The 61,718-nt window shown below is 43.3% G+C and overlaps 1 protein-coding gene across 3 annotated transcripts; it reads left to right on the top strand.

Annotated features, from left to right (window-relative positions):
- The first annotated feature begins 10,777 nt into the window (after positions 1-10,777).
- Pdpr (pyruvate dehydrogenase phosphatase regulatory subunit) lies at positions 10,778-57,240 on the top strand. 3 transcript variants are annotated; one of them, XM_040736809.1, is made up of 18 exons: positions 10,778-10,970; positions 20,140-20,416; positions 21,956-22,089; positions 30,303-30,384; positions 30,479-30,642; positions 31,679-31,800; positions 32,517-32,634; positions 34,180-34,329; positions 35,328-35,520; positions 37,828-37,952; positions 40,372-40,527; positions 41,111-41,244; positions 42,460-42,608; positions 43,343-43,455; positions 45,529-45,623; positions 47,056-47,145; positions 49,837-50,019; positions 51,476-57,240. In XM_040736809.1, the coding sequence occupies exons 2-18, from the start codon at positions 20,193-20,195 to the stop codon at positions 51,878-51,880; spliced, it is 2,637 nt and encodes an 878-aa protein (XP_040592743.1). In that variant the 5' UTR covers positions 10,778-10,970; positions 20,140-20,192; the 3' UTR covers positions 51,881-57,240. The 3 variants fall into 3 exon arrangements, with proteins under 3 accessions (XP_040592743.1, XP_040592750.1, XP_040592756.1); XM_040736816.1 differs by lacking the exon at positions 10,778-10,970 and adding an exon at positions 11,741-11,896; XM_040736822.1 differs by lacking the exons at positions 10,778-10,970; positions 20,140-20,416; positions 21,956-22,089; positions 30,303-30,384; positions 32,517-32,634 and having other exon boundaries at positions 30,504-30,642.
- Positions 57,241-61,718: the final 4,478 nt, after the last annotated feature.

Genomic DNA, 61,718 nt, shown 5'->3' with positions numbered 1-61,718 from the left:
GAAAAACCAAAAAAAAAAAAATTTGGCCTTTATCTATTTTGAATAGCCATCTTAACAGTATTGATTCTTGCAATCAATGGATGTAGAATGCCTTTTCATTTATTTTTTACTTCTCTTGTTTATTATTTGTGTGTGTGTGTGTGTTTGCACCACTGAAGCTCCCAAGCTTCCTTTCACTACATCGCTGGTACCTACAAGGAAAGGAGCAGGATAAAGGCAATACCCTGTACTCCCTGACCTAACTCTTCACTATTCCTCATCTCTTTGCTGCCTCACAAGCATCAAAGACAAGCCAGTAAGGACTCTAGATCATGATCTAGAACCAATCCTAGGTTAGCTTAACTTATAAAAATGAAGCCTGATTCTAATTCTCCTGAAATCTAACACAAAGTTCAGCATGTACATGTGTGGAGGTACCAGGCCAGAAGCAGGTGCTGGATGCCCTGGAACTGGGGTTGTGAAATACCTTGTGGATGCTGGTAATGGAACCCAGGTCTTCTGGAGAGCAGCCATTCTCTTAACCACTGTGTAGTGGGTCTTTCTCCATCCCACCACCCAGCTCCCAGATCACAACATGGAGATTTATATTAGTTATAATATACTTACATTAGTTATAAATGCTCAGTCAATACTTTAGGCCTGTTTTAGATAGCTTTTATAACGTAAATTAACCCATTTCTATTAATCTGTTGTTGCCCAAGGCTCATTTACCTCATCTACATAGCATCCATCCAGCTTTCCTGCTTCCTTTGTGTCTCTTTGCATCCCCACCCTTCTTCTCAATTTCCAGTATGCCTAGAAATTCTGCCTAGCTATTGGTCATTCAGCATTATATCAAACCAATCAGAGTGACACGTCTTCACAGTGTACAAAAAGATTATTCCACAACACCACTAAGCCGTCTTTCCAGCCTCTGCTATTTGCTTTTTAAGACCAGGTCTCATGTAGGCATTGCTGGCCTTCAACTCAAAAACCTTTTGCCTCCTCTTCCTAATGACTGCCTCTATTTTTGATCTTGGAGAGGAAAACATTTAGTCTGTGCACTGTTATGCTAGCTGAAGTTTTTGTAAGTGCTGTATTCATTTGTTAGGGTTGGGTCACCATTACAAGATACTATACTTTATGCAGTTTCATTGCTGGGGGGGATGATGGGGACCAGCTTCCAGCAGCACAGGGCTCAAAGGGAAATCCACAGAGTTGATGTACTGTGACTTTTTTTTTCTTTTTTTGGTTTTTTTGAGACAGGGTTTCTCTGTGTAGTTTTGGAGGCTGTCCTGGCACTCGCTCTGTAGACCAGGCTGGCCTCGAACTCACGTACTGTGACTTTTTTATCTTGCACTAAAACAAGATTTCCTTATTTTTTATGTGTATCTGTGTGTGTGCCAGCAACAAGTTTATGTGCCCCACATGCACACCCCTGTGGAGGTCAGAGGGTGACCACCCCCTGCCACTAGAGTTAAGTGAGAAGCTTAATATTGATACTGGACACCAAACCCAGCTCCTTTGCAAGAGCAATAAAAAATGTTTTTGTATCAGCACATACTTTATTTCTCATTTGTAAGACCATACAGACAGAATCACTTGATTGTATGCTAGCCATATGTCTATCTTGTTAAGAAACTTCACAAACTATTTTTATGTCAGCAGGTTGTGGAAGCTTCATTCCCCCACATACTTTATGTTAGTCACCATCTAATAAGCATGTATACTGCATCGTTGTGCGTCCTGTATTTTCTTTTTTAAATTATTCACATCATGAACCCTGATAACACTCACTCTCTAGTCCTCCAAGGTCCACCCACACTCTTATGACTCCCCCCAAAATACAAGTCCATTTGTGTTGCCCATCTACTTACTAGAGCATAGTCAAACTTGCAGTGGCCAGCTCCTCAGAGAACACTGAGTCCTGCCCCACCTGCTCCCCTGCCAGAAGTCATCATTTGTGGAGAGCTACACTTCAGCATCATTACCACAAATTTTAAGAGTCCTCTTCGATGGCTTTCTGCATAGGCTGGTACTTTTTTGCGGGGGTAGGGGGCCATAGAAGCTGATTATGTCTCTCTTCCTCAACTGTGAGTCTACCATCGATTCCACTGCAAATTAACCTATGAGACATTTCTCCAGCTTCCACCTTACTATTTTTTAAAAGATTTATTTATTTATTGTATATACCATATTCTGCCTGCATGCCAGAAGAGAGCACCAGATCTCATTACAGATGGTTGCAAGCCACCATGTGGTTGCTGGGAATTGAACTCAGGACCTCTGGAGGTGCAATCTGTGCTCTTAACCTCTGAGCCATCTCTCCAGCCCCCCAGCTTACATTTTTAAGTGTGTGTGTGTGTGTGTGTGTGTGTGTGTGTGTGTGTGTGTGTGTGTGTTTGAGACAGGGTTTCTCTGTGTAGCCTTGGCTGTCCTGGAACTTACTTTGTAGACCACCAGGTTGGCCTCAAACTCACAGAGATCTGCCTGCCTCTGCCTTAAGAGTGCTGGGATTAAAGGTACTTACCACCATACCTGGTCCATTTTTTAACATTTAAGAAAGACTTATCTTTATTTTAATATATGTGGGTGTTTTGCTGGTATGTATGCATGCCTGTGGACCATTTGAGTGCCTAGCTTAGCTGGAGTTACAGATGGTTGTAAGCTTCCATACAGGAATTGAACCCTGTATGTCTTCTGCAAAAACAGCCACTTAGCCATCTCTCCAGCTCTAACCACCTTAGTTTTTTTTTCCACCTTAGTTTTTTTAAGTCAGGATTTCCCACTGAACTTGGATCTTATCAATTTGCCTGGGCTGGCCGGTGAGCTTCAGAAGTCTTCCTGTCTTTGTCTCCCCAGTGCCAGGATCACAGACATGCCAGCACGCCTCCCCCACCTTTTCTTTCTTTCTTTATTTAGTTTTTTCGAGACAGAGTTTCTCTGCATTGTTTTGGAGGCTGTCCTGGAACTCGCTCTGTAGACCAGGCTGGCCTTGAACTCACAGAGATCCACCTGCCTCTGCCTCCCGAGTGCTGGGATTAAAAGAGGTGTGCCACCAACACCCGGCCCCACTTTTTAGTTTTTAAAAACTGATTCTTTGAGAATTTCACACCATGCATTCCAACCCTATGAGTTGTGGGGATTAAACTCTCATTCTCAAATTGCACAGCAAGCACTTTCCAGACTGGACCCTCTTCTCAGTCTCTCTCTTGGTGCAGCTGGCAGCAGTCGAGCACACCTTTAATGCCAGCATTTGGGAAATAGAGGCAGGTGCAGCCTGGTCTGCAGAGCAAGTTCCAGGACAGCAAGGGTTACACAGAGAAATCCTGTCTCAAAAAACAAAATAAAACAAAAACAGGGCTGGAGAGATAGCTCAGAGGTTAAGAGAACTGACTGCTCTTCCAGAGGTCCTGAGTCCAATTCCCAGCAACCACATGGCAGCTCACAACCATCTACAATTCAATCTGGTGCCCTCTTCCGGTATGTAGGCAGAACACTGTATATGTAATAAATAAACAAATCTTTTAAAAACAACAACAACAAAAAAGCCATGTATAGCTAGTGGGACATTCTGTAACCCAATACTTGTCACTTGGGAAATAGAAACAGGAGGATCAGAAATTTAAAGTCCTCCAACATGAGCTACATGAGACCCTGTCTCCATGAAACATAAAAAAATTAATTAATTGTGCCGGGCGTTGGTGGTGCACGCCTTTAATCCCAGCACTTGGGAGGCAGAGGCAGGCGGATCTCTGTGAGTTCGAGGCCAGCCTGGTCTACAGAGCTAGTTCCAGGACAGTTTCCAAAGCCACAGAGAAACCCTGTCTCGAAAAACCAAAAAAAAATTAATTAATTGAGAAGTAGTTCCTTAATCTCATGTGGCTATGATGCCCAGATGTTTGGTCAAATGTCAGCCTAGACACTATTAAAGGTATTCAAATGTGGTTGACACTTTAATTAATACACTTTGAGTAGGGCAGTTACCCTCCACAGGGCCTTAAGGAAAAAGACTAAGGCCTCTGGAAGATGAGACACTCTGTCCCCAGCTCTCCTTTGCACTTGAGATGACACATTCAGTTCTTCCCTGAGGGTCCAGCATGCTGACCAACCCAACAGAATCCAGGTTTGCCAGGGTATACGATTATAGGAGCCAACTCCTTAATATAAAGTATCTTGGGGCTGGAGAGATGGCTCAGAGGTTAAGAGCACTGACTGCTCTTCCAGAAGTCCTGAGTTCAATTCCCAGCACCCACATGGTGGCTCACAATCATCTGTAATGAGATCTGGTGCCCTCTTCTGACCTTCAGTCATACAAGCAGACAGAACACTGTATATATAATAGATGAAATCTTTAAAACAATAAATGTATCTCTCTCTTTCCCTCTGTAAGCCCTTTGGTTCTGTGTCTCAGGAGATCTCCAGCTAATACAGAGGCCTAGGCAACATAATCTCCAAACCACACACAAAGGGAAGGGAACACCTACATTTAGGTTCCCAGTTAGGTTCATCTCAAACCTGGCTATAGTAGGTGATACACCAGAGGTGTGTACTGGGGTACATGGTACATAGTTACTTCTAGTTTTATTTTTGGGACAGGGTCTCACTATCTAAACACCAGGCTGGACTTGAACTCACAGAGATCCATCTGCCTCTGTATCCCTAGTCCTGGGATTAAAGGTGTGAGTCACCATACCTGGCTTATTTTATTTCCATAAGTTTAAAATTTTTTGTTTTACGTGTGTGGGTGTTTTGTTGGCATGTATGTCTGTGAACCACGTGTGTATCCGCCTAATGCCTAAAGAGGCCAGAAATGGGCATCAGATGTCCTGGAACTAGAGTTACAGAAGGCTGTAAGCCACCATGTGAGTGCTAGGAATAGAACCTAGGTCCTCTAGACAGCAACCAGTGCTCTTAACCATGGAGCTATGCTTCCAGTCCCCCCCCCCTTTTTTTTGAGACAGGGTTTCTCTGTGGCTTTGAAGGCTGTCCTGGAACTAGCTCCTGTAGATCAGGCTGGTCTTGAACTCACAGAGATATGCCTGCCTCTGCCTCCCGAGTGCTGGGATTAAATGTGTGTGCCACCACCACCACTGCCCAACTCCAACCTTTACTTTTATCTTTGTGTGCATTTCTATGTGTGAATGTGAGCATTTGAATCCTATGGCATGTGTATGGAGACCAGAAAGCAACCTCCGGTGTCAATCTTTGCTTTTTTGTTTGAGACAGGGTCTCTTACTTTCAATGCTTTATATGCCAGCTGGCTGGCCCATGAGTTTCTGAGGATTCTCCAGTCTCTGCCTCCCATCTCTCTGTAAGAGTGCTGAGATGATAGAGACATGCTGCCGTGTCTGACTTATGGGAATTTGAACTTGGGTTCTTATTCTTGCACAGCAAGTATTTGATAAAGTACTGAACCATCTCCCCAACTCTCCCTCCCTCCATGTCTTTGTCTCTGGGTGTGTTAGGGTCTCACTATTTAGTCATGACTGACTTGGTATTTAATATGTAGCTGAAGGTGGCCTCAAACTTACAGCAATACCCTTGTTTTAGCCTCCCAAGTGCTTAGATTACAGGTATATATGCCTATATCGAAGTTGTGTTTTTGTTTTGTTTTTTTTACTATGAATTGAACCTAAGGCTTCATTTTTGTTAGGAAAACTCTATCAACTGAGCTATATTCCCAGTCTTCCCATCTACTTTTTCTTGTTGGGTTGTTATGTTGTTTTCCAATCTTTTGAGACGGTGTCACTGAATTTCCCAGAATGGCTTTGAAATTGCAGTCCCTGACTTAGGATGTAGCTTAGTTGTGTTTGTCAAGTATGCATGAAGCCCTGGGTGCAGTCCCAAGCACCACATAAAGGTGATGTAGTGACACGTGCCTGTAATCCCAGTAATTCTGAGGATCTTGAGGGAGGATGAGTAGTAGTTCAAGACCATCCTTCACTATAAAGCAGATTAGAAGCCAGTCTTGGCTACAAGAGACCTTGTCATCATTGACACCCCACTCAACAAGAACAAAGAAACAAAAGTAAAACAATAAAACAAAATTGCAGTCCTGCAGTAATCTCCTGAGTTTCTGGGATTACAGACGTGAACCATCAGTCCTCCTTTACCACAGCAGTCACTCTGAGTTATCTGCCTTCATAGGGAAATTTTATTGGTCTGATTTGGGATTCTAGTTAATCCTAATGGAGTTTATTCAATGTGAAGGAATTCAGGTCAGATCACTTCGATCCACGGCCCCATCGCCACCTAGTGGTCACTGTGTGAAGTCATAGGCAGAAACGAATCTCATCTAGTCTGTGAGGCAGTTACAGTTAATTCTCATTTTAAGATTGGCAAACAACCTTTTTTTTCAAGACAGGGTTTCTCTGTATACCTGGCTGTCTTAGAACTCACTTTGATCATGGAGATCCACCTGCCCTCTGTCTCCCTAGTGTTGGGATTAAAGGCATGTGCCACCACTGCCTGGCTCAGGCAAACAATTTTTAAAGAAACTTTACAACACCCAGCCACTACTTCCTATACCTACTGTATGTAATCCAGTCCCTGCTGCAAGAGGTCTCATGGTCTCAGGAGGTGCTCGAGTATATTGAAGTAACTGGAGAGGGATGCCATCTGAGCAGCTGTGGGGAAGTCATTATGCTGGGTTGAGACTTTTGGGGGGGTCACCCTTGTTCCTGGAAGTAAACCCTCAACCATGCTCTGTAAGTAAGCCAAACAAATTCACTCCTTTGCCAAGATGAACTCTGATGACATCATCCCTTTGCTCTGTCATTTGTGCCCTACCTGAGGTGATTAGACACTTGTTCACTTGTTCTCCTCAGGGAAAGTTCATGCAACAGGAAGACGAACAAATAAAGGGATATCAGGAAGCAAAACAGCGGGGGGGGGGGAGGACTTGGGAGGCAGAGGCAGTGGGTGGCTTTGATTTTGAGGCCAGCCTCATCTACATAGGGAATTTTAGAGTAGCCAGGGCTATATAGCGAGTCTCAAAGCGGGAGGTAGAGAGCTGGAGAGACGGCTCAGCAGTTAAGAGCATTTGCTGCTCAAGCAGAGGACCCAAACTTGGTTCTCAGCACTCACGTGGTAGTTCAAAACTATCCATAATTCTGGTTCTGGAGGATCCAATACCCTTCTGGGTTTTACAGGGATTAGGCACATACATACATGTAAACACTAAATCAAAAAAGCTTTTTTAAAAAGAAAGAAAAGGCTAGGCGTTGGTGGTGCATGTCTTTAATCCCAGCACTCGGGAGGCAGAGGCAGGTGGATCTCTGTGAGTTCGAGGCCAGCCTGGTCTACAGAGTGAGTTCCAGGAAAGACAGAGCTATATAGTAAGACCCTGTCTTGGAAAAAAAGGGGGGGGGGAAAGAAAGGTTCAAGTTCAGAACTTTCCCCAGCACAGCAGGGAAGGTGACAAGAGGACATCTCCATAGGCAGCTCCAAGACAGAGCCAGACCAAAGCCAAACTCAGGCCGTAGCACCTAGCATGGTCTTAGAGCCCAGTAACTGGACACGTGGTCTTTAAAGAGTTATTTGAGGTTGAATAGGTCCTGCAGTAGTAGTGCGCCCTACCCCAATATGACTGGGAATGTTGGGCATGGTAGCTCATGCTTATGATCCCAGCACTCAAAATGTAGATCAAGAGTTGAAAGCCATCCTTTTTTTTATTTTTCGAGACTGTGGCTTTGGAGGCTGTCCTGGACTAGCTCTTGTAGACCAGGCTGGTCTCGAAGGAGTTGAAAGCCATCTTTGACTATACACTAAGTTCAAGGCTAGCCTGGGCTACATGAGACCCTGGAGATAGATGGGGGTGGAGCACTACATGAAGCCATAGGGAGAAGATGGCCATCTGTAAGTCATCAGGCAGTTAGACACAGCCCTACCTAACAGATGCACACCACCCAGCAGGTGCAGCTACAATGCCCTGTGTTTTATATATGGAAGACAGGTAGTGAAAGCATGCCAGCAGCCTGTCTCTGACACGGTTCTTCTTCTTTGGATCTGATAAATAGTGCACATACCTTTCATTCCGCATCAACATGAACATGGGCTGACATGTATACAAGACAGGGTCCCATCTGTCTTTACTGTAAGTCAAGGGTAGACTGGAGTCAAGTGTGTTGACAGCAACACTAACTGGAGGAGGAGGACGGGAAGAGACTCTCTCCACAGTTAAGTCCAACACTTCACGGAGAATCAGAGTCAGTGTGCACCTTCTTTACCTTGGTTTCCAAAACCTTACACCTTAGTATCATGGGTGCAAATAGTTTTATGGGCAGGGCATCCTTTGAGATGGCAGATAACAAGTTACTACAGAAGGACATTTAAAAATGAACGTGACAAGAGTTATGGAAAAAATCTTAAATGAAATGTAGATGACTGGAAGTAATACACAATGCTAATACCACATTCATATAGGGCAGAAATGCTTAGTTACACTGTGTCCTCAGTCAGCTAGCCACTTTTTTGTTGTTTTCAAGACAGGGTCTCTCTTTGTAACTCTGGATGTCCTGGAACTCACTATGTAGATTAGGCTGGTCTTGAACTAATTCTGAGAGATCCACCTGCCTCTGCCTCCCAAGCTCTGGGATCAAAGGTGTACACCACTACTGCCCTGTTTAGTCAAATAGCCTCTTAATTCCATACCACAAGCTAACTCTACACAGAAACAGAAGTGGACTCAGGGGAAATACGCTCATAAGCACAAATAAGTTACAGGACAGTATAATAATTACAGTGGTACCCAATACATACCAAGATTTGACCAAAGAGACTGTGTGGGGTGATGGGAGCCTACAGTTCAAGATAACTTTTTCTTCTTTCTCATCCTCTTTTCCTCCCCAAGACAGGGTTTCTTTGTGTAACAATCCTAGTTGTCTTGGAAATCTCTTTGTAGACCAGACTGGCCTGGCACTCACAGAGATCTGCCTGTTTCTGCCTTTTGAGTGCTGGTATCAAAGACATGTGACACCATGCCAGGCTTTCTTTCTGGTTCTTACTAACCACAGCTACCAGAAATTTCAGAATGCAAGACATTAGAACGAACCTATGGAACGGTGCTCTGACTCCAGTTCTTAGTGTTCAGAGAACACCCTGATATGGCTTTTTAGAAACAGGTGTTAAAAATGTCTTCCTACTCTTGCAATCTCTGTATTTGACAAACAGATAAACAAGGATGCCAAATTGTGCTAGTGGTTGTAAGAAGGTACGAAGAACAAATCTTACCTTTGACAATGCAAAGAGCTTTTCGATTTAGCAATTCATAAGAGCTAATAATAATGGTTCCAGGTGGAGGAAACACCTACTGCATGTGACACAATATAGAGCATACCACCTCACTGCGTTCACTCTTCCCTGTAGATAGCTAGGTTTCTCCCAAGTTTTTATGCCTGGAAATGGTATGAGGCAGATGGCTTACAAAAAATCTCCCCAAATTGCATAAAAAAACATTATCCCCGAATCCCCGAATGCTTTTGATAGGTGAATGTCTTTTAATTTTTTTGGACAGATAGCATTAAATATGTAGCTAAAGTGAATTCATCTAGCAGGGGATTTCGAATGCCTTGAACTTTTATGTATCAGGAGAACAAGGGGTAATGTGTGGCAAGCAAGCCTAACAACCTAGCATTTGGGAGGTGGAGGCAGGAGAAATATTAGCTCAAAGTCATCTTCTGCTACATAGTTTGAATCCAGTCTAAGCTACATAAGACTTTTGTCTTTGAAAACACACACACATATACACACCAATACAAATAAACTTAAATAAATAAACTAAACAAACTAAAAAAAAAGGAGTAGGGCAGAGTTGAGTCTTTCATAGTCAGAGCTCATCTGGGCAGTCTTGTGGAAATTCAATGTCTAGTGAGTTGGGTATAAACCATGTGGAATGAATGGCTTCATGACAAGGAGATGCTGGCAACCTTGCCACTAGGGGCATAATCCCCTATTTCTCGTTCCTAGTCAGATCATCACTCAACCCAAAGCCACGCCATACACAGCTAGCAATAATGTTCAAGATTGGCATGTAGGACAAGATAGGCTTGGCCCAGAGAATGGCAACTAGAGAGCATGGCCCCAAATACAGCATTTCTGTTGCTATTGGTGCGAAGGGCATACTGGATGATGTGCCAGGCGCGGGTTGGTGGTGCTGGGAAGGTTTGGTCCTCAAGAGATCAGAGGGGCGCGTTGACATCGGTGTAAAGGCAGGTAGCGAACGCATATATTTGAGTTAGTGATGAGTTCTGTGAAGGAAAGAAAATTGGGTGATGTGACTGCCAGCCGGAGGTGATGGGCGGTAGAAGTTGTCACCGCAGCTCGAGTAAACAATGCCTCTTCCTCTGGGCAGAGACGAGCCGGGAAGGAGCAAGGAGTAAGATAGGAAGTCAGATCGGCTGATTCGGCCTCCGAGGTCCGGCCAGGCACGCAGAACAAGCTTTGTGACGAGCTCTGCCAAAGCCTGGCACAGGAAGGCTTTCAGCGACGTGCAGGATCCGAAAGGTGGCTCTGGGCTGCGGACGTATCTCAGCAGGACCGGGGCTCAGGCCTGGCGGAAGACGATCGCCCCAACTGCCCACACTAGGTTGAGGCTGTGGCCCAGCTCCGGGCTTTCCGCAGAAATGGAGCTACGGGAGAGCCAGGGACGAAACCAGAAAGCGCCTCCCGCACGCCGCCATCTTGACACGGGGGAGGCGTCGCGGGAGGGGCGGGGCCTGGCGAGACCCAAACAAGCCCACGTGCGGGCCGGTCCGTCGCGGTGACGTCACGGTGCGTTGGAGCGCGCGCCGGCCTTACCCTTGCCGCGGGGCCGTAAAGCGCGGAAGGTCGCGGGCCCGTGCAGTCCCGGAACTCACCGCTCTGCGTCCCGTCCCCTCCTCATGCCGCGTCCCCCTTCCTGGCCAGCGCAGACCCTCTTCAGCCGTTGTGCTGCCCTCCGCTTCCGCCGGGCGTCGTTGGACGCGTTGCGCCTCTTGCGGGCCCCTGAGGTAAGGAGGCGGCTACGACCTGCTAGTCCGGACGGCCTCATCGTCCCGTGAACTCCCGCGTCCTCCACGCCCCAGTCCTCCGCCTTTGGCCTCCGGCTCCCGGTTTTCCTCCTGGTCTCTGAGGCGGTGCGGTTGGGCGCCAGACTTGCGGGCAGCGGAGCTGTGCGGACTTCGGGGACCCGCGCCGGCTGCCCCGGGCCTGCGCGCGGGCTCTCCCAGGGTGGCTGGGCCTCGGGGCTGACCGCAGCTCGGGCGGGCACGCACCTGCTGTCACAGCCAGCTGTGCTCTCTACGTGTCTGCAGGCGGAATTGTTTTCCCGCCTAGAAGCGTGCTGTTCGGTTGTGCTTTACCAACTCTTGACGGAGACTATATCGGGCGGTGGGATTTCCAATGGGTGACTTGAGGGGTACTGAGGTTCGAGTCCATGGTCTTGGAGACCACTTTGAGCATTTATGCAGCCTTGCAATCTTGATGTATAGGGATGGCGTGTGATCGAGGGTCTAGTGGAAAGATAGCCTTTAAAGGGTCCGCTTTTTGGCGGCAGGCGCTTGTATCATTTTTCTTAAACTCTCTTGAGCATCCGCTGCATTTGTCGAAAAATACGACATCCTAAATCCGCAGGATTAGACTGCAGATGCAGATTCTGTTGCTAGTAAAGTTGTCCTGGTGATTCCACTGAGTTACGTGTGGGAGATGCGTCTGCATTCTACCTTCGTCCTTTGTGACCTATGCCTCATCCCTGCTACCAGAGGAAAACATCCAGGAATTGTTAAGAGATGTCACTGGTTTTGTCTTTTAAAGATAGGCTCTCACACTGTAGCCCAGGCTCACCCGGAACCTGGGACATTCGTCCTGATTCAGAATCCGGTGTGGTGGGCTTAAAAGTGGGAGCATTACTCCAGGCTAGAGCTGTCATCTTGTTGAGGTAAGAACTAGTCAGGGTTTGTTTAGACATTACTCTTACTAGTAGAGATAGTTATTTTCACGAAAGCATAAAAATTTAAAACCTCTTGACGCTTCATTACCTCCTCCTCCTCTCTCTTTCTCTGCCTTCTTCCCCCCACCCCCAGCTCCGGAGTGCTGCTTTAACATGAGTTGCCCGTTTGTATTGCATTGTTTGTTTTGTTTTGTTTTTCGAGACAGCATTTCTCTGTGGCTTTGGCGGCTGTCCTGGAACTAGCTCTTTTTTTTTTTTTTTTTGGTTTTTCGAGACAGGGTTTCTCTGTATTGTTTGGGAGGCTATCGGTCCAGCCCAGCCTCAAACTCACAGAGATCCGTCTGCCTCTGCCTCCCGAGTGCTGGGGCTAACTAAAGGCGTGCACCAACATCACCCGGCTCTTGCATTGTTTGATTTAGGCTTTCCACAACCGTGTGAGGTAGATATTTCTAGCTCATGTAACAGATAAGGAACCTGACACACAAAAACTTGCTCAGAGTCATACAGATGATGAGATGTAAGGAGATAAGGAGATTTAATACCTACATGTGCTTGTAGAGCTTGGATCCCCCGCGGATCACTGTATTACTCCTCCACTCAAATGCCTTATAGATTACTGGAGAGGATGAAAAGTTCTGTTCTGGGAGAACACAGAAGACTCCCTTATCCAAATACACTGTTACATAGGCTATGTTCTGAAGAGATACCTTTGCCCGGCAGACAAGCGGCAGAACTGTTTAGAGAAGCAATGCACACAAGACCAGGCATGCAGAAGAAAGTTAAGCCTGACTTGTTTGAGGAGTTACCAGTATGCTCCAACTTAGTGAGAGTTTGAGAGGCAAGAAGAACAGTGAGGCCAGAGATAAACCACATTGTGAAAAGTGTTGCACTTTGTTGTAAGGAGCTTTCACTTTTTCCTGCAGGGGTCAGCCTGTCATGGGAAGGTTGTGAGAAGAGCCTCGAAAGATTTCCATTGTGGAAGACAGCTCACTTACTCCTGTGTATGCATTTAGGTGTGTGGGAGAAAGGTGGTCACTAAAAGCAGAAGCTGTTAGGGGATTTGAAGAGAAGTAGATTTAGGAAATAGACTAGACAGGGAACGTCCTGAGAAATGATTGGGGAAGAGAGATGAGAAAGGGAGGAATCCAGGTGAGTCTGGATTCTAGTATGTGGAGCCACTGGGGACAGACACAGTGTAGGAAAGATGGAAAGTAAGGGAGGGGTGTTTGCATTTGGATGTGCTTGGTATTCCCTGTGGGATCAAGTGGACATAGCCATTCTGCACTTGATAAACAGATCTGAAGCTCAGGGAGTAGGATTCTTGGGTTAGGCCATGCATCATGGTGACATTTAAATCACCCAGGGGAAAGATGGGAAGGCTCAGAGTAGAAGATAGGTTCTAGCAAAGAGGTGTGAGCCAGGAACTGTAGTAGTGAAAGTGAAAACCTGTGTGCAGGTGGGAAGGAGTGATCTGTAATTAAGTGTGATGATGTGCCGGGTGCTGGTGGCACATGCCTTTAGTCCCAGCACTGGGGAGGCAGATCTCTGTGAATTCAAGGCCAGCCTAGTCTACAGAGTGAGTTTTAGGATAGGCTCCAAAGAGAAACCCTGTCTGGAAAAAACAAACAAACAGAAGTATGATGATGTGAGAGAGATATCCTCTGAAACCAGCAAATTGAGTGTTTTTGGTGAGAAAAGTGTCAGCACAGGGGCTGGAGAGATGGCTCAGTGGTTGAGAGCACTGACTGCTCTTCCAGACCTGGGTTCAATTCCTAGCACCCACATGGCATCTCACAACTGTCTGTAACTCCAAGATCTGACACTCTCACACAGACCAATGCACATAAAAAAAAACAAACAAAAAACTAGTGTCAGCACTATAATCAGACCAAAGCATGTTTTTTTTGTACAGGACGATGAAGGAGTTGGGGGTAGAATATTCTTTTTGTTTATTAATTTACTGTCAAGTGAACAATAAGTTTTTGAAAATTTCATTTCTTTATTTATTTGAGACAGGATATCGATACATAATGCTGGCTGGCCTGGAGCTTGCTATGTAGACCATGTTGGCTTAACTCTGTGCTTGGGTTAAAGGAGTGGTGCCACCATGCGCAACAAGAATGTCTCTCAAATTATTTATTTATTTATTTGGCAGAGTTACTCTGTAGCTTCCGAACCTGTCCTGGCACTCACAGAGATCTGTCTGCCTCTGCCTCTCCAGTGCTGGGATTAAAGGTATGCACCACCAGTGTTGCCGCTTTAGCCCCCAAATAACACACAAGACACTATATTAATTATGAAGCTGTTGGCCATTTGCTATGGTTTCTAATTGGCTAGCTCTGACTTAATTATTTACCCATAATTACTAATATATATTTTTAATAAGGTCTTATCTTCCTGAGAACACAGATTTGTGTCCTCTTCCCGGGAAGATCACATGGTGACAACTGTCTTCACTACATTTCCCAGAATCCTCCTAGCCTTGCTTCCCTGTTGGCCAACAGTGCTTTATTTATACCACTCAAACATACACAGAAGGACTTCCACATCATCTCCTCTTTTCTGTCTAAATAAAAGGAAAATGTTTTAACTTATCATAGTAGAATATAGAATATATAATAGAACAGTTATCAAGCAAGTACTATAGTTACAATATTTTGCCCATTAACATTTAGTAAGATTTAAAGAAAATATTTTATTATCTATCCTATCCATGTGAGTCTAAAGTCTTATATGTAGCTTATCTTTTATCATAACTAAGGAAAACTATAACTACAACTATCTATCTTCAACTCCATCAAAGACCACAGATGGATAATATATAAACACTAGAATTGACAGAGACATCTCGCTACCTGGACAGTCAACCCAAAGTTCCTCTGCAACATTGGGGCATCCATCTTCAGCCCATAAAGCCACAGTGTGTCTGGAAGACTTCTCAGCAAAGCAGGAAATTTTAAACTGTCCATCTCCATTGGCAGTTTGTCAATCATTTTTCTGTGTCCTGCAGAATGTCTGGCAGACTCTTCCATGAAGCTGGAACCCTGTAGGACTGTCCCAAGTTCAGCAGTCACTTTTCTGTGGGTCCTGCATGTCCATTTTATTTAGTAACAGTCAAGCAGTCCAGGCAAGAGCAGTTTCTTGCCCAAATGGCTAATCTTGCCATGTTGAAAGCAAAGTCCATAACGAGTTTCTTCGATGCCCATCTTCCTCTCAGATGTAGTTGGTGTGCCTGGAGAAGACATTTCTCATTGTCAAGAAAGACCCTAAACCATTTTAAATGCCATTTTCTGAAGCTCTTTGAAAGGTCTATCTATCTTATATATATATATATATATATATATATATATATGTATGTATGTATGTATGTATATATATATATATATATCTAGAAAACCTAACTAACCTAACTTTTGACTATCTATAACTGTACTATCTATAATCTGTACTTTTTTATACATTATATTTTAAAAGATCAGTATAAATACAATAATCAAGAGGAGAAATACACATATCACAAAACTGACCTTAAATTTGTATTAATAAATGAAAATCCATTACAAGACAAAGTATTCATTTCTATATCATATTCCCTTTTTTCTTTTTAGAAAGAGATTGACTGTGATCATTACCATTTATAAGAAACACTGTAAAAATGAAAACAAACATTTAAACAATATTTGGGAGTTTGGGCATTGGTCGTTCCAAACTGCTTCCTGCTGGATGGGTGTGCTGTCCATACCATGGGGGTCATGACAAAACACAGAAACCTGTATAAGTCCTTGTTTTTGTAGTCTGCAAGACTGCATCATGTCAGATGTTTTAGGGATCACCTGGGCCACTGCTTCTGGGGTGCTTTGGTTCATTAAATCATATAAATCTGGAAGGAACCCATGGCTTTTCATTTTCTGTGGAAACATAAGCAAAATCTCTTTTCTCAAGTAACCTGTCCTTATATTTAAATTTAGAAGTCAAAGCATTTTTAAAATATGTAAGTTGGCCAGGCGTTGGTGGTGCACGCCTTTAATCCCAGCACTCGGGAGGCAGAGGCAGGTGGATCTCTGTGAGTTTGAGGCCAGGCTGGACCAACAGCCTCCAAAACAGAGAAACTCTGTCTCGTAAAACCAAAAAAAAAAAAAATATGTAAGTTGGATTATTTTAGCAGCATTTATAATCAAGTATATTTCAGCAGTTTTCCTTCCTTAGCAATTGAACAACTGAAAAACAATAGCATACAGTATCCAGACTCTCTTAAGTACTTTTCATCTTTACGTGGCTTCTTTACTCTATATCTTTTACTTGCATTCTCTTCCCGGGAAGATCCCAAGGCAACAACTCTCTTCACTACATTTCCCAGAATCCTCCTAGCCTCCTAGTCCCACCTATCTTGCTTCCCTATTGGCCAACAGTGCTTTATTTATACCATTTATACCAATCAAACATACACAGAAGGACTTCCCCCATTACCACCACTGCTCGGCATGTCTTATTTTTAATGAATGATGGTATGAAACACAAGGTCTTAGGTATAAATATATATATGGGATCTCTCTAGATAGCCCTGGCTGTTCTGGAACTTACTATGTAGACCAGGCTGGCATCAGAGATCCAGAGATCTGCCTGCCTCTGCCTCCTGAGTGCTGAGATTAAAGGTATATGCCGGGACTCCTAGCATCAAGAATAAATTTTTGTTTAAAAAATTTGTTTGGGGATTGGAGAGATGGCTCAGTAATTAAGAGCATTGGCTGCTCTTCTAAAGTGCCTAGGTTCAGTTCCCAGCACCAACACGACAACAACCAGTCTGTAACTTCAGTTCCAAGGGAATCTGGTGGCCTTTGTTTGGCTCCCTCAGGCACTGTGCATACACAGACAAATATGCAAATGACACATGCATGCACATAAAACAAAGAAGCAAACAAACAAGCAAAAAACTCAGTGGTAGACCTAAGCGTGGTGTGCATCTGTAATCAGCACTTTGGAATGTATTTGTAGGAAGATCGGAATTCAATCTCATGTATGGCTACGTAGTCTAGGATACTTAAGATTTTTATCTCAAAAAGAACAAGGACAAAGATCTCAGTGGCTGATGAGCAAAAAGGGGTCAATACCCTGCTGGGGAAATCCCCAGAAACAGCTGACCTGAGCAAGTGGGAACTCATGGACCCCAGTCTGACAACTGGGAACCTGAATAGGGCTGAACCAGGTCCCCTGAATGAGTGTCAGTCTATGGGGCCTTTGGCAGTGGAACCAGTATTTATCCCTGGTGCATGAATGGGCTTTGGGAGCCCATTCTCTATGGAGAGATACTCCCTCACCTAGATACACAGGGGAGGTCCTAGGCCCTGCCCCAAATGATGTGACAGACTTTGATGATCCCCCATGGGAGGTCTCACCCTCCCTGAGGAGTGGGTGGGGGTTGGTAAGGGGAATGGGAAGGTGGGAAGGAAAGGGAACTGGGATTGATATGTAAAATAAGATTGTTTTTAATTTAAATAAAAAGTAATTTTAAAAAATCTCAGTGGCCATTGTCTAGTCACTAAGGTATGAAGAAATTGGAACATAAGGCTTGGATGGTGGAAGACAACATTCTAGAAAATTACCATGCACACTGGTATTGATGATTGTGATATGGGAACACCTAATTCCTTTCTGTATTTGCATTTTTGCAAAGACTAATTTGTACAATTTCAAATTTTTTGAAATAAAAACTTTATGATAGGGAGCTTTTGTATCTTTTATTAGATTACCTAGAAGGAACTTGAGCATATTCCATGCTGAGGAGAAGGCACAAATGGCAGGAGATCATTGATTGCAGGGTGTAAAAGTAAGCAGTGCATTGGACTGAGATGCAGAGAGGGCAGGATAGAGGGGTTTCTAACACTTGTGGACAGACTTTCAACCTATTGAAGTTTCAGGAATGAACTGGGAGAAGCTCTCTGGGTAGGGAGGGAGAAAGCAGGTATGTAGAAATCATAGAGAAGAGCATGCTTATGTCTCTAGAGCCGGTACAGGCCTCTTAACCCGAATCACAAAGGAGCAGGGCTATCTTGGGTTTCTAGTGCTATGATAAAACACCATGACCAAAAGCAACTTAGGGAGGAGAGGGTTTATTTCATCTTAGAAATCTCAGCCATAAAAGTCAGGGAAGAAACATATGGCAGGAACTTGAAAGCAAGATCTGATGTGGAGGCCATAGAGGAGTGCTGCTTATTGGTTTTCTCCCCATAGCTTGCTTAGCCTGCTTTTTGATTGAGACAGAGTCTCTCTCTATATCCCTGACTGACCTGGAACTTACTCTGCAGACCAGACTGGCTTTGAACTCAGAGACCCACCTGCCTCTGTCTCCCGAGTGCTGGGACTAAAGGTATGTGCTACCTCTGCCCGGCCTCAACCTGTTTTCTTAGACACTTAGGAATTCTCCCCCCTAAACAAAATGTGGTGCACAGATATACATACAGACAAAACATTCATTTATAAAAATAAATCTAAAAGACATTTTTAAAAAGACTACAGTTCTGAGAGTCCTCTTTGATGGTGTCCTCTTTGGCCTTGGAGGGCATGGACCGATGGGGAGTCTGTAAATCCAGATGCTAGTAGTGGAGGTGGTGGCAGCTTTACTAGCGGTGTGCTGCTCTGATTCCCACATATCTGCCCCTCTGTGTCTTAAGCTCTGTAATGCTGGCATAGGCTTCTGTAGGTCATCCTTTGGTTTCTTGAGACTTAAACAGTCTTCTGTATTCCTGTTAGATTTTGTCAAAACCTTGTCTTTTTTTTTTTAAAGCCAGTAGTAATTTTGTGTATACTGGACCACACCAAATAATCAGTCTCTTGTGGTTGGGTTCTTCCTTCAGTTCCTGTTACCCAGAATTCACTTGATTCCTTATTGCCATTCTAAGCAAATATGATAGTCAGACTTGTTCTGTTGTCTTTAGTGTGTGTGTTTCCTGTGTCTTTGTCTCTATGCAGACTTTACTCTTCCAAGGCTCAACTTAAATCCTACTTTGAGTATGATCCTTTGCCTGATGATCTTAGCCTTACCCTTTTCTTTAGGCTGTGTGTGTGTGTGTGTATTTATATATTACATGTAAATATATATATATATATATTTCTTTTGGGTTGTCGAGACAGGGTTTCTCTGTAGCTTTGTAGACCAGGCTGACCTTGAACTCACTGAGATCTGCCTGCCTCTGCCCCTTGAGTGCTGGGATTAAAGGCGTGTGCCACTACTGCCAACCTAGGCTATTAATAATTTTATAGAAATACGTATGACATAGCTGGGCAGTGGTGGCATATACCATTATTCCCAGCACTCAGGAGACAGAGGCTGGTGTATCTTCGTGAGTTTGAGGCTAGTCTAGTCTACAGAGTGAGTTTCAGGATAGCCAAGGCTACACAGAGAAACCCTACCTCGAAAAACAAAACAAAAAAGAAATATGTATGACTTCTGTGTAAATATAAGCTAAAACCCTTTTCCTTCTTTCCATGGAAAGGTGTCTAATACTTTAGTTTTTGCTGCTTTCTCTGGGGCAATCCAGGCCTCTTTCACTGGGCTCTAGGTCCTGTCTCTTTTCTTCCTAAGGACTTTATTCTTTGATTTTACGTCTCCCTGGCTCTTCTGCTGGATTACAGTGCCTCCAATCACTAAGCTATCTCACTGGCACTTTTTCTTTCTGTCTGTGTCTCTCTGTCTGCCAGTATCGTATCTTTAGACTAGATCTCTAACCAGAGCTGGCCTGGAAATCTCAGTGTAGCTGAAGGATGACCTTGGACTTCTAGGGATCCTCTTGCTTTCCCCTCTCAAGTGCTAGGATTATAGACTGTGCTGCTATTCCCAGATTAGGCTTCTTTATGCCTTTTTTTCCCTGTTTTTGTTTTTTGTTTTCCTTTTGTTGTTGTTGTCATTGTTGTTGGTGTATTGTGCTTTTGAACCAGGATCTCCCTGTGTAATCCTGGAAATTCATATGTAGACCAGGTTGGCCTTGATCTCTCAGAGTTCCACCTGCCTCTGCTTCTAGATTTTAATCCTCCTCTGGGACTAATGGCATGCACCACTGTGCCTGACCTTTTTTTTTTTTTTTTTTTTGCTGTTTGTTTTGTTTTTAGCAGAATCTGAAACATAGGTCCTCAAATATATGTCACATGAATAGCTATTGTTCTTTGTTAAATTCTGTTCTCATTAGTCCTAAGAACTGAGTTCAATGGAGTGAAATTGTCTGTTTTTTTCTTTCTAGTTTGGATTCTTTGGATCTTCTCAATTGAGTGGAAACATATCTCTCAGTTGGTGATGCTTTACCGGTTACTGTCCATTGTCCAAAGACAAAGAACTAGCCCAGGATGGCAGACCTGGTCATCAGCAAGAAACAGCACATCAGTTGCCGAGTCACATTCTATCACTCTGCCTGCCCAGGCCCAGGTGGTCATCTGTGGGGGTGGAATCCTGGGTACATCCGTGGCCTATCACCTCTCCAAAATGGGGTGGCAGGATATTGTCCTTTTGGAGCAGGGCAGGTAAGGATTAAATTGGCTTGACTTGAGGTTTGGCTGCAATAACAGTACAGGGCTCTATCTTTTCCATAATGTCAGACCTGTAGCTAATCTAAATGTTATATACTAGTGTGAGAAGACCCAAGGTGAATTCTGCACTGTGGTTAGCTATGTTCTAGCACTCAGGTTTTCTACATTTTAGAGAAGTAGCAAAAAAAAAAGTAGTGTTTTTTTGGGGGGAGGGGTTATGTTTCAAGGAAGGGTTTCTCTGTGGCTTTGGAGGCTGTCCTGGGACTAGTTCTTGTAGACCAGGCTGACCTTGAACTCACAGAGATCCTCCTGCCTCTGCCTCCTGAGTGCTGGGATTAAAGGCATGTGCCACCACCGCCCGTGTCAACAGTGTTTTAAAAGGACATGTGTTCACAGCCTAGCTCATCTTACTCTGTACTGTCACATAGCACAGCTGCATTCTGTGTACATGAGCTGAAAAGAAGTGGCTACATTCTCCCCATTTTCTTATATTAATTTTCATTTAATTCAGTATAGTTTTGGATTTACTGGGGTTGAGAGACAGTCCAGCAGTTATAAGCACTCGGTACTCTTCTAGAGGACCCAGGTGTGGTTCCCAGCACCCACATGGCAGGTCAGTTCCAGAGCATCTGACACCCTTTTCTGGCCTCTGTAGGCACGAGGCACACATGTGGTACATACATATGTAAACAAAACACCCATACACATAAAAAGAAGACTATTATAATGTGGGGTATGTATGTGTGTGGATGGTTCTCTCCTCCACCTTTACTTTTTGGGGGTGGGCACAGTTTTTTTGTGACAGGGTTTTATTATGTAGCCCTGGATATACTAGAACTCACTCTAGACCATGTTGCCTCTGCCTCCTAAGTGCTGTTATTGAAGGTGTGCACCGCCAATACCCATCGACCTTTTTTTTTTAAGTGTGTGTATGTTTGTGTGCATATGTGAGTGCAGGTGCCAAAGAGCATCAAATAAGCTGGAGTTAATAGGTGGTTGTAAGCCTGGGTGCTGGGAACCAAACTCAGGTCTTCTAGAAGAATAGTAAGTTCCTTTAACTACTGAGCCGTCACCCCAATCATTTTTTTTTTTGGTTTGTTTATTTATTGCTTATATGTATGGCTATTTTGCCTTTAGGTATTTTATATAGCACATACATGCCTAGTGCCTTTGGAGGTCAGAAGATGGCTATGAGCTGCTGTGTAGGTGCTGGGAATCAAACCCATGTCCTCTGCAAGAGCAACAAGTGCTCTTAACTGCTGATAACAGTGTCACTGTTGTTTTGGCTGCCCTGAACTCAGAGATCTGCTTGTCTCTGCCTCCAGAGTTCAGGGATGTCCAGCTGGAGATTACAGGTGATTGTAAGCCATGATGGTGAGCTACCATTTGGATGCTGGGAATCAAACTTGGGTCCTTTTTTGTAAGAACAACCAGTGCTCTTAACCTGCTGTAACGTCTCTAGCCCTAGAACCTGGACTTAGGTCCATAGATATAAATGAATCTTTCTAACAGTATTTTGTATCTGTGCTGCAGGCTGGCTGCTGGCTCGACAAGGTTCTGTGCTGGCATCTTAAGCACTGCTAGACATTCAAGCATTGAACAGAAGATGGCAGACTATTCAAACAAACTCTATAGTCAGTTAGAGCAAGAAACAGGGATCCAAACAGGTAAGCAGGTAATCTGCTGTTTATTGGTCTTCTTGTCTCCAAACCCTTACTTGGTAGTAGTTGCTATATGGTCCTGTACTCTGTCTGATCTGATGATTAAGACTCGTGTTTGAGAATTTGCTGCAAGCCAGGGTGTTCCTTTGGGCAGGTATGTAGCTTGCCTTCCTCTTTAGAAGAAATTATAATCAGTATCCCAGGTCATTTTCAGACTCTAACTTTTTTATTTTTATTTTTATTTTTTTTGGTGGGAGTGCTTGGGATTGAACCCAAGGCCTGCAGATCCTTTCATTATTTTCATGATGGAAATTTTGTAGGTCTTTTTTGATTGTTTTTCTTTCCGAGACAGGGTTTCTCTATTTTGTTTTGGAGACTCCTGGAACTAGCTCTGTAGACCAGGCTGGCCTCAAACTCACAGAGATCCGCCTGCTTCTGCCTCCTGAGTGCTAGGATTAAAGGCGTGCGCCACCAATGCCTAGCTTGGAGGTCATTTTAAAGATAAATTTTACTCATACAATAAATGACAGCACTTAGCTCCTAAACAAGAGAAGGTCAACTCATAAACTTCACCAATTCATATTATAAAATATAGAAATAACATTATCTGTGTAGTTCGGGGAAAGAAGACTGAATTGTAAGATAGATAGTATGAAATAGTACTGGGGACTCATGAGGAGGCCAGCTAGGGAATGTAGGGAGAATGAACTGTCTTAAGGACAGGAATGCTAATAAGCAGTATGATCCCATTTGATGACAAAGTGGGAAAAGGGACTACTAGTTGGTTCAAAATTGATGGACTATCTAGAAACTGAGTATAGTTCAGTTTTCTGGGTAATGAAATGAAATGCTGTTATTTTGTTTGCTTCTCCTCTCCTAGTTCCTGCCCTGTAGGAACATCACCAAACTGCCTGTGTGGTAACTGAGCAAGGACTTTGAAACAAACTTAGTAAAAGTAGTTCTGCCTTGTTGTCCTTCTTTTTGTTGTAATTGAATTTTCTTTTTTAATTTTTTTTTTGTTTTCTTTTGTGTTTGAGACAGGGCTTCTCTGTACAGCCCTGGCTGTCCTGGAACTCACTCTGTAGACCAGGCTGGCCTCAACCTCAGAGATCTACCTGCCTCTGCCTCTTGAGTGCTGGGATTAGAGATGTGTGCCACCACTGCCTGGTTTTAGGATTTATTTCTGTATATGTGTGTCTGCATATGTGTATGTACATGTGTATGTGTAACCTCAGAGGCCAGAGAAGAGTGTCAGATCGATCCCCTGTCTACAGGCTTTATTGGGAAGACACCTGCTTTGTGCAGGACAAGTGAGAGACTCTCTGGTTGGTTGGACTGAATCTGGTGACAACATAAGGTGCTCGAGTCAAGCATAAGAGTTTGAGTCAGATGTGGGTCTATAGAGTGGGCCTAGGGTGGAGCACTGACTCCCAGTCCACTAATTGAATTACTGGTATTTTGCTGAGCTTTGTGTTACTCAGCTGGTTAGATTTCAGGAGAATTAGAATCAGGCTTCATTTTTATAAGTTAAGCTAACCTAGGATTGGTTCTAGATCATGGTCTAGAGTCCTTACTGGCTTGTCTTTGATGCTTGTGAGGCAGCAAAGAGATGAGGAATAGTGAAGAGTTAGGTCAGGGAGTACAGGGTATTGCCTTTAACCTGCTCCTTTCCTTGTAGGTACCAGCGATGTAGTGAAAGGAAGCTTGGGAGCTTCAGTGGTTGAGAGTCAGAGTGTACATGGGCTGGTGAGGTGGCTCCGTGGGTAAAATGCTCACTGCCAGACCTGAAACCTGAGTTCAAAACCTGAGACCCACATGGTGGAAAGAGAGAATTGACTCCCACAGTTAATTGTCTTCTTGACTGCCACCCAAAAGTGCTGTGGCACACATAAGCTCCCTGTCAAATAAACAAATAAAAATGTAGTAATTTTTAGAAAGGCAGAGCAGTGTTTGTGTGTAAACACCGTGTTGCTGTTTTTTTAATTTTTATTTTTCTGTTGTTTGTGTTTATGATGTGCCTGTGTGTATACAGAGGTCAGAGGAACCTTCTATCTGTTGAGGCAGGGCGTCTTGTTTGTGCTACTGTGCATAATCCAGGTTAGCTAGTTCACCAGCTTCTGGGCAGTTCTCCTGAATTCAACTTTTTGTGGGCTCCAGGAATTTAACTTAGGTTACCAGGCTAACATGACAGGCACTTTTACAACCACTGAAGCATCTTGCCAGCCCTTGGTCTGTTTTGTTAGTCAAGTTGAAGACGTGTATAGTCCAAATTTAGTGAGAAGAATACGACCTTGAACCCCTGATCTCTTGCCTCCTCCCACGTTAGAAATAATGTGCCATTCACAACCACAGTCTTTCCGTTGTCATATGACAGAATTTTATCAAGTAAATGGAATCAATATGACTAAAAGCTAGTAGTTTTTTTTTGGGTAAGGATCTAGATTAGTGGTAGAGTCTTTACTTAGCATATGGGAAGCCCTGAGTTTGATTCCTAGCAATGAAGAAAATAGAAATTAAAACTAATAGTTTCTACTGAGTGATGTAAGATGACTGAGTAAAGTAATTGCTGCCAAGTCTGATGACCTGAGTCCAGTTCCTGGGTCCTCCATGGTAGGAGAGAATCAAACTCAGAGCTCCATGTGTAGACTATGTGGGCATCTACACTAAATAGATAAATATATTTAAGATTTATTTGCTTGCTTGTTTAATTTTGGCCAAGCTGTCCTTGGCCACCCTGGAACTTGCTCTGTAGATCTGGCTGGCCTCAAACTCATGGCGATGTGCGATGCACCTGCCTCTGCCTCCCAAGTGCTGGAATTAAAGGCGTGCACCACCACTACCCAGATAAAGACTTATTTTCCTTTTTAAAAATTACGCATATTGGGCTGGAGAGATAGCTCAGAGGTTAAGAGCCCTGACTGCTCTTCCAGGGGTCCTGAGTTCAATTCCCAGCAACCACACGGTGACCCACAACCATCTACAATTCAATCTGGTGCTGTCTTCTGGCGTGTAGACAGAACACTGTGTATGTGATAAAAATTATGCACATTTATGTATCTCTGTTTAGCTATTTGCATATGAGTGCAGGTGCCCACAGGGGAAAGAACAGTTGGATCCTCCTAGAGCTGGAGTTGTAGGAGGTTGTGAGCCAAGGTTGTGAGGTGCTAAGAATTGAACTCATCCTCTGAAGAGAGAAGTATGTGTTTCTAACTGTAGCCATCTCTCCAGCCCTAAGTAAATATATTTAAAGCCACTATCTGCTGATTTTTGCAAAATAGAAATACAGAAAAATAAAATTACTGAGATTGGTAGGTGTAAAGCAGGATACAGGTGTTGCAATCAGGAAGGGTAGTGACATTTCTAAGTCTTACTTTCTACTATTTTGGCTTTAAAAATCTTATATAGCTGTGAGTAGTGACACACGCCTTTAGTCCTAGTACTCGGGAGGCAGAGGCAGGTGGATCTCCGTGAGTTTAAGGCCAGCCTGGTCTACATAGTGAGTTCTAACATAATGAGATCCAACATAATGAGACTCTGTCTTGGGTGGTGGCGCATGCCTTTAATCCCAGCACTTGGGAGGTGGGGGCAGAGGCAGGCGGATCTCTGTGAGTTCGAGACCAGTCTACAAGAGCTAGTTCCAGGACAAGCCTCCAAAGCCACAGAGAAACCCTGTCTCGAAAAAACAAAAACAAAAACAAAAAGAAAAAAAAACAGAGAGAGAGAGAGAGAGAGAGAGAGAGAGAGAGACTCTGTCTTGAAAACAGACAGAATCATATATTTATTTTAAAGATTAATTTTTGTTTTATGCGTATGTCCTAGTTACTGTTCTATTGCTGTGAGGACACACCATGACCAAGGCTATTTATAAAATAAAGTGTTTAATTGTGGGCTTGCTTACAGTTCAGAGGGTTAGAGTCCATGCATGATCATCATGCAGGAAGCATAGGGGAAGGCAGGCATAGTACTGGAACAGTAGCTAAGAGCTTACATCTGATCTGAAAGATGGAGGCAGAGAGAGTTTGAGACTGCGTCTGCTGTGGACTCTTTTAAAACCTCAGAGCCCGGGGCTGGAGAGATAGTTCAGAGGTTAAGAGCACTGACTGCTCTTCCAGAGGTCCTGAGTTCAATTCCCAGCAACCACATGGTGACTTGCAACTATCTGTAATGACTATAATTCAATCTGGTGCCCTCTTCTGGCGTGTAGGCAGAACACTGTATATGTAATAATAAATAAATCTTAAAAAAAAAAAAAAAAGAAACCTCAAAGCCCACCCCTAGTAACACGCTTCCTCCTACAAGACCACACTTCCTCATCTTTCCTAAACAGTCTATCACCTGGGAACCAAAAATTCAACTATATGAGCCTATGGGGACCATTCTCATTGAAATCACCACATTGTATGAGTATTTTGCCGGGTGTATGTGTACACGTATGTGTGTGTGCCTGGTGCCTGTGGAGACCAAAAGAGGATTTGGATCTCTCAGAACTGGAGTAAGGGTGGTTGTAAGGCGACATGTGGCCGGCCTCTTAGAACTGACCGTGGGTCCTCTGCAAGAGTATCAAGGGCTCTAAACTGCTGAGCTATCTTTCCAGCCCCACCTTTTGGAATCATTTTCACATTTGTATATTCAGATACAACATCTTTTTTTTTTTGAGAAGTTTTATTAGAAAGGGGAGAGAGAGGGAAGGAAAGAGAAAAGAGGTAAAGAGACACAGAGAGGGAAAACAGAAAAGAGGGAGACAGGAGCAGAAAGAGAGGAGAGCAGAGAGAGAGAAGAGATGGAAAGAGCAGTGGGAGGAGAGAACAGCTGGGAAGAGAGCAGGAAGAGAGGATGGGAAGAGCCCAACAGTATTTCAAGTGACTAACTATCACACTAAAGTAAGGTAAAAGAATTAGCCTAGGGAGCTTTCGATCATGGAATAATTTTTATTTCTTGTGTTTTAAGCCAGAGTCTTGCTATGCTGCTCTGGCTGCACTTGAACTCCTAGGCTCCAGGGACCTTCTTATTATAGCAGTTTCTTGTGTATCTGAGACTATAGTTGCCTCACATTATTCTCATGTTGACCAGGGTGTTTAAACTGTTTCCTCTTAGTCCAAAGACAGATACATTTAGCACAAATTGAAGTAAATTTGTTTCCTGAGGTGATGTGGATAGTTCTGTGTTTTCTATTTATCCTGAGATTCAGCAAATGAGTAATATATGACAGCAACTGGAGAATAAATAAAATAAGGCTAAAGAGAAGCAGGCTTCTCAGTGTTGGAGGAGAGCATATTATTGTTGCTGGTGACAAAATGTCTGACAAAAGCAACTTTAGGGGTTTATTTTAGCTTATGTTTGAGGGTGTAGACCACCTTAGTGGAGAAGGCATGGTGGAAGGAGCAGGAGGCGACTTGTCAGCTTGTGTCCAGTTAAGTAACAGATGAACGCTGCTGCTGTCTTCCATCTGGAACCCAGCCCGTGGGATGGTGCTTCCACATTCAGGGTTAACCCTTCCTGGAAATGCCCTCTAGACATGCCCAGATGTTTGTTTTCTAGGAAATTCTAAATCCTGTCGGTAGACAGTCAAGATTAACTACTAGGTTAAAATCCTGAAAGAAGCTGTAGCTCATGCTTGTGATCTCGGTATTTGGGAGGCTATAGCATTAATGAATATTGCCACGAATTCCAGAACAGTCTGGATTAAAGAGTTAGGCTCCATCTTAAAAAAACAGAACGGGCTGGAGAGTGATAGCTCAGTGGTAAGAGCATGTACTGTTCTTGAAAATTTTTTTTTCCAGACAGGGTTTCTCTGTATTGTTTTGGAGCCTGTTCTGGCACTTATTCTGTAGACCAGGCTGGCCTCAAACTCACAAAAATCCTCCTACCTCTGCTTCCCGAGTGCTGGGATTAAAGGTGTGTACCACCAATGCCCTGCTTCTGAACTGAATTCTTAACATCCACACCAGGAAGCTTGTAATTGCCTCTAAGTCTGACTCTAGGGAATCCAATACTCACTTCTGGCCTTTATAAGCACAGTGTTCACCTTTACAAACACAGACACATAATTTAAAAATAAATAAATGGCTGGGCAGTTGTGGCCTAGTACTTGGGAGGCAGAGGCCAGTCTGGTCTACAGAGTTCCAGGACAGCCAGGGCTACGCAGAGAAACCCTGTCTCAAAAAACAAAACAAAAGAATAATTGAATAAAATCTTTAAAAAAATAAACAAACTGAGCTAGGGACATAGCTCACATCATATAATGTGCTTGCCTCTCATTCATGAAGCCCTGGATTTGATTCTCAGCACTGCATAAAACTAGGTATGATGATACAAACGTATAAATTCAGTACTTAAGAGGTAGAGGTAGGAGAATCAGGAATTCAGAGACAGCCTGGAATGCTTGAAATCTTTCTAAAATGAGACACACACGCACGCACGCACGCACGCACACACACACACACACACACACACACACACACACACACACACACACACACACACCACACACAGAGGGAGAGGAGAGAGAGGAGGGAGAGCGAGTGAGCACGAATGCTGGTGAAATGGCTTAGTAGGTAAAACTTGTTGCCATGCAAGACTGACAGCCTGAGTTCAACTCCCTGAACCTGTATTGGAAGGAGAGAACAAACCCTTAAGAAGGTTGTCCTCTAACCCCCACATGCATGCTGTGGCACCTGTGTTTATCTACTCATATACATCATGTACACACATTAACAGTAAATTTTTTGGCCGGGCGGTGGTGGCGCACGCCTTTATCCAGCACTCGAGAGGCAGAGGCAGGCGGATCTCTGTGAGTTCGAGGCTGGGCTGGACCGACAGCCTCGAAAACAATACAGAGAAACCCTGTCTCGTAAAAACCAAAACAGTAAATTTTTTGGTTTTTTAGCCTGGGTGGAACGAACTTGCTGTGTAGACCATGCTGACCTCAAACTCACAGAGACCCATCCACCTGCCTCTCCTTCCAGGTGCTAGGATTAAAGGCATGCGCTATCAGGCTCAACTATACAAATTTTATTTGTTTGTTTTTGTTTTTTGAGACAGGGTTTCTCTGTGTAGCTTTGGAGCTTGTCCTGGAACTCACTCTGTAGACCAGAGCGGCCTGTAGACCCTTCCTCGGCCTCTTGAGTTCTGGGATTAAGAGGTGTGTGCCACCACTGTCAAGCAAAAAAAAAAGTTTAAGAGGAAAAAAAGGGGGCCTGGAGAGATAACTCAGAGGTTAAGAGCACTGGCTGCTCTTCAAGAGATCCTGAGTTCAATTCCCAGCAACCACATAGTGGCTCACAACTACCTGTAATGAGATCTGGTGCCCTCTTCTTGCCTGCAGGCAGAACACTGCGTACATAATGAATAAGCAAATCTTTAAAATGTACTTTGAAGTCATACTAAAGAAAGAAAAGGAAAAAATGAATATGGAAGGAGGTGAACTAGAGAGATGGCATTGGGTCTTGGTTTCAGAAGACCTTCTCACCCAAGAGGAATCACAGCTTAGTAAATAACTTAATTCCAGGAAACTTACAGCTCTAGACAGCCTAGCAGGCCAGGACATAGAGAAGAGGAATAAACTATTTAGTAGAACATTACTACCTCTGCAGGACATGAGAGTCTTGCAGTTAGTCACCCACTTGTTCAAGACTGAATGTCCTAAGAATGTTCACTTGGATGTTTTTAGGTTACAGCTTATTTGGCTGTACTGGGGAAGGAGTGGGGATCTGACTGTTTGGTGACTAGTGTTATAAATGGCTTTTACCAAAAGCATGTACCCCCACCAAGATTGAAAGGGAAAGAAGTAAAATATCTAAAAGGAGTGAAGAGTTCTTGCCCTAGTAAGAGTTTTAGCCTTACTATTATGAGTGCTTTTTAAAAATGGTTTATTTTTATTTTATGTGCATTGGTGCCCCACCTGCACGTTTGTCTGTGTGAGGGTGTCACATCTTGGAGTCAGAGACAATTGTGAGCTGTCATGTGGGTTCTGGGAATTGAACCTAGGTCCTCTGCAAGAGCAGTCCCAACTGTTGAGCCATCTCGTCAGCCCATGAATGCTTTTATATGTTAGAATTCTAGTTGACCCTCACAAAACTGTGTGTGGTGTGTTTTGAGTTTTGCTAGAAGCCCAAATTTACTCAAGGATAGTGAGTGGAAGCCCTATGAGTCACAATAGGTCTAACGTATAAATCTAGTGGATCCCTCTGGACTGCTCACTTAATTGACTTTTCTTACAGGTTACTTAAGGACAGGCTCAATCTCTCTGGCTCAAACTCAGGACCGGTTGATCTCTCTGAAGCGTATCAACTCAAGGCTGAAGTATGTAAGAGATTAGACACCCCTCCTGACTTTACCCACTTGACCTCTGCCAGAGAGCCCATTATTGTGGTTGTCCCCTTGTGTTATGTGGCAGTGTTGTAGGTATCCCTTCTGAGATCATCTCCCCGAAGAAAGTGGCTGAACTTCACCCTCTCCTCAATGTGCACGATCTGGTGGGGGCCATGCATGTTCCCGAAGATGCTGTAGTGTCCTCTGCTGATGTGGCTCTCGCCCTGGCAAGTGCTGCCTCCCAGAATGGTGAGTGGGTTTTTGTGGGATTATTTGTTTGTTTTATATTTGTTATTTTTTGCATGGGTTTGGGAAGAAGAGGTTATCTAAGAGAGTGTATTATGGTAGGGTAACAACAGCAGCTCAGATATGGAGAAAGTATCTTCAGTTTTGACCACTACATTGTGTTTTTCAGTTGCTCTGTTTAATTTTTTCCTCAGAGTCAATCTTTGTTGTTGTTATTGTTTTGTTCTAAGGAACTATTTGTGCTGATTAAAACACAACAGACTTAGGAAAGTCCCTGCCCCTGAACTTGAGAAGTGCCAAGGCTAGAGAAAAATTTGAGAGTTTAACATATAGCTTAAATGTGGTCCAGAGTAAATTAGAGAAAGACTTATTAGTGTCCTCAGTGTTACATAGACTTTATGATTCATTATAGTGCTGGGGATTGAACCCAGGGCTTTGGGCATGCCAGGCAGGTGTTCACTACAAGTTGTATGCCTTGCCTTTGATTTTTTTTTTTTTAAAGCTAGTGTTTCACTATTAGCTCAGGCTGACCTGGAACTTGACATGTCTCCAAATCTCAGACTCCTAAGTGTTGGAATTACAGGTGTAGTCTCTATATTGTGCTGAGGTCTTTTTGTTTGTTTTGTTTTGTTGAGACAAGGTTTCTCTATGTAGCTTTGGAGCCCTCAGACTCACAGAGATCCTCCTGCCTCTGTCTCCCCAGAGGTGGGATTAAAGGTGTGAGCCACCACCACCCAGCTATGGTTTTGTTATTAAGTTAAAGCACTGACCCAGTTTCTCCAGTGTCTCTTTGGAGTAAAAAATCTGTTTCAGAGACCTTAATTCTGTAACGTCAAATAATTACCTTCTTTTTTTTTTTTTTCCTCCTCCAAGACAGGGTTTCTCTGTGTAGTCCTGGCTGTCCTGGAACTCACTTTGTGGACCAGGCTGGCATTGAACTCAGAGGTCTGCCTGCCTCTGCCTCCCTGTACTGGGATTAAAGGTGTGTGCCACCAGTGCCCACTAATAACTTGCTGTCCTTTTCTTTATTTTGGTACAGGTGTTCAGATTTATGACAAGACAAGTGTTCTTCATGTATTGACCAAAAAAGGTCAAGTTACTGGAGTGGAGACAGATAAAGGGCAGATTGAATGCCAGTATTTTGTCAACTGTGCTGGTCAGGTAGGTTGGTCACAGTACTAGGTTTCTGACTTTAATTAATTTGGACTGTTTGGTGCCGAGATATAAGATTATTATTTTACTGATTAAGGAGACCAGGTACTGCACTGCTTATTTGTACCAGGTAATCCAGAATTGTATTCTAAACCAGAAACCTATACTTAGTTCTCAGATACAGACAGCTTTCCACACTGGGTAAAGTTGTGCCATCCTGGTCAGAAGGCCACCAAATAGGCAGCAACATAAATCCATGATTTTAGAGCTAAATTTATGTAATGTTACATTTCATTTACAAACTCAAGTATAACATCAGAACCATGGGTCCAATTTCTAGAATGTAAGTTGCGTCTTCTGAGGCAGATTGGTCACTTGCTCTCTACTTTACGTCTAAAGGAGATGTAGGAAATACTTCCTGTTGTATAAAGTTCATTTAATAATTGGCATTTGGAGTTTCTAGTTGATACCAGGCATTTTATTTATAGGGCCTCTTTTGGCTGGGAAATCCATCTTCTTTTCATTGAAAAGATGATTTTATGCTTAAAAAAGTATAGTGTTGCTCCCTGTTCAAACACTTGAACTAGATAAAGCAAGCTGAACTTGACTTCCCGTATCTGACACTGTAACAGGAGCACTCAGGAGCCACTTGAAATTAATTCAAGAGGCTGAACTTGCTCACCTGTGTTTCTGTTCCTCTCCTACCCACAAATTGTCCATTGTAGTGGGCATACGAGCTGGGTCTGTCCAACGAGGAGCCCGTCAGTATCCCGCTGCATGCCTGTGAGCACTTCTACCTTCTGACTCGTCCCCGGGAAACCCCTCTGCAGAGCAACACACCAAGTGAGGACTTGTCCTTTTTTTTTTTTTTTTTTTTTTAAATAATTTTATCTCCTTCCTGGTATCCTGTCCTTTGAAAGGAAGACTTTTCATTAAGGACACATTATGCCTAGAGGAATTTTTTTTCTTTTCTGGAGCATGTTACAGGGAGGTGGTTCCAATTCTAACTTTTCTACTATTACTTCTTAGGAAAAGATGGCCCAAACGAACATGCCCTTAAGCAGTTTTTTGTTGTTTGTTTTTGTTGTTGTTGTTTTACAAGCTAATTTTAAACCCCCATAGAGGTTATTGAGAATTAGGAATATAACTTTTGCATTTTTTTTTTTTTTTGGTTTTTCGAGACAGGGTTTCTCAACTTTTGCATTTTTGTGTGGTATCAGTTGTAGAAGTGAATAGGTAGAGCCAGGTGGTGGGTGCGCACGCCTTTAATCCCAGCACTCAGGAGGCAGAGGCAGGCAGATCTCTGCATTTGAGGCCAGCCTGGTCTACAGAGTGAGTTCCAGGACAGCCAGAAAAACCCTGTCTCGAAAAATCAAAAATAAGGAAACAAATAAATAAAAGAAGAAATGCATAGGTAGGCCTATTTTGTTTTGTTTTTGTTTTTCTGAGACAGGGTTTCTCTATGTAGTTCTGGGTGTCCTGGAACTCCCTGGGTCGACCAAGCTGGCCTCAAACTGAGAGATTCCCCTGCCTCCTGAGTGCTGGGATTAAAGGCATATGCCAGCACTGCCCAGCTCTCCTTTATTTTTTGAGACAGGGCCTCATTGTATAGTCCTGGCTGACCTGGAACTCACCTTTGTGGGCATGGAGGCAGAGACAGGCATGCTAGTTTAGAAGGCTTTTGATACCACTTCAGAGAACGAACTCTGCACTTCCCTTTCCTGTTAGACTTTGACTAGGCACAGTGGTGGTAATATAGTTTGGTTGTGAGGTGTTGACAAAATGTTTAGATTTCCAGTAATGTTTGGGATAATCAGAGAAGCCATCATCTTGGTAATCCTGAGTGGGAAGAGCCTCCCTCATGACCTCTAGTGGTCATTTTTTTTTTTTGGGTTTTCGAGACAGGGTTTCTCTGTATTGTTTTGGAGGCTATCGGTCCAGCCCAGCCTCACAGAGATCCGCCTGTCTCTGCCTCCCGAGTGCTGGGATTATAGGCGTGCGCCACCACCGCCCAGCTTCTAGTGGTCATTTTTCAAAAATAATTTATTTTTATTTTATTTTATTAGCATTGATCAGTGTTTTGCCTGAATGTATGTCTGTATGATGTGTCAGATCCTTTGGAATTGGACAGTTGTGAGCTGCCATGTGGGTGCTGGTAATTGAACCCTGGTCGTCTGGAAGAACAGCCAATATTCTTAACTACTGAGCCATCTCTCTAGCCCCCCTCCAATGGTATTTTAAAACTAACGGATAACTAAATTTATTGGATGCTGTACGTTGGTAAAGCCTTTCCTGAGTGTTTTCTTTTTTCTCCATCCAGGAATCTGGCTGGTCTCTAACCCCTTGTTTTTCTCTTCACTCTACTTCCTTGTCTTCTCTCTTCTTCAGCTATTGTGGATGCTGATGGAAGAATTTACATTAGGAACTGGCAGGGTGGCATCTTGTCTGGAGGCTTTGAGAAAAACCCAAAACCTATTTTTACTGAGGGCAAGAACCAGTTGGAAATTCAGAACCTAAGGGAAGATTGGGATCACTTTGGTATGTGAAGTAAATTATAACAACAGTGCCTTCTACTTTTCTAAGATGTTATATTTTTCAAGGCATTTTCATGAGTAATCTTTAAGACAACTCCAGGAAGCACAATAGTAATCATGAAGAATAGTCTAGACTTTGCCTGATCTAAGGATATGGTTACTGGTTAGATTCAGGGGTCTACAGTCTTGTTTAATGAACTTGACTCATTTATTTAAATCACTGCTGATGCTTTAGACTAGAAAGGGGTCTTCTTTTGGTAAGATTTATATGAAATTGAAGAATTTCTAAAGAGCTGAACTATTAGCCAGGCATGGTGATGCCTGCTTGTAATCCCAGCATGTGGGAGGCTGAGGTAGGAGGATTTGTGAAAGTAGATTTTTTTTGCTAATATGGTCTTTATTAAGTTTTTAAGTAACTTTAATTGCCTTTATTGAATGATTACTTTAGTTCATGGTTATAAATGGAAAGGGTATGAAAGGCTACTCATCTCTCATCATTGATGAACTTTTTAAAAAATTAAGCTGCTGTTTATGGGAAACTTTAAACCCTTGTGCCCATCAGCCATTACTCCCGTTTCCATCCATTACTGCTATCCCATGGGACAGTGGTCAGAGAGAGTATAGCACAAGGTGCAAACCTGTTTTTACATCTGCCTCAGTGTAGGAAGTGCTGTCTTTCATGGAAACATTAGGTGGTCTTTAAGACCTTTTCCGTACATCCTGACCCCTTCAGGATTATTGCCTGTAGCCTCATGTATTTCTTTGTGTTCTGTAGCTCCTTATCTTTGAAGGGTATGATTTTTCTTACTCTGAATGCCAGGCATTTTGTAGATGTATTGAGTAATTCTACCAAGTTTTCTTCTTTCTGATAACTGACCAAATGACTCTTAGAAAAATCTTCCTTAAAGGATTTTTGGAAGGAGAAGTAAAAAGTGTAAGAAGTTGAAAAGCTTGAATTCCCCCAAGGTGAGGATTCTGTTTGGGTTTGTTTTGATTACTCAGAGCCCCTGCTGAGTTCCCTCCTGCGTAGGATGCCAGTGTTGGAGACTCTGGAGATTTTGAAGTTGGTGAATTGCCCTGAGACCTTCACCCCAGACATGAAGTGCATCATGGGCGAGTCTCCTGTAGTACAGGGCTACTTTGTCCTGGCAGGGATGAACTCTGCTGGCCTGTCGTTGGGTGGAGGAGCTGGAAAGTAAGTCTTTTTCCATAGAGTCACCTGTGGACACCTCAGCTTGCCAGGTTCTTCCCTTTCAGATTACTCATTGTTTATATATTCTGTGACCAGATTGTAATGTTAATAATAATAAATATTTTAGGGTTATTCAAAGTAATTTTTTGGGAGGCTTTCCTCATATTCTATAAATGTTACTACATAAAATACTGGGAACTCGTTCCTTTAGTCACAGAACCTATGGATTTTTACTTTTATTTTTTAACTTTTCAGTTGTAACACATGTTAGTGTTTTGATTGTAAAAGGTTAGAAGTAGCTGACTATGGTAAGTGAAATAGGCAGTCAAGCTAGGCAATTAAAATTTTAGTTTAAAAACAGGTACTTATAAAAATCAGATGGGGATGGGTGCCACATGTCTTTAATCCAAGCTGAAGAGGCAGAGGTCAGTCTGGTCCATGAAGAGAGTTCCAGGCCAGCTAGGTCTACATGGTGAGACCCCTGTTTAAAAAATAAAAAAATAAGCCAGTCACAGAAGGAGTAGTGATAGAAACAAAGTATTTTAGGGAAAGAGAAGATGGGGACTTACTGTTAAAAAGGTCTCGTGTTTCAACTCTGCAAGGTGAAATGAGTCTAGACATGGATTGTGGTAGTGGTTATATAATAGTGTAGAGGTGCTTGATTCCACTGATCCACACACTTAAAATGGTTGGTTGGTTGTCCTTGCTGTAAGCCTACAATCCCAGCCCTTGGGAGGTAAAGGCAGGAGAATCAGGAGTTCAAGACCATCCTCAGCAGCATAGGAGACCTTATTCTCAGGTTTTAAAACAGTTGATCGTCTAAACATGGTGACACATATTTGTCATCTTAGCTCTTAGGAGACTGAGGGAGTGCAGTGAGTTTGAGGCCAGCCTGGACTACATAGTAATTTCCATTCACCCTGGGTAAAGAGTGAGAAACCAGGGCCAAGCTTGGTGGCACACGCCTTTGATCCCAGCACTCGGACTCGGGAGGCAGAGGCAGGAAGATCTCTGAGTTTGAGGCCAGTCTGGTCTACAGAGTGAGTGCCAGGACATCCTCCAAAGCCACAGAGAAACCCTGTCTCAAAAAACAAAACAAAACAAAAAAAAAAAAAAAGAAAAATTAAATCATGAAGTCAGTATACCAAATAAATGGCTCTAAGAACAGAAGTTACTGGAAACTTTTGAAGCAAAGATGTGGTGAGAGGACTGGAGAGATGGCTCAGAAGTTAAGAGCACTGGATGCTCTTCAGAGGTCCTGAGTTCAATTCCCAGCAACCACATGGTGGCTCACAACCATCTGTAATGAGATCTGGTGCCCTCTTCTGGCCTGCAGGCAGAAATGCATGCAGAATACTATATACATAATAAATCTTAAAAAAAAAAAAGATGTGGTGAGATAGCTATATAATACTCTCCAAGTGACTGTTTAGACAAAACAACGGTAAATTTCCTCATAGATATGGCTTGTATTATAAACAGGCACTAGGAGCCTGTTATTAGATTAAAAACCTTCATAGTGAGGCTAGAGAGGTGGCTCAGCAGTTAAGAGTGCACCTCTTCCAAAGGACCCAGGCTTCAATTCCGGTACCTTCATGGTAGCTCACACCCATCTGTTATTCCAGTCCCAGCAGATCCCGTGATCTCTTCTGTCCTCTGCAAGCGCCAGGGTTTTTTTTGTTTGTTTGGTAGGGTTTTTTTGGGTACACACGTTTATATTCAGGCAAAACACCCATACACACAAATTAAAAAAAAAACCCTCAAAAGATGGATGGGGTGTCACTCGCGTGTAATCCCAGCACTTTCAAAGCAGAAGTAGGCAGATTTCTGTGGGTCTGAGGTTAGCCTGGTCTACATAGTGAGTTCCAGGACAGCCAAGGCTGTGTATAGAGACCCTGACTCAAAAAAAAATCTTCATAATGGTTCTATGAGAACAATACTTGGATCCATGTTTGTTCATTTTAGAAATTGTTAAGTAAATTGCCCAGAATTGCTCAACTTCTGACAACATAGACTCTTGATTCCATTGGTTCTTTTTTGTTTTTTAAATTTATTTTATGTGCATTGGTGTCTTGCCTGCATGGATGTCTGTGTGAGGGTGTTGGGTCCTCTGGAACTGGAGTTAGAGACAGGTGTGAGCTGCCATATGAGTGCTGGGAATTGCACCTGGGTCCTCTGGAAGAGCAGCCATTGTTCTTAACTGATGAACCATCTTTCCAGCTCAGTTCCATTGGTTCTTGATTTGTATATTATTTGAATTGTTCTCCGTATTATCTGAGGCTCAACAGCTTTTTGTCTCCATTTAAACAGGTTCCTTGCTGAATGGATGGTATATGGTTATCCCACTGAAAATGTCTGGGAATTGGATTTGCAGCGCTTTGGAGCCCTCCAGAGCAGCCGCACCTTTCTGCGTCACCGGGTCATGGAAGTCATGCGTAAGTGTGTCTTTATTCTAATTGCATTGCATTCAGTGGCCTATTTTACCATTCAAGGTTTCCCCTTAGCTCTCTAATAACTACATTGAATTGGTTTTCTCATGTGGTTATTTCAGGTCTGAGGATAGGACTTATGCCACATCTGGCACTTAGGAACATTTTTGATATATTGGGCCGTACTTACCTCTAGGAATAGGAAAGTAGAGTAGGACTTGCATCTCGTATGTAACAGCGTCCTGTGTGTTGCTAGCAAAACATCCTTTTCAGTTGGCCTGGAGTACTGCCTCTACTTTCCTCCTAGGTTTGGAGATCATTGGTAGTTTTTGTTATCTTGAGATGGAGTCTCATAGAATCCAGGCTTTCTTTAACTTGCTATATTGGTGAAGCTGGCCTTGAACTCCTAACCTTCCTGCCTCTATTTCCTAAGTGCTAGGATTAGAGATGTGTGCAGCATTCCCTGACTTTTGTCTTTGTTTTTTTCTTTTTGTGGTGCAGAGGTTTAAGGACCTCTTGCATGTTAGTAGGCAAGTTCTCTGTCACATCTAGAATACCCATTATTTTCTTTCTTTCTGAAAATTTATTAACATGTATTTATGTGTCTGGTATGTGTGGGGTACATGTGGGGGAGCAGGTGTGGGGGTCAGAGGACAACTTTGTAGAGTTGATTTTTCCTTCCTTCTGGAAGACTAGTTAGTGTTCTTATACTGATCCATCTCTCCAGCTCCAAAAATAAAGTCTTTTTTAAAAATTTTATTTTAAGCCAGGCGGTGGTGGCGCACGCCTTTAATCCCAGCACTCGGGAGGCAGAGGCAGGCGGATCTCAGTGAGTTCGAGGCTGGGCTGGACCGATAGCGTCCAAAACAATACAGAGAAACCCTGTCTCGAAAAACCAAAAAAAATTTTTTTTATTTTAGTATTATTTTATTATTATTATTTTTTTGTTTTTTTAAGACAGTGTTTCTTTGTGTAGCTTTGGAGCCTGTACTGAAACTCTGTAGACCAGGCTGACCTCGAACTCACAGAGATCCGCTTTCCTCTGCCTCCCCAGTGCTGGGACTAAAGGCGTGCGCCACCACTGCCAGGCTCAAAAATAAAATCTTAAAGGCAAAAAGCCAACTGGTGGTGCATGTCTTTAATTCCAGCATAGGAGGCAGAGGCAGGTGGATCTATCTGAGTTCAAAGCCAACCAGGTCTACAGATCAAGTTCCAGGACTAACTGGAACTTAGCCAAGGCTAAACAGAAAAACCTTTTCTTGAGAAGCAGAATGAAACAAAAAACAAAAACAAACAAAAAAATCACCTATGTTCCCTTTGGATATAGCCTTCATCTGTGCTTTGAAGTTTAGCAAGGTTTAGACTCATGACCTTTCTCCCATTGTTTCTTCCTACTAATTTGGAACTAAAAATGTAAACAGATATAAAATTGCTTGCTAGTGTTTTAAAGAAAGTTTACAGGCTGGTGTTTATAGGCCAGTGTTTACACATTGTTCTTCTGAACTAGTCATGTTCCACTGGGTGGTATTGACAATTGAGCTATATTTCCCTGCAAATTATGCTCTTTTGATTTTTTAAATTATCTAAATATCTTATTTGTATGGGTACTCTGCCTGTGTATATGCCTGTGCATCACTTTCATTCCTGGTACTTGTGGAGGCCAGAAGATGGTATCAGTCCCTGGACCTGGAGGAAAGGACAATTGTAAGCCATCATGTGGGTGATGGAAAATGAACCCAGGTCCTCTAGAAGGGCAACCAGTGCTCAAAATTGCTAAGAAGTCATTTCAACCCTCACCCCACCTTTTTTTAAGGTATGGAAACTGAACCACAGAGCCTCATGCATGCTAGGCAAGTGTATATCTGCCTCAGTCCTTTGTTTAGTTTTTACTTTGAGACAGGGTCTTGCTAAGTTGCTGCCCTAATTACTTTTTGCTGTGAAAAGACACCATGACCAAGGTAACTTATAAAAGAAAGCATTTAACTGGGAGCTTGTGGACAGTTTCAGAGAGCGAGTCCATGACCATTCATGACCATTATGGTTCAGAGCATGGCAGCAGACAGGATTGTTACTAGAGCAGTAACTGAGAGCTTATTTTATCTGCAAGTTGGAGGCAGAGAGAGGGGCACGGGGCCTAGTGTGGGCTTTGAAACTTCAAAAAGCACCCCAGTGACATACCTCCTAATCCTTCCCAAAACTGTTCCACCAGCTTGGGGACCTAACATTAAAATACATGAGCCTATGCGAGCCATTCTAGTTCAGGCCACCACACATTGCCCTGGCTTGGCTTGGCTTGGCTGGAATCCATTTGGTAGCCCAGGTCATCCTTGAATTTGAAGTCCTTCTACTTTAACCACTCAGGTCTTTGAGATTGTAGGCCTGTGCTGCTAGACCCAGCTGACAGACTATGTTTATTCCATTCTAGCTCTGATGTATGATCTGAAGGTTCCCCGATGGGACTTCCAGACTGGGAGACAGTTACGTACATCTCCTCTTTATGACCGGCTGGATGCTCAAGGAGCCAGATGGATGGAGAAACATGGATTTGAGAGGCCAAAGTACTTTGTTCCCCCCAATAAAGGTAAGAAGTGTCTGTTTGTCTCTCTCTTTTTTTTCCCCTTCTTTTTTCAAGACAGGGTTTCTCTGTATTGCTTTGGAGCCTGTCCTGGAACTCACTCTGTAGATCAGGCTGGCCTTAAACTCAGAGATCTACCTGCCTCTGCCTCCCAAGTGGTGGGACTAAAGGTGTGTGCCACCAACACCTGGCATGTCTGTCTCTTCTTTTTGAGATGGAATTTCACATTTTAACCTAGAATGGTTTATTTCAGGTTGGCTTTGAATCACACCTCTTATTTCAGCATCGTAAGTGTTGGGGTTATAGGTATAAGCCACCACGCTGGGCTTTGTGTGTGTGTGTGTGTGTGTGTGTGTGTGTGTGTGTGTGTGTGTGTGTGTGTGTTGGGGACTCAAATTCAAGTTCTCATGCTTGCATAGGCACTTTAACTACCAAGCCAATTCTTAAAACTGGTAATTAGTAAGTACATATAACTAGGATGTATTCCTGGAAGAATTAAAAATAAAATCTTGTAGGCTATAACAAAATATACAGGGGACTCTTTAGTGTCAAAACCCTTCCTTCCTACCTTGCTTTTTCTGTTTCATAGACCTTCTTGCATTGGAGCAGAGCAAGACTTTCTACAAGCCAGATTGGTTTGATATTGTGGAGTCTGAAGTCAAGTGCTGTAAGGAAGCTGTGTGTGTCATTGACATGTCTTCTTTCACAAAGTTTGAAATAACTGTAAGTATTTGGGAACCAAAACAGCAGGGTGAGAAACATTTTCTACTTATTGAATACTTGTCTTTCTTTTCTTCTTTCTTTCACTTATTTTTCATGATGTTTTTAAATTTTATGTGTATGGTTATTTTGTATGAATGTATGCCTGCACACTGTGTGCATGTAATGCCCGAGAACACCAGAAGAGGGCACTGGAGTCCCCGGGGATTGGAGTTACAGATAGCTGTGAGCTGTTAAATGGGTGCTGGGAAGTGACCCAGGTCCTTTGGAAAAACAGCCAGTACTCTTAACCACCAAGCCGTCTCTCCAGCCTCTAAGTGCCTTGTATAGGGGGAGGGGCAGGGTTTCTCTGTGTAGTCCTGATTGTCCTGGAACTTGCTCTGTAGACCAGGCTGGCCTCCCACTCCCAGATCTGCCTGCCTCTGCCTCCCGAGTGCTGGGATTGGATTAAAAATCCCAGCACTCGGGAGGCAGAGGCAGGCGGATCTCTGTGAGTTCGAGGCTGGGCTGGACCGATAGCCTCCAAAACAATACAGAGAAACCCTGTCTCGTAAAAACCAAAAAAAAAAAAAAAAAAAAAAAAATGGTGAGCGCCACTAGGCCAGCAAAGATTTTTTATGTATATGGGTGTTTTGTTTGCATGTGTATCTGCATATGAGAAGAGGCCATTGAATCCCATCTGACTCTCCTTGTAGATGGTTGTGAGTTGCCCTCTGGGTGCTGGGATTTGAACTCAAGACCTGGAAAAGCAGTTAGTCTCTTAACTACTCTACCATCTCTCCATCCCCAAATGCCTATATTTCATCTGCTACTTGAAAACTCGTTGTGAAAGAACTAGAACATTTTAGTGGTTCATCTGTATAATATTTTTCTGAAGTTTTAGCTCCTGTAACATAGTTTTTAATTTCCCTAGAATGCTCCATTTCTCCTAAGTACTGATGGTTAACTTTCCTCATGACTTTTTTTGTTTGTTTGTTTTTTTGAGACAGGGTTTCTCTGTGTAGCTTTGGAGCCTGTCCTGGCACTTGCTCTGTAGACCAGGCTGGCCTGGGACTCACAGAGATCCACTTCCTCATGATTTCTTATGGGGAAGTAATCTGCAAATACTGTCATGTGGCTGTTATATCATTGAATTTTCTCAGCAAGGTGTAGTACTGGATGTTTATGCTGCTAGGTTATCCTGTGTTTACGGTCCCTGTCTTACCCCTTTACTTACAGTCCACTGGTGATCAGGCATTAGAAAGTCTGCAGTACCTTTTCTCCAATGACCTGGATGTGCCAGTAGGCCACATTGTACACACTGGCATGCTCAATGAGTGTGGAGGGTACGAGAATGACTGCAGCATTGCACGCCTGAACAAACGCAGGTGAGTCGAGCTTCCATCCCTTGCTGCTCCTTCCATTAAACTGATACTTCAATAGTTCTCTAGGACTCAGAAACTGATTCAGAAACTCCTATCTTAGTCATTAGGCAGCTGTAAATAAAACTGCAGAAGCAAACAGAAAGGAGAAACTGAAGTTGGGTGGTTCATGCCTATAATGTCAGGTGTCTAAAACAGGTTTACTACAGGTTTGAGGCCAGCTTGGGCTACATGAGGAGTTGTAGGCTAGCTTGGGCTATAAAGTGAAACTAACTCTGTCTAAAAACACAACACAAAACCAGAAGTTTTATTATGTAATACTGGGTGTAGAAGTTAGCTACCCTAATGGGAGAAAAAAAATTTGGGGGGGTTTGTTGTTGTTGTTTTTCAAGACAGGGTTTCTCTGTGTAGCTCAGGCTGTCCTGGAACTCTCTCTGTAGACCAGGCTGACCTTGAACTCACTGAGATCTGCCTGCTTCTGCCTCCTGAGTGCTAGGATTAAAGATGTGCCCCACTGCCAACAGGCTCAGGAGAGAATTCTTCATGAATGTTATGTCTCTGTAATTTTGCTGTTACTGGTATAGAATCTATAATGGTAAAATAGCCCTCCTTGAAAGGTTAGAGATTGTTTCCAAGAGTTCTCAGTGGGGCTTTGAAACTACCTGAGAACTTAGTTGGTTTTTGATTATTCTTCTGCATTTTGGTTTTGATTATTTTTTTGGGGGGGGTCTCATTTTCAGTTTCTTCATGATCTCTCCAACTGACCAGCAAGTCCACTGTTGGGCCTGGCTTAACAAGTATATGCCAAAAGACAGCAACTTGCTGCTAGAGGACGTCACCTGGAAATATACAGGTAATCAGTCTTCTGAGGCTAGCCAAGTAAGGAAGCAGATCCAGATTGTCTCTATGCTATGTATAACTTACTTATATATGACTTGTACAAATGAGAGTCAGAATTAACGGTAAAGAGACACTCTAGGGCTGAGGTGATGATTCAGTAGTTAAGAGCACTTTCTATTTCTTGTAGAGGACCAAGGATTCTGTTCCCAGTGCCTACAGGGTAGCTCACAACTGCCTGTAACCCCAGTTTCAGGGGATCTGATGCCCTCTTTTGGCATTCCATGTGTATATGCCTACATGTACATATACATAAATGGAGACAAAACACCCATAGACATAAAAAAAAATATAAAAAATCTTTGGGGCTGGGGAGAGATGTCTCAGTTAGGAACACTGACTGTTCTTCCAGAGCACCCTGGTTCATCCACATGGCAGCTCACATCCAGCATCCTCTTCTGGCCTCCATGGGTACTGCATACATATGGTACACAGACATATGTAAAACATCCATGTTCATAAAATATGCATGCCTTTAATCTCAGCACTTGGGAGGCAGAGGCAGGTGGATCTCTGAGTTCTAGGCCAGCCTGGTCTACAGAGTGAGTTCCAGGACAGCCAGGCAAAACCCTGTTTTGAAACTCGCCCCCTCCCCAAACATCTTCAAATGAAAATAAGACATGCATATATACATATATGCCATATATATTTTTTTCTACAAATTGACTTTGTGTGTGTGTTCCAGCCTTGGGAAACACATGGTGGAAGGAGAAGACTGACTTGCATTCATCCCATTGAACCCATTCATCTCACCAGGCCTTTATTCTCATTAGTAGCAAATTATGATTAACTAATTGCTTCTAGCTTTGGAAACTACAGAATATTCTCGAACACTAATTGTGTACTAGCCTGTACTAGAGCAGTTAGTGTAGTTCTGTCATATGCATCAGAGTCTAGGCTGGGTAGACAGTTCTCTAGGTACTGATTTGGTATTGGGGCTGCTTCCATCATGTAGGAAGAGAAGGAGAACTATACAGTACTGGTATATGGCCAGCCTTGGAGGTGTCCTCTTAGCTAGGCCTTGTTCTCATGACCCTAGTCTCACTGCAGAGAAGACCACCATATTGGTGAAGAACCACACTAGCCAGGCTCTTCACATCTGCCAGTCAGCAGCTTCATTTAGCAGGTCTGTCAGCAGAAGTGTGTGTGCAAGAGCCCAGGTACTTGCCATTTGAACCTTAGGTTCCTAAGTAAAGGAACACTTTCGTAAGTCTCATCAGTTCTATACCAGAGAGCTGTTACCTCTAACAGGGCTGGGACATTCCTATTTTCAACGTGGCTGGAGATGAATGCCTCCTGAATGTCTAATCCTGATACTGAGACCTTCCTCCTTTATTTTATACCTCCCTAATGCTGGGATTAAAGGCATATGATACCAGGTGCTGAGACCATTTCTTTAGGACTGGTTAGTCTTGTGTAGATCTGGGTGGCCTTGTACTCACAGAGATCTGTCTACCTCTTAATCCTGAGTTCTAGGATTAAAGGTGTGTATCATCACTGCTTGTTCTCTATAGCTTGAAGCTGACTTTGTTTTTCTGAATCCTCTGGCAAACTTTAATAAATCATAAATAATACATCACCACAGTGGTGATTAGTGTTAATGCCTATTTGACAAAAATTTAGAATCACCTGAGAGATAAATGTACATGCCAGTGGGGAATTACCATATCAATAGGGGTAGAAGGAACCACCCAGTGTGGGCAGCACCATTCCCTGATGTGGATCCTGGAGTGTATAAATGGAGAAAGTGAATTAAGCAATTAACAGCATCCATTTGTCACTGTTACTCAGTTATGGATGTCATGTGGCCAGCTGCTTCAAGTTTCTAATGCTTTGATTACCCTCACATGATGGACTGACTTTGAACTGTGAATTAAAATAACTGTCCTTTAAGTTGCTTTTGCCAGTGTATTTTATCACAGTAGTAGGTAAAGAAACAAGGACAGTGGGCAAGCTCAGAAGAGACCCTTTGCATTGGCTCAGCTGTTCCTCTGGAGAGGCTGGACATCTCTTGTTCTTTTCCATATAGCCCTCAATCTGATTGGCCCTCGGGCTGTGGATGTGCTGTCTGAATTGTCCTATGCCCCTATGACTCCAGACCACTTTCCAACTCTGTTTTGCAAGGTAGGTGCTAGTAATCTAAACTTATGTTTGTGATGGGAGTCTCATGTAGTGCATGCTGATCTCAAAACTTGTTATGTAGCTGAGGGTGACCTTATACTTCTGACCTTGCCCAAGTGCTGGGATTGCAGATGTGTATGTACTTGGCTTATGTTTGGTTATATAGTGCTGAGAATCAAACCCATGGCTCCATGTGTGCTAGGCAAGCACTGTACCAGTTGAACCACATCCCTAGCAGAAGTTCTTTTTTTTAAGTGTTAGAGATATTTCTTCTATAGTGGTGGTAGGTTCCTATTCTTAATATGGCGTTAATACTTACATAGTGTTTTGACTTTTATTAAGCAATCAAAATGACCAAGATTCATTTTTTACTTTTTAAGCTTGCTGTGTTTAATAAGGATCAGGCTATTCTCTGAAATAGATCTGACTTATTTGAAAGTCAGATCTGTATATTTATTGGCTTCTGTAGCAGTTGGATTAAACTTTTAAGTAAAAGAGATGAACAATGAACAACAAAAGATAAAGGTAAACGCACATTGAAGTCAGATTCTTTCTCCCTATATTTGCTGCTTTTGTTTTTATACACATATTAACTTTTATACATGTGCCATCTTCAGGGAAGAAATGGGATAGCTGAACCCTAAACAACCTACTCTAGTTGTCTGACACACACTATAACTGAATAACTGAATGCTTTCCGGGAAGCAGTCACATAGCTAATTGGCAACTTGTAACATGCATCTGCTCAGCCATCAGTGGTGGAGGCTCTTGGAAGTTCAAACCTGAGTTGAGACGTTCATAGCAAATTGTTTAGCAGTTTCTTCTGTTCTCCCAGGCAGAGAAAACGTCATGTTAGTGAGCAGATCCCTCCTCAGGCTTGTCTGGACTTTAAAGAACAATCCAACCCATATTCCATTGCCTGGCAAATGCCATGGCTTGTCAAAATTCCTATGGAAGAGACTTGTTTCAGTGCTGTCTCAGACTTAACCACTTCCCTCCATAGAGCAACAATTATATCAGTGTAGCTTTTAAGTCTCCGGTCCCAGAGTAGATGAACTGTGTTCTGTGGGCATTGTCCTTTTTGTGGCAGATGCTTAATATTTGCTTTTAAAGTCCATCAGAGAGGACAGTTGATTGATCTTTATTGTTCCTGATGCTACTTGGCTAACTCAAGTGGTTTAACAAGATTTAGTAAAGAAAAGTATTTTGTACTTAGCAAAGAGTATGCCACACTTCTCACCATCAGCTTACCTGAAACTGGAAGTGGTAATGTTCTGAAGAAGAGATGTGGAGGCTGTGTCCAGTCTCAGGATGAAATGTGCGTTCCTTGGTCTGTATCACTTTTAGGATCCAACAGAGGGTGGGTACTGACTGGCACTGAGTCTCCTGACTAGCGAGGAGGGACTGGTGCTGACTACTTTGCTTTTCTTTGCAGGAGATGAGCGTGGGCTATGCAAATGGGATCCGAGTGATGAGTATGACCCACACGGGAGAGCCAGGCTTCATGCTGTACATCCCCATAGAGGTGAGAGGGTGTCTGGACAGGGCTGCCAGCTTCCCAGAATTCCTAAGCATTGCCAGGTTTGGAGTACTGTGTCCCATCAAGTCCTGGGTAGGCTACAGGAAAAAAGTTTTACCATTTTTAACAGTTAATGTTGAAGAGATACATTCATTTTAAAACTAAGAACTTGAGGGAGCACTGAATGCCTGGTTCTGTCTCTGCACCTACTTGATGTCTCATAGCCATCTGTATCTCTAGTTCTGGGAGGTAAGATGCCCTCTCCTGACCTCCATGGGCACCAGGCACACACATAATACAAATACATACAGGCAAATCACCCATGTACAAGGGATAGGAATAAAATGTTTAAACATCTTTAAAAAATAAAGACTTGGCTGAGGATGTAGTTGTTTTTCTAGAATGTAAGTCATTGATTTGATCCCCAGAACTCTATCAGCTGGGCACAGTAACACCTGCCCATAATCCCAGCACTTTGAAGGTGGGAAGCAGGAGTGTCAGTCTAGTGTGGGATACATGAGACTCTAGGGATCTCAAATATCCATACACAGTGGTAAGACAGATAACTCAACTGTTAAAGGCTAGGCTCACACCCAAAATGTCAAACACCAGCATATCTTTTCTCAACTTAACTTATGAAATCAGTTATAGATAAAAACTGATTATCTCCATCTAACTAGCTCCTATCAGTTAACAAGAACCTACTGTAGTAGTAGTACTCTTACTAATTTCTAATCAGTGATTTTCATGCATGTGCAGAGCTCCTAGCACCTTTTGAGGTTCTTGTTGGTTTTGAGACAGAGTTTCTCTGTGTAGCCCTGGCTGTCCTGGAACTTGATCTGCAGACCATACTGGCCTCAAACTCAGAGATCAGCTTGCCTCTGCTTCCCCAGTGCAGAATTAAAAGTGTGTGTCACCTGCCTATGATTTTTTTATATTAATTGATCTTGGGGGTCTCAGTATTATAGCCCAGGCTGGCCTAGAACTCATGATCCTGGGTGCTAGGATTATAGATGTGTACTAACATGTCTGGTTTTGCCAGTGGAGTTTAACTTCCCTTATAAATGAAGCAGAATGAAATTGAAAGTCAGTCTGCAGAGCTGACAGTCTTTCCATCCACCCTGTACCATCTTGCTTCTTAACTGCCGTGTTTTCTGGAGCACTCATTCTTGCTAGTCTTGGAACATGGGTAGATAGGCCACTGCTCTGCTGTCTAATACTTTGCTTCCCTTCTGGCATGTTCTTCCCCATAAAGACATCTCTAAGCTTACTAATATTCCCTCCCAAAACACACACACACACACACACACACACACACACACACACACACACACACACACACACACACACACGATTTATTATTTTTATATGTATGTGTGCCTGAATTTTATGTGTGGTACACATGTGTGTTCAGGGCCTGAGGAGGCCAGAAGAGGGTGTGAGAATTCCTGGACCTGGAGTCACAAATGGTGGTGAACTAATGGAGAGCTTTGGAAGAGCAAGTGCTCTTACCTGCTGAGCAGTCTCTCCAGCATTCATATCATTTTGTTGTTGCCGTTTCATTGAGATAGGGCCCTACAATATAGCTCTGGCAGTCCCGGAACTCATTATGTAGAATAGGCTGGCCTTGAATTTAAGGAGACCCCTGCTTCTGCCTTCTCAGTGCTGGGATTAAAGGCATGCACCACCTCCACCCAGCCCATGCTTCCTCTCTTACACCACAGTGCACTATTGGTCTTTTAATTTATGTAGTTAGTATATTTGTATGTGGGGGCATACTTGTGTCAAAGTTGATAAATTTTGAGAATTGGTTCTCTCTTGTCACTTTGTGGGATCCAGGGATCAAACTCTAAGTCCTAACATGGGGGCACAAAAACCTCAACCACTGAGCCTGATCTTTGGTATCAATTTAGTTGTTCATTTCTCCCCCACCACACACACTTTAAAAAAAAAAAAAAAGGTAGAGCTAGCCAAGCACTGGGGGTGAGGGTGGGGTAGGGAAGCAGAGGCAGGTGGATCTCTGAGTATGAGGCCAGCCTTGACTATAGAGTAAATTCCAGAATAGCCAAGCCTATACAGAGAAACGATCTTGAAAAACCAAAACAAACAAATGAAAAAACAAGGTAGGGCTTATTTTGATTCACAGTTTGAGTATGGTCCACTGAAGAGTTATGGTGGCAAAATTGTGTGTTTTGCCTGTATGTATATGTAGTGCCCATGGAGGTCAGAAAAGGGCATTGGATCTCTTGGGATTGGAGTTAAAGATGGTTATAAGCTGCCATGTGAGTGTTGGGAATTGAACCCAGGTCTCTGCAGGAATAGCAAGTACTTGTAACCCCTGACCCATCTCTCCAGCTCCTCTACTTTTTATATGTGATACTTTTTCCTGTGTTGTCATTTGATACATGGTATGAAGTTGTTTTTGCATGTGTATTGAACCAAGAGTCATATGCGTGCTAGGCACATATTCTACCACTGAGCTTTGTAACTGCTAGGAAAGCTGTTTACCAACTGAGCTGCAAGTCTTCAGCAGCTTCAAGGCTTTATTTTTAAAATATGAATGTGTCTGTTCAAAATTAACTGTTAAAAATGATAAAACCTGTTTGCTGCAGCCTACCCAAGAATCAGTGGGATGCATCTTTCCAATTAATTAGGAAGGAAATACACTGCTTGCTAACTTTTCTTCTGTTCATATAGTATGCTCTGCATGTCTACAATGAAGTGATGAGTGTTGGACAGAAGTATGGAATCCGGAATGCTGGGTATTATGCTCTTCGAAGTCTCCGAATTGAGAAGTTTTTTGCCTTCTGGGGGCAAGATTTAAACACCCTCACCACCCCACTGGAATGCGGAGGAGAGTCTCGAGTGAAGTTAGAGAAGGTATTGTTTATCCAGATACCCCCTTGTGCCTCTCAGTTGAGCAGTGTGATTTGTCTGGAATAGGAAGAGCTGAATAAATAAAGAAGAGCAGGAAAGACAGGGAAGTGCCAACATTGTACTGCCCAGGAAGTGGAGGACACTGGATACCACAAGTATTTATCTAAGTTAGTTATCTTATAGCCAGTTGCCTTTTAACTTTTAATTATGTGTCTGTGTGTATGTCTGTGTGAGGGTATGCATCTAAGTGCAGTTGCCAGGAGGGCGCTGGGAACTGAGCTTGGGTCCTCTACAAAAACTCATGTATTCTTAACTTCTGAGCCATCTCTCCAGCCCCAGGCATTATTGTTTTAAAACTGTAGTTCAATAGATTATTGCATGAATTCTTTCCCACTTCTGAACCTCATCCAGTGTCCTGTCCTCTTGGCGTCTCAGAAGCAGCAGTTTGTTTTTGTTCTAGAGTATAAGCGTGGCACAAGTATGCCAGTGTATGATTTCCTCTGCCCACCTTTAACGTAGACGGTGTTAAATTAGCACCTTGCTTTATTTACAAGTTTATTTAAGCAGTTCCCTGTCAGTACACCTGTAGTTTGTTTTCTTTCTTTTCTGAGACAGGGTCTCACAATATAGTCCTGGCTGGCCTGGAACTCAGATCCACCAGCCTCTCTACCTCTCAAGTGTTGTTGCCATCATGCCCAGCTATAGTATTCTTTTTTACCTCTACATATAATTAGATGTAGAAAATTATGCCGGTGTTGGTGGCACATGCCTTTAATCCCAGCACTCGGGAGGCAGAGGCAGGTGGATCTCTGAGTTCCAGGCCAGCCTGGTCTACAGAGTGAGTTCCAGGACAGCCTCCAAAGCCACAGAGTAACCCTATCTTGAAAGACAAAAAACAAACAAAATAATTACATGCAATATTTTTTGTGCTGTGAAAGTGTAATAACTCATTAAAATGACAAGTTTGTTCAGCTGTATGTATAACTATATGCATTGGTACATACATACGCATGGACTTTTAGTTGGAAATACACCAAGGTTACCTCTAACTTTGTGGAGCTGGTACTTTGCTGCCACCTTTATATGGGTTCTGGGCCTCTAACTCAGGATTCTAGGCTTTGTATGATAAGAGCCTTTCCCTGCTGAGCCATCTTGACATCCCTTTAGTAAGTAGTCTTGATTAATTATTCAATTTCCTTTTCTAATATTTGTTGTTTCATACAGGCTTGTGATTGAAATCTGTTCACAGCAGTATGTACTTTTGCTGCTACAAAAGTTCTTTGGTGTTTCTGTTGTGGATGCAGATTTTTCACAATGCCTCCAACATCGTTTTCTAAAAGCAGGAGTGGAGGTCTCTGTGTGCTGCGTTCCATTGCACTTACCCTGCTGCTCCCGCCTTGAGTGCCAAGGGCCATCATGTGGACTGGTAGCTCAGGCTTTTCCCCTTTTTTCTTTTCAGGGCATAGACTTCATTGGTCGGGATGCCCTGCTGCAGCAGAAGCAGAATGGGGTGTATAAACGCCTTGCTATGTTCATCCTGGATGACCACGACACAGACCTAGACTTGTGGCCTTGGTGGGGAGAACCCATTTACCGGAATGGGAAGTATGCTGGCAAGACCACCAGTAGTGCCTATAGCTACACTCTTGAGCGCCATGTATGCCTGGGTTATGTACACAATTTTTCTGAGGACAATGGGGAAGAGCAGGTGGTGACAGCGGATTTCATCAACCGAGGAGAATATGAAATTGACATTGCAGGACATCGGTTTCAGGCCAAGGCCAAGCTCTACCCAGTTACCTCCTTTTTTACTCACAAGCGTAGAAAGGATGATGTGGAGCTGAGTGACTTTCATGGGAAATAATGCCAAGTAATGCAGTCTCCTTTCTCCCATCCTCGTGAGGAGCAGCATTCTGGGAACTTTTTTCTCTGTCCCTGTCTCCTTACTAAAGGTACCTTTGTCTTCTCTCTTAACGTCAATGGCCCGCTTTACACTTTTTCCTTGAAAGCCATTTTTGTCCTCCCATTTCCTTTTCCTTTGCTGTTGCCCCTCCTGACAATCCAGGCTCTTTTCGTCCCTCCAGAGACTCACATTCCCACAGTGGAAGGCAGGAGTCACTTGTGGAGTTAAGGTGACAAACTCATGTTTAAATTCATCTTAAGGCAAGTTGGCATTACTCGAGTCATGTGCTGCTCTTGGTAGACTGCTGTGTCTGGTGTGCCTGGGAGCAGCACGCACCGCAAGCAGGCAGAAGGCTCTGTTTCACTGTGCTGCCGGTTACCACCTGATACCTCTCAACCATCTACCTCACTGATGAGAGGGATTGCACGGACACTGTCTGCTCTGTGGGAGGGACAGTAGTTAGCCTGGCCTCTCCAACTTTGTTCTTGGATGTTTGGGCCGGGGCAACCTGCCTGCAGTTCTCTTTATTTTCTGCTATTTTGTATAATGAGGTTGGTTGTTTTTTAGCTGAGTAAACAAGTATGCCAGTATTTGAAAGGAAAAAACCAAACCAAACCCATGTTGCCTTTGGTGTTGCTTTTCTCAGCAGGAGCGGTGTGAACTCAGATGTCGAGTTCCTACTGTTAGAAGAGTGTTGCTTTTCTTTCGGCTACTCATAGGTCAGCTAGCTATCCCTTCTTGATTTTCTTCAGATGGCTTCTCGCCTCACCTGTGCCTTGTGTAGCCTGCCTATGACCTCAACATTCATTCCTATCCCTTTAGAAGAGGGAGAAGGGATTAGGTGGGTTGTCTTGGGTGAGTAAGTAAACCATGCTGTTCGTACATGGTTCCAGAGAGCTACCAGAGACTCAAGTTTTACATCTGGCATGAACAAAGCCACACAGAGATGGCCATTGAGAGCTGTAAGTACAATGCAGGCCAGAGACTGCTTCCCATCTTTTCTTTACAGGTTCCACCCCCTCCCCCACAGAACCTTTGGAATAGAAAGTGACTGGGGCACCCACCAAATGCACTACACAATTCAGTGATACTGCTGTTTTCATTCTGTGATATGGTTTCCTCATTGGAGCTCAGGCTGGCCTCACATTTGCAGTGCCTTTGCTTTAGTCTCCGGAGTACTAGGACTCAGGTGTTGTGACAGTCTGTTTTCTGAAAGTGAAACTTGGATGTGACAGGCTATGCTATGTAACACCAACACTTAGCTTTCTCTTGTATACAAACTGACCTAGTCTGGATTTGAGAACCTTTAATTCAACTGTAGTTCTCAGTAACTTGGAAGCATTGGTTCTGCTAAATTTACATTAATAGAAATCTTTCATTTCTTTAGAGCAGCTCAAAATTCCCAAGTGTCTCTTTGGCATTACTGTAGGGCCTGTTATCCATTCAGACTAGTTCTTTTTGCACTTTTCTTGTTATTTTCTCCAGATAGGCCACTCCTACTTGGCTTCTGACAAAATTTAATTGGTTTATTAAAAGGGCACAGTCAGAGTTTAGTGTGAGGGGAGATTGCTATTTTGGAGGATATGTGTATTTAATGAGACGAGAGGCACTGTTTCTAGGCAAAGGGAAGAAAGGAGACATGCGGGTTGGAGAGATGGCTCAGAGGTTAAGAGCACTGACTGCTCTTCCAGAGGTCCTGAGTTCAATTCCCAGCAACCACATGGTGGCTCACAACCATCGGTAATGAGACCTGGTGCCCTCTTCGGGCCTGCAGACATACATGCAGGCAGAATACTATATGTTAAATAAATAAATAAATCTTAAAAAACAAAAAAAAGAAGAAAGGAGACATGCTTCACTAGAAAGCTTCGAGGCAGCAGCAGCAGGAACAGTGGAGATCAAGAGCCGGCCTGGGCTGACCTGTGAAGCTGGAGTAGAGACGCGCTGCTCTTTCATGTGCAGCTGTGACGATCCCGTCTGTGAAGGAAAGCTTAGTTGGAATTAAATACAAAAGAAAATTTTGACCTATGTGTTGATAGTAAAAATGTGGTAGCAAACTTGCTCTTTAACTGTCGGAAGTGTTACCACTTTGCTTCCAAATGGGGAGGAGGGTGGCACCTTCCAAAACAGTAGTAGTTTAAAATTGGGCATAGTACACCATTCAAATACATACGGATGTCATCTAGAGTATTTTCAGCATAGACTGATTCCTTCCTGCACTTGTTCATCTCTGGCTACTTAATTAACTGTCCTTTCTAAGTAGGCGGGAACTGCTGTATTTAAAATTACACAGCAACTTTCTTGGTAAATCTTCAGCTAGAAGTTGTAGCTGTTGCTGATATCAGCCCTTTGAGCTTACAGAAAGTGCTTATCTTGCTGGGAAGGCGTTAGAGGGACTGAGAGTGGGGTACATGGGCCTATTTAGAAATGCCTCCCCCAGGGGCTCATGGTCCTATTCCTTCAACTGTGATTAGGTGTTGGGTTTTCTGTGCTGCCGCTTGTTTACTGTGTACTCCAAAACAAACTTACATTAGGCGCAAAATACATCCTTAAGAGTTTCACTTGGTCCATTCAAACATAAATAATGCAAATCTTACTTCCCATTTTGCCCTGATACAAGTGCTTTAAATAGACAGATCTCTTCCACTAACCCTGAAGTTTTTCTTATGCTTCTTGTTATAAGCACCTTAGATAGTCGAGGGGACCATTTAACCTAAAACACCTGACCCACCAGTGTTGGTAGAGCATTCTGGACTCTTCAGGAACAAATGCAGGTTGTTAACAGAAATACTAGGTCTAGAGCAGTGGCTCTCAACCAGTAGGTTCCAAGGGGTCAAATGACCCTTTCACAGGAGTCGTTGCCTAAGACCATCGGAAAACACAGATGTTTACATTCATAACAGTGCAAAGTTGCATTTGTGAAGTGGCAACGAAAATAACTATGGTTGGAAGTCATCACGAAATGAGGAACTGTACTAAAAGGTCACAGCATTAGGAAGGTTGAGAACCACTGGTCTAGAGGCATTTGAAAATCCACAAAGAACAGTCACTGTACATCTTCAGTTGTGTGACATTTCCAACTCTTAGACAGTGGGGCTACCTTGGCTTACCTTGTATGACAGTACTCTCAGGGGGTAGCCTGTTAGCTGTAAGGGATTGTAAACGCTTCAGCTTTAGATGATAGATTCTCCAATCTGTTGTCACATCTACTTTCCAGAGATGAGGCATTCCATGTTCTCTTTGATTGTGGTAGCAATGAAATCTTCTTTAACAAGGTAACAAAGTATATTAAAGGCCTAAGGTTGGGCGTTTTCTGTGAACCTTCTTGAACGATCTATCATTAAGGCTTTCTTTTCCTCTTACTTGTTCTTTACACATGCAAGGCCTGTTTCTCAGTACTACCATAGTCATTTGAAATATACTCAAGCTTGTAACAGAGAGTTCCCTTCCATGTATAGGTACTGAGCTTACAAAAAGGGACAAGGAGAAACAGCTTGGTTAGTCTTAATTATAAGCACACCTCGCTGAAATTTTAGTTCTTCCTATGTCCCTATAGGGTCATCTAACACAGTACTAAACCCAATTTCTGTTAAGTCTCCAAGAGCCCATTTATGCAACAGTGGAGTACAAGCACTGCAGCTTGCCTTCTGTTGGGAAGTATGCTAGCTCTGGCCTCTCTCTGTGTCCCAAAAAAGTAACTAAATATGAAAAGCAGACTTAGAGATTTTAGTATTATACTGCCCTGTCTTTGGATTTGGGTGGCAGTGGCAATATGAGTTACAAATAGCAGGAATTGCTAAAGGTTTGCTTTGCTTCACGAAGACTCACTGATTATCCTCTAGCTTATGAACACATTTGCTAGCATCTGAAAAGATCTTCACCGTCCTTATGCCTCACAGTATTGGTACTAGCCCTGGAAGACTGTCATGGAAGAGCAGTTACATCATCATGTTTGTAGGGATGAACTACAAATTTCATCCTTGTATATCCCTTACTTGGCCCGAGGTTACAGATTTATCATTTTAGGATAATGAAGAATGACTTGTCATTTTTCATTGTCTGCATCCCAACACCCCCATCTCACATGTTGGTAAATAGTACCATAGTGTCAAGACAATACAGGTACATTTTCTTTTTTTTTTTTTTTTGGTTTTACGAGACAGGGTTTCTCTGTATTGCTTTGGAGGCTGTCCTGGAACTCACTCTGTAGACCAGCCCGGCCTCGAACTCACAGAGATCTGTCTGCCTCTGCCTCCCGAGTGCTGGGGTTAAAGGCGTGCGCCACCAACGCCCGGCTCAGGTACATTTTCTTATGGCTGATGAATGCTCATCTTCTGCTTACATCTGTAGGCACATAGATTGAGAAGCTGGTGAGTAGGGAAGTGTGTCTGAGCTATAGCTATGCCTGTGTGCATGTCAGAAATGGCAAGTGAGCTGTGGGCTGCTTTGGCAGCACCTCTCCTCTTCCTCTGCCTCCATTACTTTTGGTCTCCAAGGTGCTGATCTGTAAGCCCCCCATTTTCATGTCAATATGGGGCTTTGTCCTGCAGTTCCTCAACAGTACCAACCAACAAGGCTGGCTCTCACACAGCTTTGCCTTCTCTTGGTATGTTAAACATCAGCATTTTCTCTGTAGAAGCTCTTGGTCTCTCTCGGCAACTGTCCACATCTGAATGATGATATACATTTTCCTCGTTTTAATTCACCTGTTTTTAATCTTTGCAAACATCTACCTCCTTGTCCTCTTGTCTGAAGGACAGATTACAAGAGGAGGGGGAGTTACCTTTATCATGTTTCAGAAGGTCTGTACCAGGATTTCCTTTGCACACCAAGATCTGAAGCTTAGAGTACTTCTCTCAGCCTAGTTCTAGTGCCTTACACTCCAGAGTGTCCGGTAGTGGGCCGAGGTGGGAAGAAAGCAGAATGTTCAGTCGGGGTTCTCATCATCCACATCAGCCCTCCTTCCTCAGAATAACCTGGGTGTGGGTAAAAAGTTCTGCAGCTCATTTCACTGGAAGCTTTTCTAGTTCATAATTAACTCTGATCAGTGCTTAAGAAACATAGAACACCACTGTAGTTACTATAGAGTTCTGTAAACTTGCATTTAGTGTGGTTCTGCTCAGCTCCTTTCTGTTCCTGTGTAGTGTCAGCATGTGGTCCTGAGGACATTCTAGATACTGGAGTAAATAAGAACTTTTCTCAATCGCAGACTCAGCTGACTTTGGACACATGGGGTAACTGTGCTTTTTAGGCCAGATTTCAGTTGAGATTTTCTTTTCATGTATAAGTTATATAAATGAATAAAAAGATGTTTCTGTTAACTATTGTTATTTTTATTTGTGAAATGTCCTTTAACTGGCTACAACATGTTGTTTGCCCACCTTCTCAAAGGCTAACACTGTTCATAAAACCATGTATACCTGTGATGTCAAGGGGCTTAGAAACCTGAACATGACCCATATGCGTGTAAGCAAGCCCACATCTGTGATCTCTTCCCTTGTAGTCTCCCCAGCTTTCATCAGTCTCTGACTCTGCATCTCTAACATGATTACTAAAAATCCATGCTTTTCATAATAGGCTTTTACCACTCAGAGTTAACAACTCCTTTAAGGCATAATGCAAAGGTGCCAAGCTTTGGGTTGAATCTGTGCAAATTTTTGTTGCCTCAGCATTAGTGTGTGTATAAAAAACGCAGAAAACTGTCTTGGGGTTGGTCATTGAACCCAGGGCCCTGCATGTGCTAAGCACACATACTACCTACCACTTATCTACAAGAGTCCCCTTTGGACGTTTCCAGTTACTTTGAGTTTCATTGTCCTAGTTACTTTATAGGATGCATGCGGAGATAACATTCCATGCAGATGCTACCGGGGAACCACCTCCCTATGGACATAACCCTGATTGTGTTCCTGATGATCCAGCTTACATGGATTGTGCATAAGAGCCAGTGATCACCTCTTGGTGGTCATAATGTTTGTTACTTACCTAGGGGAACTTGTATAGGCTTGTTTTAATCTCACCAGTTGGAACTGAAGACATAGTTCTGTGTTAGAAGACATACCTGTCATTTTCAAGCCTCTTGCGTTTCATATCTGGCACTACAAAAAGAAAAAAAAAGCTACACAATGTAATAAACATTAAGTGTCAAGATTGTTGCCCCCCCCACCATGGCATACCTGCCTTATGAAGGTAGCCAATCTCAGCAGTTTCTGCTTTAGTCTCCATTCTTCAAGGAAATAAAAGGGAATAGAGTGGATACTTGCGTAGTTTCTTATATGAACCATCACACGTATACTCCTTGTTTTCTTTTTTTTGGTTTTTCGAGACAGGGTTTCTCTGTGGCTTTGGAGGCTGTCCTGGAACTCACTTTGTAGACCAGGCTGGCCTCGAACTCACAGTGCTGGGATTAAAGGCATATGCCACCAACGCCCGGCCTACTCCTTGTTTTCTTCATTTAATAGTCACCCCACAGGCCATCTGGTAGATGGATGTCTTCCCGTTTTAGCTAAGATTTTCAAGGGCTTGTCCCCCCAAAATAATTAAACATTGACCCACCAGAATCACTATTAAGGATGTCTTTTGTAATGCCCAGATGGGTAATTTGGAGAGAAAACCAAGTTTTCATGAGCTGTCTGCTTCATGTTTCCAGGCTTGCAAATTTTCTCTACAGGAGCGTTAGGTGACTACGGTGACACCAGATGTTGGGGCAGAAGGTAGACTCCTCACTTGCTGGTTTCCTCTCCCTTACCACTATCGATTGATTCTCCATTATAAGTTCCCAAAACTGTGATCAATGCCAAGATTTATCCCCAGTGACTTCTGAAAGCCAATAGTAGTAAGCTTTAGGGCACACTCAAGAGAATTGCTTGGAGAAATGATTCTGAGGTTAAGAGCACTTACTGCTCTTTAAAAAGTATATATTTGTGGGGCTGGAGAATTTGCTCAGCGGTTAAGAGCACTGGCTGTTCTTCCAGAGGACTGGTTTCAGTTCTCAGCACTCACATAGCAGCTCACAACTGTCTGACTCCAGTTCCACACCCTCACACCAGTGCACACAAATATGTATGTATCTAGGTGTTTTGCCTGCATGTATTTATTTGCTTAATGTATGTACTTGGTGTTCAAAGAGGCCAGAATGAGGGCATCAGATTCCCTGGGACTGCAGTTACAAAGTGTGAGCTGCTGGGAACTGAAGCCAGGTCCTCTGGAAGAGCAGCCAGTGCTGTCAACTAATGAGTTCTCTTTCCAACTCACACTTGGAGAGGACTTATGTGGGTTCAAGTCCCAGCAACCACGACCTCTTACAACCCTCTGTAGATCCTCTACAGACACCAGACACACAGGCATAAACATACATGATGCGCCCCCCCATTTGTTTTTTGTTTTTGTTTTTGGTTTTTTGGACAGTTTATCTGTATTGTTTTGGAGGCTATCCTGGAACTAGCTCTGAACCAGGCTGGCCTCGAACTCACAGAGACCCGCCTGCCTCTGTCTCCCAAGTGCTGGGATTAAAGGTGTGTGCCACCAGTGCCCGCTCTCTCTCTCTCTCTCTCTCTCTCTCTCTCTCTCTCTCTCTCTCTCTCTCTCTCTCTCTCTCTCTCTCTCTCTCTCGTGCGCGCGCGCACACACACACACACACCCTGCTATTTTTATTTTTTGTTGTGAGGCTAGCCTTTAACGGCTGAGCCATCTCTCCAGCCTCCCCCCCCGCCGCTATTTTTTTTTTTTTTTTTTTTTTTGGTTTTTCGAGACAGGGTTTCTCTGTGGCTTTGGAGGCTGTTCTGGAACTCGCTCTGTAGACCAGGCTGGCCTCGAACTCACGGAGATCTGCCTGCCTCTACCTCCCGAGTGCTTGGATTAAAGGCGTGCACCACCAATGCCCGGGCCCCCTGCTATTTTTTAAAACAGGGTTTTTCTGTCTCTTCTTCCTGAGTGCTGGTATTAAAGGTATGTGTCACCACCACCTAACTCTACCCTTTCTTTTTTTTAAAGATTTATTTATTATGTATACAGTGTTCTGTATGCCTGCAGGCCAGAAGAGGGCACCAGATCTCATTACAGATGGTTGTGAGTCACCATGTGTTTGCTGGGAATTGAACTCAGGACCTCTGGAAGAACAGCCAGTACTCAACCTCTGAGCCATCTCTCCAACCCCTTATTTCTTCTTTTAAGATAGGGTTTTTGTGTAGCATTGGAGCTTGTCCTGGAACTCCCTTTGTAGACCAGCTGACCTCCAACTCAAAGAGATCCACCTGCCTCTGCCTGAGTGCTGGGACTAAAGGCGTGTGTCACAACCGCCTGGCCTCTACCCTTTATTTTTACTTTTGTGTGTGATTCTCTCTGTGGGCATTTGAATGTTGTGTCATATGGAAAACAGCAACAGACCCAAAGTAGCTATGTGAATTGCATAGGTTGGGGTGAGATACATTGCTTGTATAGCACTTTCTTCAAGATCTGAGGCTCTAAGTCAGCAGGTTCCAAAAGGGAAAGAAACATCCATCGAGGAGGGAGGTTTTTTTTTTTTTTTTTTTTTTTGAGGCAGGGTTTCTCTGTGGATTTGGAGGCGAGGCTGTCCTGTATCCTGGAACTATAGTCCAGGCTGGTCTCGAACTCACAGAGATTCGCCTGCCTCTGCCTCCTGAGTGTTGGGATTAAAGGTGTGCACCACCATCACCTGGCCTACTAGGGAGGCTAGGAAACCCCTAGACTCTGAAACTGACCAGACAACACGGCTCCTTCCTCCCTCCCTCCCCAAGGATATATTATCAGTGCTGCAGCTGAAGAGACACTCAGACTAGCTGAGCTGCCCGGAAGAGACACTGCTCCCCAACCTGTCCAGGTGCCTGCAAGCTGTGTGACGGCCTTGGTGCCTACACCTTGTCATGTAGGAGTTTGAGCTCCTGATCCTCCTGGCCTCCACCTCACTGGCGCTGTGCTCCTACATTTGGCTTGCGTTCCTAGATTTTTTGTTTTTACATGAATCTAGTATTCTATCCCTACTTCCGTTTATTCCCTTACCCTCCCCATCCCCGCCTTTTTTTTTTTTTTTCAAGACAGGGTTTCTCTATGTAACAGCTCTGGCTGTCCTGAAACTAGGCCCCTTTTTCTCTTACAGACAGGGTCTCACCTGGTGGTGGTGGCGCACACCTTTAATGCCAGCAGAGGCAGGCAGATGGCAGATCTGTGAGTTCAAGGCCAGCCTGGTCTACAGAATGAGTTTGGGGACAGCCGGGACTGTTGGTTTTTTTTGGGGGGGTTATTTATTTATTTGTTTATTTATTTATTTTTGGTTTTACGAGACAGGGTTTCTCTGTATTGTTTTGGAGGCTGTTGGTCCAGCCCGGCCTCGAACACACAGAGATCCGCCTGCCTCTGCCTCCCGAGTGCTGGGATTAAAGGCATGCGCCACCACTGCCCAGCCTTTTTTTTTTTTTTTGGTTTTTCAAGACAGGGTTTCTCCGTATTGTTTTGGAGGCTGTCCTGGAACTGGCTCTTGTAGACCAGGCTGGCCTTGAACTCACAGAGATCTGCCTGCCTCTGCCTCCCAAGTGCTGGGATTAAAGGCATGCACCATCAACACCCAGCTCAGCCAGGACTGTTACACAGAGAAACCCTGTCCTGAAAAAAAATTAAAAAACAAAAACAAAACAGGGTCTCACACACCTCAGACTGGCCTCTGCCTCCTTGGATATTGTTGTAATTTAAGAAAAGCAGTGAGACAGAAAGATGCTGTTCGACAGGGTTCAAGCACAGGGTTGTTTTTTTTTTTAATTAGGGAAGAGGATCATAAAAAGGGGAC

This window comes from Mesocricetus auratus, unplaced genomic scaffold, assembly GCF_017639785.1.
Source record: "Mesocricetus auratus isolate SY011 unplaced genomic scaffold, BCM_Maur_2.0 Super-Scaffold_6723, whole genome shotgun sequence".
Taxonomy (NCBI): Eukaryota; Metazoa; Chordata; class Mammalia; order Rodentia; family Cricetidae; genus Mesocricetus; species Mesocricetus auratus.
This window is presented reverse-complemented; position numbering and strand designations above follow the sequence as displayed.

Excerpts from the sequence above, each read along its gene's own strand:
- Pdpr (XM_040736809.1), top strand. The coding sequence starts at position 20,193 with ATGCTTTACCGGTTACTGTCCATTGTCCAAAGACAAAGAACTAGCCCA. Across the intron at positions 42,609-43,342 it reads GCACGCCTGAACAAACGCAG|TTTCTTCATGATCTCTCCAA; the intron begins GTGAGTCGAGCT and ends TCTCATTTTCAG. Across the intron at positions 45,624-47,055 it reads TTCCAACTCTGTTTTGCAAG|GAGATGAGCGTGGGCTATGC; the intron begins GTAGGTGCTAGT and ends TTTTCTTTGCAG.